Below are 72,089 nucleotides of genomic sequence, written 5' to 3' on the forward strand. Positions count from 1 at the left end.
AGCACAGCCCAGCAGATTCTTAATGTGCAGACAGATGTAAGTAGAGCCATCAGAGAGCTTCATGCAGCAGTGGGCGAGCTGCCGTTCATATGCAGTAAAGATTTCTACAAGTCTTCATTCCTGCAGTGTGACCCATATTTCCTGTGCAGGGTTACGCAACAAGAAGGAGCGCAGAGGAAGGTGATGGTATCTGTGTGTTAATGAGGAGACACTGGCATATGGGAAATCTGAAACACTGCACAGACACCATCTTGTGACATTCCTCAGTGGTTTTATAGAGCTGGATTTGATGCTGAGCACCTCCAGGCCAAAGTTTGGTCAGCAGGACTGAAGTATTTAGAAAAATTTAAACTATACCCTCCTATCGAATGGAATTAAATCATGATTTATACATTTGTATACAGTTGAGGATGAAATTATTAGCCCCTCTATGACAATTTCATTTAAATAAAGTATTTCCCACAGAGTAAGGGGTTTTTAACACGGCTTCTCCAAACATCCTTGTTCAATTTTGGATGTTTATGTTATTTTACTTTGCACACCAGAGTCTAAATCATAAGCCCCCTAATGCTAATAGTCAGTCGTGTCTCCTTTTTGCTGTATAACAGCCTGCAGTCGTTTGTTGCAGTTTTCAACAAGTTTCAGTCACTTCTGAGGAATCCCAGCCCATTTTCCTTTGGACAATCTCTCAGCCTCCTCCAGATTGGTCTTCTGGCATGGACCTTCGTCTTCAGTTCAGATTTTCAATGGGATTCAAGTCAGAGATTTGTGTAGGCCAGTCAGTTACTTTCACTGTAGTCTTCTGGAGGTAGTTCTTCATCAGGAGCCTCGTATGTTTCAGATCATTGCTATGTTGGAAGACAAAGCGATAACCCAAATCCAGTTGTGCTGCTGACTGCTTGAGGTTTTCCTCCCAAATCTTCAAATATCCTTCTTTCTTCATGGTCCATCTCTATAAGATTCCCAGGTCCAGATACACTGAAGCATCCCCACAGCATAATACTCCCACCACTGTTTCACTGTGGGGGCAGTGTTCTGTGGGTGATACGCCTCTACGTTCTTTCTCCAAACATCAGCATTGTCTCCTTGGCCAAAGAGCTCTAGTTTAGTTTCATCTGACCAAAGGACGCACGTCTGGTATGCAAAATCATTCTTCAGATTGTCCTTAGCATTCTTCAGTCTGGCTTGAAGGTGTCTCTTCTGCAGAAGTGGAGGTTTTCTTGGTCCATTCCTGTACAGGGCTCTAGTGATGGTCTTCTTTGAGTCTACAATTCCTGACTTGGCTAAGTCATTCACTAGTGTCTCAGTTGTTCTGGGGTCTTTAGCCACATCCCTTACCAGTTTTCTTTCCAGAGTCTTTGAAATCTTTCTCTCTCTAGCTCTGCCAGGCTTGTTCTGGACTGTGTGGCTCTCTTTGAGTTTCTTGATTATAGTTCTCACTCCAGTTCATGACCCTGGAAATTCTGTGATAACTTTGTAGATCCTTCTCCGGCTTTGTGAACATCATCAATCTTTTTTTCTCAAGTTTAAACTGATTTCTTTTGTTTTTTTGCTGTGATGCTTTCTCCAGTGACAGCTCAAACCTTCAGAGGATTTTAAACTGTGCGTAAATAAAAGAAAACCCTCAGTTTTAACTTGATTTGACAAGCTTTAAGCATTGCAAAGTTAAAAAACATCATTACACAACAGTGATTTGTGCTACAACTCAATAAAAAGGTCAGCTCTAAAGGGGGGTGAATGAGTTTGACCCTGGGGGTTTTTGTGTTCATAATTTTGTTTCTGTGTGCAAAGTAAAATAATGTAAGTTTCCAAAATAAGCCTAGGATGTTTGGAAAAGTTGTTAAAAAATCTTGAAATACAAAGATAAAATAATGGAGAAAAAAAACCAATAATCTGTGGGAATGATAAGAAAACTGCACATTAGTTTACCTTTTGCTCTTGCATTCTAGAATGTAACTTCCATATTTGTGCACCCGATACCAATTCACAAGGAGTCTAAATAAATAGAAAAAAATCATATTTTATTTGAGCAGGAGGAGCTGTAAAAGAACATTTTATAGAGCATTAAGTTTCAAACACTACAATATAAAAGACACCGAGGCCTCATGTAAAATTAATTTGGCTTTATTGCTCACACTGTGCGTACTGTTCGTTTTCAGAAACCTCTGTTACAGTGACACCTTGTGGTGGAACTGCATCATTACAATATCACTTCAGTCGTGCCAGGAGGAGACAAACTGTGCATTTCCAAACTAATTTACACTTCATTCAGTAGCTCTCGTGTCTTTAATCGTCTGTCTCCACTGGCACGGCCTCCAAACTGAAACACCTCTGAGTTCTGGAGACAGACGGCAAATTTCTGCTTCAAAAAGGACCAACAAAAGGGACAGACTAATTATTTCAACAAACACAAAAGGTGGTGCAAAATAATGCAGATTCATTCAACGGGTGGAGACTTTTATAAGGTAATCTGAACAAAATTAACACAGAAATTAATCTATTGATCAGGGGTCTATAAACTAGTAAGAGATTACATGTTAGGGCTGGACAAAAAGAAAGAATCTATAACATGGATTTAGATTTATCTTTATTATGTTTTTAATACAGCAGTGCTTCATATTTTATTTCCCCTTAAGGCCCAGTCTTATACCTCTGTCCCATTGGCTGAACTTGAAGCTATTCTATTTTGTTTATAAAGGATTTATGACCAGCCCTGACAATATACAGTTTATATAAAAAATCCAAAATAACCATGTGAAACAGAGAGGATAAATGATGAGTAAAGAGGAAAATCCTGACAGTTTTTGCTGTTTAGAGACTGCAGAAGAGAAAAGCCAAACCACAAACTGAAGCGTCTAACTCGTCTTCTCTCCTCACAGTAGCTTACATCGCTCCATGATGATCTGACAGTAACATGCTGCTAAGAGCTGTCTACATCCGCCCTCTGGTCTTCATCGCTCCACACGAGCTTCCTCTGGAGCACTCTGACCTTTCTGTGTGAACTAATGCAGCTGTCTGTCCCTCTCAGCCAAATAAATAGAAAAACAGAGAGAAAGACAGACAGGAGGGAGAAAGAGAGAAAACCGGGGTGTGTTTTGGTTTGATGTTGAGCTGGATGTTGTCTCCTAGGTTACGACGATACAGATGTTTCCGTGGGAGCCGCTGTTTCGGTTTCGTTTGTGGGTGCCGTTTCTGTGGGGGCTGCGGGGTCGGAGGCAGGCTCTGGTACAGGCGCTGCTGTGACGGTGACCGAGGCCGCAGGAGCGGAGGTGGAGATGGGGAGGATGGGCGCTATCCCCTGAGGGAGGAGAGGGGGCAGCTGGGAGGGCAGCACAGTGGGTAGAGGGGGTAATGGGGCCAGACCGGGGATGTTTAGGGGTGGGAGGGGCGCTAGAGAGGGGACTGGTGGAGAAAGAAGGAAAAAATAAAAGAACATTATTTCAACAAAAAATCATTTTAAAGGAAAAAATCTGCCTAATTCAATTTAAAATGCCTGAAAGAAAACAGAAAGCCATTTCTCTTAGGATAACAGTGCATCCAAACAGTATGTGGACTAGAGGAGGGGTCCACATGTAGACAACGAGATACCAGTAGATCCTGGATGAGCTTTCAGTAGCTCACCAAGAAGTAGATCACCAACTGTGCACAAAAATTTTGATGACATTCAGAGTCTCTACATCTTCTTCATTCGTTTTCATTGATGCACTGCCCCCTCAATACAAAAGAACAGGATAAGCTGTTGATAAAATGGGATACACCCGTTAACTTTTCATTGTCTGAACCTAACCAATCACAGCAATGTAGCAGCAACCATCATCAGCGTATTGGGCATGGGATATTTTCACATGAACCTGTGCAAAATTTTCCATAAACAGTGTTAGTTAAGGTTGGAACCTTTCAGAAAACACTGAGGGTGACTGAACAAACACTCTGACCGTCATATTACTACTGAAAAATTAGAGCGACAAAACATATGATGTAGTAGACATGCATCACCTCAGCAGTGTCATTTTCATAAACTAGGACTAAAAATGTTTGTTGATAACTTTTGTTTGATAAGCTGAAAATAGACCTTTGATGAAAAAAAAAGAGAGTTTAGTTTTTGTCAACAAGTAAAGACAGGGCTAAAATGTTGGTCCTTGACTGCTGGACATTTAAAGTCGTTACTATTTCTCCACTGTGTGAATAATCAGCCAAAACACAAGTACAGATGATGAAGGAGGACTTTTACAGGTATGTCAGTATTTTTATCAGTTTATTTTAAATTAATTTCACAATTTGGCTCATCAAATTAGTTCAAAGAAAACAAATATTTCAACAAAATTTAAGTCCAAAAAGTACAAAGTTTTTGACAAAACTGACTAAAATGCCAAGTTTTTTTCAACTTAAACTAGACAAACTATGAGTCAAAATGACAATTATTTGACTTAAACTAATGAAAATTTAAATCCAAAGACTAAGACTCTGTTTAAAATAGCTACAAAAATTAAAGGTCACATATTTTACCCCTTTAAGACAAGTTTATATTGGTGTCAGAGGTCCCCAAAACGTGCCAGTGGCACATAATTTTGTTAGAAAAGCCTCAAAAAGTGTGTTTTTGCATAATATGTGACCTTCAACACTGCCTCCGAGGGAATACACTACCAAATACAAGCTCACAGTTGTTATCACTGTTCACTTTCTGAGAGGCCAGTTGGAAAATCAAACTCTTGCTGAAACTGACATCTTCTTCTCAACAAAAAAACTCATGGTGTGGTTCTTTGCTCTTCTTTAAATAAAGGCTATCCACTTCTGATAAAAGTGTTGCTAAAGCTGTATTCATACCAATCTTTTGGCCATCAATGTTCGAAGGCTTACAGTTCACCTAAACCACACCCTTAGCTACCTAGCATCTTTCTCCTCCAATGAAGCCAATTGGTCCAGTCATTCTCTGACCAGGAACAACTGCATCAGGTTGAATTTTCGAAAGATGGATCTGCTGGATGTGACCACGCCAAGAAAAATCAGAAAACGAAGTACTTCCAGTAGGAAGTGGAAAGGCTAAAAATCTTTGTTTAACAAGAAGGCAAACCCAGCAAAAAGGGCCATCCTGACAAAGTTCAACATTCACAGAAGCCAAGGATGATGAAGGAAGTTATGACTGCAGTGGCTGAGATGTAATCCAAGGACTGTAAAAGTATGAGGGAAATAATGCCTACTGTTGCTGATGTACAGCTTGGTGCTAATACAAAGGCACTCTTTGTGCTTGGTTTTGACAATGACACATGTAAAACAGTGGATTAAAATGGCTGGGTCATTTGTTTTGATACCTTACGTGAGAAGGTTCAACATTCAAAGTTCTCATCCACTGTCATTGTTTGAGAGTCTCTTTCAGATGGAAAAACAGTTGGAGACCCTGGTTTACAGAGGGAAAATGCTATGTGGAGGGGGCTGTTTATTTACCTGTGGTTCCTACAGGTGGCGGTAAAGTGCTGCCTGATAATGACACAGCGCTGAGGTCTGGGAGCGGCAGGTTGAGGTTGGGCAGGTTAGGGAGCGGCGGTAAACCAGCTGGGAGAGGCATCAGGCCTACAAACAGAAAATGTCACATGATGGTGAGCTGTAATCTTTTTTTAACAACTGGAACAACCTGACATGAAACACACACAATCTTACTGCAGAAAGAGAAAAGAAAAAGGTTAAAACCTGATTAATAATTAGGTCAAGGGGTACTTGAGAAAAGTTTATCTCCCCAGTTATTAAATGACTTGGTCAGCCTCAAGAGTAAAAAAAACAACAGTGGTAAGAAATTCTGGAAAGAGTTACTGCTGCTAACTCAGTAATCACATTACTGCTACTGTAAAAAAATAATATTGTTACTGGTGTAACTGAAAATCTGCCAACTACGTGTAAAATGGGAGCATGGAAAAAAACAAATCAAGCCTCCCTTTTAATGCGCGCTCATGACACATTAACACATTAACTTGAGTCCATAGAGGAGGAAGAGGGAAACAGCAGAGCGGCTATTATAAGGACATTTCTAGATCTGTGGAGGAATAAAAAAACACTTTGGATTTGCTGCACAAAAGAAAAAGAATGTGACGGTGAAGTGTAAACTGTGGCCAGTCCAGAAAAACGACGCTGCTATGAACTCTGCATCAAATTTTTCGAGACACCTGTAAAGGCAGCAGCACGTGAAAACAAAGCTAGAAGACCCCCAGAGCCTAAGTTAGGCTCAGGACAACTACATGATGGTGACACCTGCAGAGCAGTGAAGGTTGATTTTTCAACAACAGCAAATGGTAGCCACAAAAGCTGAGAAAAATTGGCTTGTGGCTACACATATTGTTTGAGTAAATACTAGAGATTTTCCAATGCCTTCCTGAAAGTGATACCAAGGTGTTGGGTATCGGACGATACCATGTACTGATCCGATACCGGTGTGGACTGACTGTTCAGATTAGCAAATTATTTTAGACCTATATTTGACTCAGAACATGGCTCCACAAGTAGAATCATAATGTACAGCATCTCTGTGATTCTAAAGTTGTTTTCCTGCTGATTATTGAGTTTTACTGTAAATATTAAAATAACAGTAATACAGGGGGCTCTCTCTCTCTCACTACATTATGCTCTATTCTGGTTTATAGCACTAACATTTAGCATGGCTGAACAAAGAAAAATATAAAGTTAAATGGTCAAACGGTAACAGATCTGTGCATAAACGTGTTTACTCATTGATACCAGAACCTGCATTTTAAGCAGCATTGGATGAATTTACTGGTATCAGAATCAGAAAAACTCTAGTGAATACCCCAACATTGGCCATAATGTTCATCTTCTGTGCAGTTGATAGAAGAAGCTTGGGTTTGCTCTCAGGTAACAACGAGTGATGCAAAAGTAATCTAACTAGTAGTGTAACTAGTTACTTTTAGCTGTGAGTAGCAGAGTATTAGTTTTTTAGTCACTAGTAATGTTTAATGGATGACTTTTTTTAGTAACTAACTAAAATTTGCCTGTGGTAATGAATTGTGAGGGTGTGTCTACCCTACATCCTGCCTCTCGCCTACTGTCAACTGAGATCGACTCCTCCGATAATGGATAGATGGAAACGGATGGATCGTTTGTTGCAGGGCTGTTGAAGACTAAGCTGCAAATTTGCAGAAATACAAATTTAGGCTTCAGTGCTTCTGCTGTGCCTCTGTTTCAAAAATCTGGTATTAAGGTCACTGCCTCAGCAAACTGAGGATGTGTGCTTTGATTGTGCTTGTTTGAAGAATGTCTCACCTGGTAGTGTGGTGGAGGGGTTGAAGGTGGTGGTGGCAGGATTCAGAGGAGTGAGCGGGCTGAGAGAGGGGCTACTGGAAGAGGGGAGCAGGGGGACTGTGGGCAGACCTAAAAAATGAAAGCAGCATTTTGAGAATGAATGCATGGAGAAAATACTCAAGCAATATGGAATAAGGGGCCTGTCTGACTAACATACCTGTCTGCAGCTCACTGGGCATGGTAGGCGGGGCTGTGCTGATTGACAGGCCTGTCAGTGAATCCTCGAGGCCAGTGGAGACAGCTGGTGCTGTTGGAGGAGGGGTCACTGCCGACAGCTGGACCTGAAGGAGTTAAAGTGAAAAGATGGAGGTGTTTGAGAAAAGATGCTGCTGTCAAACAGAGAAGGTCACATTCATCCAAACGTGCAATTAACCGTAATGAGCTGCATTGCTCTCAGTCCCTGCACCTGCTCTGCTGCATGCGTAATGAACAAACTTTCATTTATAGTGTGGGAAAAAGACTCTTCAATCTCCTCAGTGTCATGCACACACAATGCATGCTGATCAGTAAAGTTTGAGCTGGCACAGGAGGCCACAGCTTTCAGAGATACACAGTGAGAGAGTCTATGTAGGACAATTACACAAGTAATGATCCAAAAACGATGATTCCTCTGCAAATACATTAATCCAAGAGAGTTTCTCCTTTAGCTTGAGCTTGCTTTAATTTCAACTGAGTCCTGCAGAAAAGCTGCGACATAAAGTTTGACGTTTATGTGTAGTGTGACGCATGTGTGAGTCCTGACCTCAGTGAAACCATCCTTCAGTGGACTGATGGGCTCACTGGGAGAGTTTCCGGGGAAGCTGATCTTCTTGCCCTCCTCAAAAGGCCTGGTGGGAATCCTGTGGAGGTATCCATATCCAATCCCACATCCAAGGCTGGAAAAAAACAAGAGTTAAGATTCAAAACTTCACAAAGACAAAGATATTCATTCAAACACATTTGTGACTGATCTGTTTCCAGACCACATCTAAGTGATTCAGACAGGCCTGGTGCTGTGCATCCTGATGGTCAAATCCCACTGCTTTGTGAGTAATCGGAACTTTTTAGGAGGAAATTGTTATTTTTTTTAAATGCTAAGACACCGTTATGACATCCATAAAGTGGAGTAAAACAGAAATTTTAAAATAAATGGCAAACATGGATGAACTGGACAGAAGAGTATTGGTGGTTTGGTTCTGTCAGAGAAATTTAATTCTGAGACCTCAAAGGGTTGTTTTGGGCCACTAGGTGACTCCACCTGCATATTATGGGCTTCATCCGTGACTGGTGATACAACGGTGAATTTCCTGAAATGGTACCAGCGCAACTCGACTCAACAATTTGTTTTCCACTACAGTTTATACTTCGATAGTACCTCCTAAAGATAGGCAGGGTCATCTTTTAGCCCTAGCTCTATCAGCGTTAGAAACAGCACAAAGCAACACAGCAGAAGGAAAACAGGAAGTGATGCCCTACACTCACTGTGTTAGTGGCACCCAGGCTTAAGTGTTGATTGGCAATTCTAATCAGACATCTACCAAAATCACACTGTGCCGTATAAAGGACGTATGTTGAGACTGTGGAGAGTAAAAATAAAGCCAGAGGGGAATACTCACTTTGCAGTGGAACCAAAGTAGTGCACCTTTTGATTTAGTGACTTTAGCGATTATTGGTGAAATAAAATGCCAATACCATTAATCAGCCAAAACACACGCATGTATAAGCAGCATTTCTACTGAAGTGTCATCTCTCCTGAATCTAAAGTGATTAAAAAAAAAGACAGTGCTTTTCTCTTTCAATACAGCATCTTCATTTATAAATATTCCTCTCTCTTTTTTATCCTTAGCCTTTATGCGTACTGGCTACTCTTAACATGACAATCAGACGGATATGTTAGCTAATGCTTTATTTTCTCAGACGATTTTTGTGAATTCATGGCTCCTTTTTGGCAGGATAACAGGCTATCTGAGGTAACAAGGCATTTAACTAAAAGGATATAATTCTGCTACCTCCAATTAAAACAGAAGGGAAACACAAAATAGTTTAAGTGAATTAACTTGGTTTCTTTTTGGTCGAATACTGAAGGATTTCCGATGTATTTGTGATGAGGGGGACATAGCCAGCCTAATATTTGTTTAAACAAACAAAATATAAAATTTAGAAGTATTGTGTGTAGTTATCACATTAAAAATAATGTTACAATGGTTTAAGTGTGATAAATTTGTGCCAGCAAAACAAACAGATGCTGAAGAAAAAGTAGCACATGGATGACTGAAATATGAAGAAACAACCGCGTAAACCAGGGGTGTCAAAGTCAAGGCATGGGGGCCTAAACCGGCCTGTAGTTTAGCTATACCCAGCCTGCAAGATAAAATCATATCTTTACTATAACTGGTCCATTGTTATGAGGTCTGCAGACTTCCTCCAGTATAAAAATGTCAATTTAACATTGGTGACTTAAAATATCCTTCTTAAGTTGTAAAAATGTTATAATGTAAAGAGTAAAAATAATTAGATAAAAAGTCAACAATATAGGAAAAGACATTAATTTGTATTTTCATTGTTTGACTTTTGTTTCATATAGTGATCTTTTAAACTCATGCTTTCGACTTTCTATCTCATATGTAAATGCTTTCTAAAAACATTATTTTGATTTTTAATTCACATTTTGACTTTTTTATTTCAAATTTTGAACCTTTAAGCTGACATTTTTTAAATCTCAAAAGCATTAACATCAGTACCAAGTTATTTCCCCCTCCATAATTCATTACTGGTGATAATTAGGTTGACAGTTTGTGGTTTTATGATGACCCTGTTAGGCTCTCAGGTTAGACCCAAGTTCAGAATCCGGTCACTGCTGTGACTGAGTTTGACTCCTCTGATCTAGACCTTTATAGTAACCCAAAACTTCTAACTCAGTTTCAGATTCATCACTGATCAACTGGGTTTATGCGTCTTCTGATCCTACTTTGTGTACTTGAAATCAGGTCCATATGTTGTCAGGAAACTCAATTCATGGCCTCATAGCAGTGTCTATGGTCCACTGCGTCTTTAACAAACTGTATGGGTCTCCATCGAGCCAAAATACCCCCAATTTAAGCAGATATTAGTCTGTTTTAAAAGTGACATCAGTGCATACCCTCTATTTGGGTTCCTAAATTTTGCCAATGTGTTTATGATAAAGGTGCAGCAAATTGTGCGGCCATATTTGTGACAGCAGACATAAGCTGCATTTGCAACACTGACATATTACCTTCAGATAGAGATTTATTGTGTTCTCTAGTAAATGAACAAAAGCTATGTTTCTGTTCTGTTTCGCTCCTCAAGCTTAACTGAAGCAACTTCATTCATCACTAAACATTAGCAGAGCTGTTTTTAAGCGTTCTTTGCTCAGTGATGTATACATCCTCAAGCATATGCATAGGACAAACAAAACAGATGCCATCTCAAAGAAAACAGCTTCATAGCATCAGAGAGATCAGAAAGCCAGTGGAGCCTGAAGCTGATGTGACAAATTTGTCAGCAAAAAGCTACTTACTACAGATATAGACATTATGTGGCCACATTATGACACAATCTATCAATCAATCTCACAATTTTGTTTAAATTCAATAATGAAATCTTTATGGTAACGGTTCTACAGCTCCAAACAAAAATCTACTTTATGGTTAAATCCAGAAAAAAATGACATCCTTCCCGTTAGAAATCATAAGTTCAGTGTGATCACAAGGGTGGTGTGAGATGTGAACAAGTGTGTATCATTCTGTTCATCTCTCTAAAACCCCAAACTTAAGGACTTTTCTGCTTAAACAGAATTAAAAAAACTTTAATGTGCTTGTTACCTGCCCTCTCCTCCCCACGCACTGTTCGGTGTGATGATCACTTCTCTGCAGTTATCGGTGTCTGTGTTGTAGACGTAGAGTTTCAGGCCTTTCCCCTCATGGCTCTCTATCAGAGAGAACAGATCCTCTGACTGCAGATAAAGACACAACAAGGAGAAAGAGGAGAACGAAACAAGAGAAAACACAATCACTATCACTGTTATCAGCTGGAGAGTGTGCAGCAGTGACACTTTCAAGGATCTTGAGTGCAGATTAACAACCTCATTCATAACAGTGTCGGCTCCAATGATGTAGTCTGTGTGTGGCCGCAAGCCAGCCAAAGCAGCTGGGGAATTAGGCTCCACTTCCTGTTAGAGAGAGAGGGAGAGTTAGTGCACAAAGTGACACTAGACCACTTTAAAACAGTAATAAAGCTCAGGGCTACTCACCAGCACATGCCAAACATTCTCATTGGCTCCCTCAAAGCTGCAGAAACGAATGGAGACGCCGAGCAAGCCCTGACCCCCCCACAGGTTACTGGGGGTGACTGTGGACTCTCGCAGCTCCAGGGTCTTTGAGGAGTAAACCAGCATCTTAACTGGTTTCTCCACGCTGGCTTTCAGCAGGTCTTTCAGGGTGTCATTGTCTTTGTTCTGCAGAGAAGAGAGAAGGAAGCACAGAGAGGCAAGCATGACATGCAGTTTGTTCTGGCCTCTGTTAAGTGCAGCCAGACACCAAGGCAAAACAAATTAAATAATACATATCAGGATAAAATGAGGATACAACTGAATATTTTGTGATGTAGAGGAATCTGTGAGCGAGGCAGTTTATATCTACCCCTTTTGATCTAGGTTGGGGTTCATTCATTTAAGTGAAAAAGTCAAATTACTGCAGACATATTGCAACATTTCCTGCTAGTAGTGTTTCAAACTCAACACAAATTAAAACACTGTCACAAAACTTTGAATCTAAAATTGAAGTCGATTAAGTTTGTACAGATTAATGCAGTATGAGAAATCATAAAGTGTTGATACTTGAGGGTAGACATCTTTTCTTACACAAAAACTGACTGATTGTGTTTTATGAACATGTCATATAGGCAGAGTGCTCAACCTGCTTCACAAGAAACCAAAAACGCAGCTGCAACAGTCCAAAAATTCATTCCTTAGTAGCATGTTGCTCTTACAGGTCAGTCTTACTTCCTTTTCTTACAGATTTTGCCTACATCCTGCCACATCCAACCAGAAGAAATGAGCACTAATGAAAAGTATTTAACATCCCTTATGTCATCATAGATCGGTCATCTTAACAAAGTAAGACCATACATCATGGGACAATCAGTTTTGTAGTTTTGGTTCAGACACCCTACATCTAAAGACCCTTTCATTTTCTCTGTGTGCATAGGAAACATTATGATCTTAATCTCAGCAATATTACAGAGTAGCATTTTTTAAATGAATGACATAATATTCAAGTTAAATGCAGAGTTCAACAAACTGAAATCTAAATCACAGATGGTGTCTTTCCTTACCAGTCTGGTGTTGTTTATGGAGACGATGAAGTCAAAGAAAGGCTCTAGTCCTGCACGGTGTCCAGGTGAGTTCTCCTGAACCTGCAAAAAACAGGAGAGACAGTCTGAGCTGCTGCTGTTATACATGCTGCTGCCTTCTGCCATCACTGATGGTTGTTTAGCCAATTCAGTGAAAAGGATGACTGTGAAATATGCTCATCAGAATTTCTTTTTCTTAAGGTACTGCAGCCGTAGAACTGCTCTAGGTGGGTTGACACAGGCGAAATTACAACTAGCAGTGCTGCTGGCGCTGTTATGGAGGAGCACCAAGCTTACCACTGTGGGCATCATGCAAGATGGATGCTTGCTTCTGGGCAATGTGAGATGATAGTACACTGGCAATTGAGGCTAAACAAAGTGGCAGAGGTCATTTATTATGAGTGAAATAAAAGCTGTAACAATTTGATAGCAATTGAAAGGCAAGTTGCAGAATTTTGAGGTGAAAACCTTCCTTTTGTTACTGCTGGATTTTTTTAAATGAATGGAACAAAACATCTGACATTTAATTGAGGCTGTCACAATGATTATTGAATGTTGTTTTAGTCTATGTTGTGGTTTCACTGGAGAGTCAGCCTTAACATTACACTAAGGATTGCTGACTTGTGCTGAATGAGAGTCTATATCATTCAGGGGATGGGGCTGGAGCATTTTTTATGATGCAGAGGGGAAGAAATTGTTCTGGTGATAGGATATCATGATGGACCACAGCCTCTTGACTCAGGGGAGGGTCTCAAATCGTCTGTGCCAATGGTGAGGGGGCTCCAGGGTCATGTAGAGATGGTAGATTAAAAACATCTCAACATCTCTAATTTATAAACGAAATGCAACATACAAATCTCAGTTGTGTGCATTTCCTTCATGAGAGGCAGGACACAAACACAAGGAGAATCGTTCTTTTTGATGTCTAGAAAACCAGTCAAGCTTCAAGCTAACGTTACCAACACTTAAACTTTGTGAAACTATAGGATAACATTTTTTAATTGGATAACTGACCAATAGGTATTCCGTGTTAGATTGACTGGATGAGCGTCAAAAGTCGCAGAACAAAGGAGAATAATCACTGTTTGTTTGTGTTTGCATTCCCATTTGAGCAGCTGTCATCCAGTGCAGCTACTTAGCTTCAGCTAGCTAGGCTGCAGCAGTGATGGTTAGCTTGTTAGCAGCAACCTTTAAAGCATACGAGCAGTAAATAACAGAAAAGTGACGTTAACCAACGTGGGGCTATCTATCACTATTCTACAGCACAACACATTTTCCGGACATGGTGTTTGTGTTTTCCAGACGGAGGCCTCAACGGTCATCCCCGGCCTCTCGTCATCACTCAGAGCTGGGAATCCGCTTCTGACTCAATGCTAAGCTAACAGCTAACACCAAGCTGTAGCAGATTAAAAACTCACCCGGAGGACGTGGTAGCCCTCTGACCCTCCGCCCGGTATCTCCACGCTCTGTGCTCCTCCCATGTCTCTCCCAGTTTAAGGCTTTTTAGGTTTTAATGGCAGCTTATTGCCCGGCGGAGGTGATTTACCTGAACTCTTCCACAGACCCGGTACACGTCGCCAAACGAGTAGCAGGGTGGTGCGCATGCGCCGTTACGTGGCAGGAAATAACGCCTTTGATAGATTTGCGGTTCACGTTTTATTTCCAGTCGACGCCTTTTTGTTCACTGTGATTTTCAAATATCAATAGATGTAAATATTGTTTCTTAAAAGTGTTTTTTGTAAATACTTTTTTGATACAGCTGTCACATCAATAACAGGATTGTAGACACATTCACACCATTAGAGTATTTTATTTTTTTGAGGAACCATCAAGCATTTTCTTTAATTTAATTTAATTTAATTGTAGATATAAATAATTTGTTTTAAAATGTATTTATTAATATGGTGTATTATTCCATTTATTGTACTGGATTTTCTATTGGTTTTATATTGATTTAAATATATTTAGATATATTTTCACCCCTTATGGTTTCTCATTACAAATTCACACTAGGTGTGAATGTCTAAATTGAATAAAGTACAGATTCATTAGCATATTCTGCTGTACTAGAACAACAGACAGACTTGAAAACTTACTAGAGATGCACAGATATATTAGTTTAACATCAGCATCAGTAAATATCAGCCCCTCTGACAAACACTGACCATCAACAAACAATATGGTAGTGTCTGTTTTATTGTATCATTGTAATGCTACCACTTACCTGATGACTGATTTAAAGAACAGTTTTATTATTGGACTGAGGATGTGACCTATTGGACAAACTCTGATGTGTTTATCATGGTCAAACATGAGAGACAGTGATGACATTGTGGAAGTCTAACATAAAAAGAAATGAAAAAATAAAACACTTTTTTAAAGTGTTGCTTTAAGTGCAGAGGAACTTTTTTATGTAGCTTTTCCCAGATCTCTGCCGTGCAACAATCCTGTCTGAGCTCTGCAGGCATTTCCTTTGACCTCATGGCTTGGTTGTTGCTCTGATATGCATTGTCAGCTGTGAGGCCTTCGAGAGGTGTGTGCCTTCCCAAATCATGCCCAATCGATTTATTTACCGCAGGTGGACTCCAGTCAAGGCGTAGAAAGATTTCAGCAAAGATCAAGAGAAATGGGAGGCACCTGAGTTAAAGCTGAAGTGATTTGCAAAGGGTCTGAGTACTAATGTCAATGTGATATTTCAGTTCTTTTTAAATACATTTACAAAATTTTCTAAAATTCTGTTTTCGCTTTGCCAACATGGGGACCTGAATGAAGATAAATGAGAAATAAACTGCATGAGACCGAGAGAGAAAGAGAGAGCACAGTTTATTATAAAGAAATGAAAAACAGGCAGCAATGGTTAATAGAGGCTAAACAGTGCAGTATAACACAGCATTAACTGTGACTGAAAATGACTGTTGTAGGTGTTTGCAAATAAGGAAAAACAAAAGTAGTTATTTTACTACTACTACTACTACTGATAATAATAATGATATTTCATGATGTTTATGTTGATGATTTCAACCATAAATGTTAAATAATATTGACTGCAAAGAAAATCTAAGGCAGACAGTTTAAATTTACTGTGATTAATTTGATCACAAACAAAGACAGTGTATACAATGCCATCAAAATAGACCTTTCGATAAGACAAAAATCCCCAGGCAGAAACACCCAGACCCACTGAGGTCTGGGCTGTGTGTTAATAGTCCCAATAACTTTTTCATACAATGATGTGAAAAAGTATTTGCCCCCTCTCTGATTCCTGATGTTGTTGCATATTTGTCACATTGAGATGTTTTGGATCGTCCAACCAATTTTAATATCTCAGAAAGACAACCCAAGTAAATACAAAATGCAGTGTCTGAATGATTATTTAATTTTTCAAGGGAGGAAAAAAATCAAAACCTATCTGGCCCTGTGTGAAAAAGTAATTGCCCCCCTTGTTAAATCATGAGCTAACTGTTATTAACCACAGTTCTTGGAAAGCTGCGTTCAACTTCACTGGCCACACCCAGGTCTGATTATCGCCAGATTTGTTGAATCCAGAAATCACTTAAATAGAAGCTGTCAGACAAAGTGAAGTGGGCTACAAGATCTCAAAGAGAAATGCATCATGCCACGATCCAAGGAAATTCAAGAACAAATGAGAAACAAAGTGACTGAAATCTATCAGTCTGGAAAAGGTTACAAAGGCATTTCCAAGGTTTTGGGGCTCCAGCGAACCACAGTCAGAGCCATTATCCACAAATGGAGAAAACTGGGAACAATGGTTATCCTTCCCAGGAGTGGTCAGCCAACCAAAATTACGAGTGCAACAACGACTCATCCAGGAGGTCCCAAAAGAACCCAGAATGACATCCAAAGAACTGCAGGCCTCACTGGCCTCAGTTAAAGTCAGAATCCATGACTCAACCATTAGAAAGACACTGGGCAAAAATGGCATCCATGGGAGAGTTCTAAGGCCAAAACCACTGCTGGCAATAAACAACACAAAGGCTCGTCTCACATTTGCCAAGAAACATCTTAATGATCCCCAAGACTTGTGGAGAAATATTCTGTGGACTGACGAGACAAAAGCTGAACTTTTTGGGAGGTGTGCAGCCCGTTACATCTGGCGTAAAAAATAACACAGCATTTGATAAAAAGATCATCATGCCAACAGTCAAACATGGTGGTGGCAGTGTGATGGTCTAGGGCTGCTTTGCTGCTTCAGGACCTGGACCACTTGCAGTGATTGATGGAGCAATGAATTCTGTTGTCTATCAGAAAATCCTGAAGGGGGGCGCCCGGCCATCAGTTGTGCCCTTAAGCTCAAGCAGGACAACGACCTGAAAAATACCAGCAAGTCCACCTCTAAATGGCTCATAAAAACAAAATTAAGGTTTTGGAGTGGCCAAGTCAAAGTCTGGACCTAAATGCAACTGAGATGCTGTGGTGTGACCTGAAACGGGCAGTTCATCCTGTGAAACCCACCAACATGGCTGAGTTAAAGCAATGCTGCAAAGAAGAGTGTGCCAAAATTCCTCCACAGTGATGGGAAAGAATCATCACCAGTTATCACAAACGCTTGATTTCAGTTATTGCTGCCAACGGTGGCACAACCAGTTATTAGGTTCAGGGGACAATTACTTTTTCCCATAGAGCCAGATAGGTTTGTATTTTTTCCCCCCTTAAGAAATGAAATAATCATTCAGACACTGCATTTTCTATTTACTTGGGTTGTCTTTGCTAGATATCAAAATTCATTTGATGATCCGAAACATTTCAATGTGATAAAAATGCAAAAACATCAGGAATCAGAGAAGGGGCAAATACCTTTTCACTGCACTGTATATTTGCACTTTGACTTTATCTCAAATCATCTTCACTAAGTTCCGTTTTGATAATATTTCACCGTGCATCATGTGGAAAATGTTTTTACTACAAGCATAAAAAATCCAAACACAAATCCTATGCTAATAAAAGTGAGTAAAGTTTATTTACTTCTCCGAGATGATGATGAGGTGCTGGGGATGGAATCTCGCCTATGGCACTTAAATATCAAGAGCCGGCCCTGGTTGAAATATATCATCTCAAAGAATGTGCTCGTTCATGTAAACCACAGCTTTATACATTTTTATAGTAAGGGGGTCAGTGGTCAAGCTTTAACAGGTTTCCCAGCATAATATTGTAGATTTATTTATTTATGTAAGTTGAAGCCACTCTGAAAAGTGAGGTCATCTTTCAGCCCTGGAGCTTCGTTGTTTTTGTTGTATTCAGCTGAAGTGTTTAATGTGGGCTTTTTATTCCTGGCCTGAATGGGCCGGAGAGCAAAGCTTTAGAAAAACCCAGCCGCCCTCTACATAAAGAAACAATGCTGTTATTCACTGATGCTTTACTATCTCATATCTGACATATTTCTTTACAGTGAATGGCTCCTTAAAGATGAGACTGCCAAAAGATGAAGTGAGACACATCTAGCTGATTTTTTCCAGCTTATTTCTGATCTGCTGAACTAATGTCATGTACTGAAACTCTTAGAGATCACACTTTAACACGTAAATGTAACACTTGAAATGTTGAAGTCAAAAATAAGCCAAAGGTGGGTCGTTTTGCTGAAGACGTCGTTTTTTATGATTCTAAACCAGAAGTCAGTCACTACTGAGAAACAATCAATCTTCGTTGTTTTTAGTTGTCAAAAACAAACAAATAATAATAAAACAAACAGGTTTTGGCATTGATGGTAGTTTTGGTGCAATACTTCTGGCTGGGGAGTTTACCACACACATTTAATACTAATTTAATAATAATAATAATAATGTGGTCTTATAGGTTCAGGGTTGCTTGTACCTAAAGGTCGATGTGTTTTGTAGCTAGTAGCAGGAAGCACCACAGAATCAAAGAAGCAAAACTACCGACGTTGAGAAAAACTGAATAATATGAGAAACATGAACAGTCATAACAGTAGGGAATAAAAAAACAACAAGAAATAAACAGTCATCATGAACAGGATTTTATTGTATATTCATAAAACTTAATCTAACACCTGTGAACATTTTCAAACGTCTCTCACCTTTGAATGACAGTGCTGGCAGATATTCACCACCAGGTGGCGTTGTCAGTGCATCACATCCTCATAGCTACACTCTTTGTAGTCCTGGAGCTTCAATCCTCTGATATTTTTACGGCCTCCATGTAAAGATTTTAAAACCCTGAAACAGATCGATTTATTTCTCCATGAAATGGAGGCTGAACCCCCTCATACCCACAGGTGAATGAAGGCAAAAAGACAGGAGACATGGAGGAGTGGTGGTAAGAGGAGGCAGGTGAAAGAGAAGCAAATAAGAAGAAATAAAAGAGTAAACGAGAGAGGGGGGAGAAAGGGAAGAAATGGAGGGGAAAGAGGAGATTAAAGGGGAAAAGAGAGAAAAGTACTTCACGCTGGAGAAGAGCCAATCCGGCACACCGCTGGAGGCCAAACAAAGCCTTCTCCTGGATGATTAGGCAGAGAGGCAATAATGTACATCTCTGTGTATGTGGGAGAATATAGATGTGTGTTATACAGGCTGGGCAGAGATGCAGTGGGATTATAGACAGAAATAAATGTCTATTTTTGAAGAATTCAGTTTGTTGAGCTTAGAAATGTCCCTTATATTTCTCACGTGGCTTTGACCAATAGCAGAAAAGCAAATACTTCTATAATGCAAGTGGGCTACATTTATATATGTAGCCCCAATTCCAAAAAAATCTCATAAACCTGTATATTATTCACAATAGAACATAAACAATATATCAGATGTTGAAAATGACACATTTTATAATTTCATGAAAAAATTGAGCTCATTTTGAATTTGATGGCAGCAACACAACTCAAAAAAGTGAGGACAGGGTCATGTTTGCCACTGTGTAGTGTCCCCTCTTCTTTTAACAACAGTTTTTTAACATCTGGGAAGTGAGGAGACTAGTTGCTGGAGTTTTGGGAGAGGAATGCTGTCCCATTTTGTCTGATGTAACTGTTCAACGGGCCCGGGCTTTCTTTGCTGGATATTTTTTTATGATATGCCTAATATATTCTATTGGTGAAAGGTCTAGACTGCAGACAGGCTAGTTCAATTGTGAAGCCATGCTGTTGTGATGGATGTGTTTTAGCTTTGAATTGCTGAATTAAGCAAGGCCTTTCCTGACAGAGACATTATCTGGATGGGAGCATATGTTGCTCTAAAACCTCTATATGCTTTTCAGCACTGATAACGCCTTTCCAGATGTGTAAGCTGCCCACGCCATAGGCCCTAATGCAACCCCATACCATCAGAGATGCAGGCTTTTTAACTGTGAACTGGGTTGTCTGTCTCGTCTTTAGTGTGTAGGACACAGCGTCTGTGGTTTCCATAAAGAATTCAAATATGGATTAATCTGACCACAGAACAGTTTTCCATTCGAAGATATTTACTGTAGATGGTGGTATATGCAAAGTCTTTGTAATTTTACGTTGAGTAAGGTTTTTCTGAAATTGTTCCACAATTTGTAGTTATAATCTTTTGCTGATTGGTGAACATCTGGCCATCTTTACCATCTTTACCTCAGATATATACATACATACGTACATATATACATACAGTGCTTAACAAATTTATTAGGCCATCTGTCATATTTGTCTGAGAGACCATCCAGCATCATGAAGTGCTTTAATGCTGACTCTTTCATTTTCAGTGAGCTCTCCAAATTTTACCATTTTGAACAGGAATGAGGAATTTCAAACTTAATGCACCTTTTTATACCCAAATTTGAGCCGGCTCACTGGGCTTCTCTGAGAAGTCAGAAATTAATCAAGCATAACATTCAACCACTAAAACTCATTTTTCTGTTCAGGAATTTAAATAAATAACTAGAATTTGACATATTAATCAAGAAATAATCATGTGCTTTACTATTTTTTCAGTGTTTTTTCTGTAAATCAGTACGTTTGAAAATTCATGGAAAACAATAATAATTATATTTTAGCATTAAAAATATAATTTGGACCTCTGTTGAATTAGGTCAGTCACTTCAAAGGGGGTGAGTATTTATGCAGTCACTTTTGCTAAAAAACATATTTTTATTTAATTGACATTACTTTGTAGAACTGTTTTCACTTTGACATTAAAGAGGTTTCTTTTGTCAAAAGGGGAAAATTATATTAAACCACCTGAAAAACAATAAACAGGTCAAACATTCAAGGGGGCGAATTCTTTTTATGGGCACTGGACCAGGATTTAAACCCTAAAAGACAAAGTGGACACTGATAATCATTTATCACAAGTGAAAATTGTATTTTTAATAAGACATATTAAACAATATTTTTTGGATCCTCATACAATCCACTCCCTCAGTGCTCCGTAGCTGGTTTGATTTGGAGCTGAGTTTTTGGAAAGCTGTTGTAGTCAAACCAACACTACAGTAGGAGTGTGTGTAACAGACTGATATTGTGTGTGTGTTTAAATAAATCAGACCCACTTTTTTCCTTTAATAGACTTTATTTAAAGATTTTTTTCAGATGATTCTGTTAAAGTGCCTACAGAAAACCTCCAGGGAATCATTCCCCTACTGCTGGCTTCATCAAAAAAACCAGATTGGTCACATACAGGAGTCATTGGCCACGTACAGGACACAGGTTACTTTAAATATGATTTATACAATTGTGCCATTCACATATGGTCCCTAGATACCATAAATACTTTAATATAATAAGTCTTATATATACTGCCATAGTACACATCCATTTACAATGGAAGAAAGAAAGGTGAACATTGTGCAAAGACACAAACAGGAACTCTGTTTACAAGATATTCCACTGAGCTCCCATAACACTGAGAATACAGGTAATATGTATTACAATTATATAATTATATTACAGTAAATGCATCAGGATTTCAACAGATACAACAACCCTTTCCTCACAGTCTCTATTAGAGAGTACATTCTCACATCCTTGTGCTTTTCTTTAAAATAAAGGACTGCCAGAGGACTACACAGACGTCATTCTTAATCTCATCAGAAGGCCAGTCAGTCAGTCAGTTGGCTCAAAAACATTCAGTCAAAAAGACTCACAATCACAGAAAGAAACACACGATAGAAATTGCATCGCAGTCAAGGGTCAATAGGTAACATTTTACAAACACCTATAATCTATAACAAGTTCTAAATGAAGGATGATGGATTGCTCGTTCCCCGTTTCTCTTTCTTTGGCTGACAAAAATCACTATAAATAAACTTCCTGTGATTACATTTACAAATGTATTACTGTGTAATACACATAAAGATACATTTACAATAAAATACCTGAATCTGCAAACAGTGGAAATGCAATAAATATCTTATATAATCAAATATCTTAACAATGTTATAAACACTCATGGGAATCACATGATTGCATGGAACAGACAACGAGCCAGCGTTTTACACGTTAAAAGTCGTCACAGACTCAGGAAAGCTGCAGACGGTTTAAAATCTTAATCTAAATCTTCTATGAGGAAAAATATTGCAGATTTATCTGACAGGTTATTTTACACCTCTCAGAAGGATACATTTGCTACCTACGGTGTGCACATTAGGTCATAATAAGCTTATTTTATCACACTGTTAGCCTAAAATACGTGACAGGATACACTCAAGTGTGACACATGCACACGCACACATATAAACACGCACACACACTCACATTGCTTAAGGGGCTTGTACGCTGCTTTGTGTGCACTGAGATTAAATATAATGTACAGCTGAAAGCACCAGTCATTCTGTTTTGTAGCAAACATGATACAGCGGAATCATTTAATAGTTAATCTAATAAAGTTTGAATCTGTGCTTTTCTCCCTTCAAGTGTTTGTTCAAAAACACACACTCACAGTCACACACTCACCTGTACAGACGAACTACACTGAACGAGAAACTGGATCACACTCACATTACGAGATTCCACAACACACACGTACATCAGAGTGTGTTTGTTGTACCTGGAGTCTCCAGATACGTAAATATATATTTTATCTAAGAGGAAATATGTGGGACTTGCGAGTACTAAGCTCACAGTCTCTCTCTCTCTCTTTTTGCTTGTTTCCTTCGGTTGGAGAAACAGTCAGAATGCTCCAGGTTCAGAAAGACGTGATGAGACTTTAAACCACATCCTGTCACCACTCTGTCTGCAGCACTGTGAGTGTTTCACATCAGTAGAAATAGAGCAGATATAGCGTGTAGTTTCACCATGTGGCCACTAGGGTGGCGCTGGCTGACATCTCTACAGGTCCTGACCCAGCCTCTCAATCTCATCTATCAGGAAGTCGATGTCAGACTGGGTGGCCGCAGGGTTTGAGACGACCATACGGAAGAAGTTGACTTTGGTGCCCTGGGGTTGATAGCCCACCATGGTGGTCCCAGACTCCATCATCATGGCCTTAATCTTTGGCGCTACCTGTTGGACAAAAATAGGACAATTCATATTTTGGGCAACCTAAAGAGTTGTAACTTCTGCATTTGAAGACACAGTATGTAGAATTTCAGCTCTGAAATATTTACATGGAATTAAAAAGGGGACCATTCCTATGTAATATATTTTTAATTGCAGTTTTATAGTATCTCAAATATTTCATAAAGTTTTCAGAGAAAAATATTTAATTCTTATAACTGTAATGAGACATGTCTAAGGGTTGCAAGTTCAATCACCAAAGTTCGCCTCTGTTACACAGAAACCCCACACTAGGCATTTCCAGCAGGTTAAGACCAGCGCTGATCAGCTCTGCGTCCTCCTTTTCAATGCTAGAGTTTTCATGCATACTCTGTTCAGATCACATGGATTAGAGCTGACTTTTTAAACTCACACCTTCTCCATCCTAGAGGATAAAGTTACACTCTGGTGTAACTTAAACAACCTTAGTCCAGCTGGTGAACAGACTACTGTTCAAATTTTAGTTCCAAGTTGAGCATAATGTTACAGCCCGGCACTCAGCTCCCGTTGTCTGAGGTGATCTGATGCCACTATTGATTATTAATGTTACTATTATGTTACTTGTGAACACACTTCTAAAGTGTCATCGTGTCTGTTTAGATTTCACACATAGTTGTGGCATTTCTAGAACAACCTTCCAGTAGTAGTCATGGATAATTGAGTATTGTGAATGTAAGGTTAAAAAGCAAGCACTTCTCTGACCTAAGAAGCCCCACTGTAAAGAATCAGACATTAAAAAACCAAAATAACTGCATACTCTCCAATCCAAACATGCTTATTTCTGGCAACAAACCAACCAACCAAACAAACAAACAGGATGCTGAAGGTGGGTTGGAAAAAGTGATGTGTGAACATCAGTGGCTATGTCCACTTTTGCATTTACATTTGTTTATTAGATAAACAGAGCTTATCAAATTTATTAGACCACCATCCAGTGTAAGGGTTATGCCCCAGCTGCGCTAAATTGACAGCATTGGTAATTACTAAAACCATTTTTTATGTTTCCTTAAGGGTTAATACATTAGTATGGAGAAGCTCTTTAACCTAAATAATATTTGTAATGTAAATAAAATAATTATTGTTATCCATGAATTTTCAAATTTACTGTTTTAGAAAAAACCCAGAAAAAATAGTACAGCACATTATCATTTCTTGATTAGGATGCCAAATTCTATTAATTTATCTATATTCTTTAACAGAAATAATTGTTTTAGTGGTTGGATGTTATGCTTGAGTAATTTCTGACTTTTTCTGACAAATTTGTTTGTAAAAAGGTGAATTCAGTTTGAAATTTCTCATTCCGGTTTAAAATGGTAAAAGGTCAAGAGCTCACTGAAAGACTCCTCATTAAAGCACTTCATAATGCTGGATGGTCTGTGAGACAAACAGGGAAAGACATCAAGTGTTCTCACAGTGTGAACAAGTATGCTTTGGAGTCAATTGTTGAGACTGGTACTTACAAAATGCACCAAGGAAGAGGCAGAAAAAGAACTGAAGTAGATGTCAGACACCTCAAGATTTTAAGTGCAAGAGACAGAAGGAAGGCCACTGCTGATCTCAAGGTGAGATGAATGCTTCTAGATCAGAGTTGGAGAAAGTCTCCAGAATGACCGTAAGAAAATGACTGATGATCTAAGGCTTAAAAAGAAGAATAGCTGCTTCGAAGTCATTATTGAGGTCTGAAAACACTGAGAAATGCCTCGGATTTGCCATAGACACTAGACTGTTGATGACTGAAAGAAGGTACTCTAGACAGATGAGTCCAAGTTTGAACTCTTTGGTTAGCATCGTCATGTTAATGTCCACAGAAAAGCTGGAGAATGTTTGATGCCAGATGCACCCACAGTGAAACATGGTGGAGATTCCATCATGGTATGGGGCTCTGTTTGTGGAAATGCCGTGGGCAGATTAGTGAAAATCAATGGTATCATGAACAAGAACGTCTACCACAACCTCTTAATGCATCATGGAATCCCTTCTAGACTGAATCTGATTGGTGGTGAGTTCATATACCAACGACACAATGACCCCAAGCAGACTTCAAAGCTGTGACAGCAGAGACTATTGGACCAAGAAAAAGGAATCTGGATTAGTAAAACTGATGGACTGGCCAAGTCAAAGTCTGGATTTGAATCCAACTGAAAAAATGTGGAATTTAGTACATTCAAAGACTGATCACACAAAAGATTCATCTCAAGCAAGTCTGTGGAAACAGCTAGAAATTATTTGGAACTCAATAACAAAAGAGACTGTGGAAAAGTTCATAAAAACAACAACAGCAAGAATGCAAGCTGTTATCAAGGCCAAAGGAGGCCATACAAAATATGAAGTTTTTTGGTTATTACATGTGAAAAAGTTGTTTCACTTTGTTATTGTGATAGCTGACCATCTTCAGGATGTCCGATCCTGTTAACATCAATACAGGATTTAATCATTTGGTCCATCTCCAATCCACATAAAGCTGTTCCAAGGTTTATGCCATCACTTCTTGATCAAATGAACTCCCTGGCCCTTGTCTCTCCTGAAAGTCTCTCAGTAGCCTGAGGCTCATACAAATTCTACATTATATTTTAGCTTCTCCACGCTGGCTACCCACATCCTGTTGAATCAATTGTAAAATTGTATTAATTACTCTAAAGGTACCATATGATTTTTTATCTCCCTGTGTTCTCCGAGCTGCTCTATCTTTATGACCAAATGTGCTGCCAGAGATCCTCAGGCAAAAACTCTGTTTCCTGATCCAAAGTTAAACTGAATTTATGTTATCATAGGCGACTGTGCATTTGCTGTTCAAACCTCCAGACTTCTGTCTCCACATAAAGCACTTCTTCAAACATATTTCTGTTGAACTAATTTGGGTCTTAAATGTTCACTTTTGTTCTTTTTTTTTTTTTGGTCTTTTTAACATCTTTGCTCTCTCAAACTTGCACTGAAAAAGCTTAACTTTGTTTTAAAAGACTTTGATATGAATTATGTTATTTTCATAAGAAATATTTCACTGTCCTTTGGCTGAGCTACAACTGAGGTGCAGTCACTAATGTCTTACCCTGTGGAGTTTTTCTCGCCGCTCATCACCATCGGGCATTCCTCTCAGGCTGGGCGGGATGTACCAGAAGCAAACGTTGGTGTGCTGAGGCTGCAGACAAGAGATGAACATAATTAATACAAGCATACATAGAGATGGAGGTAGTGGAAAGATAGCAAGAAAAATACTTCTACAATCATCATCTACAATCATTTAAATTCATAGTTTTATTCTTGCTGTTCTAATATTGTAGTTAAAATGACAGCTTTATAATTTTAACAGAATTAAAAACTATAGAAGCTTACCACTCCATCAAACACCATCTGATACCCCTCCCTGTTCTTGATCTTGTTGTAGAGGTACTGAGACAGGTCCAGACACTTGTCAATGTGCTGCTCAAACCCAATGGTGCCCTGAGAGGAAAACATTCCAGTCAGCAGTAATTACAACATAAACCAATGAGCATAAAGCTACAGTGTCTGCTATGGTTACATCATGACAACTCCTACTACTTAAAGACATTTCTAGTGTTGGTAAATGTACATTTTACAGTTTAAGCCTCTCACCTTTGCCTTCCACATGAGCCAGAACTTAAAGATGTCGACATGTCTGCCACACTGGATCGCTTTGTCCCCTGTGTCGTAGGTGACGTCATACTGTTTGTCTTGTTGGAAGAGGTAACCTGCACACATCGAGTTACAGCCTGCCAGGATTCCCTACAGGCACAAAGTAAACACAGTGTCAACCTTCAGAACTTCTTTTCTTACCTATGACATACTAGCACCACTTTAAAAAACTTCTATGAAAAAAAAACTGCTATGAAAAGTGACATTACTTGTATATCAACATGTGGAATGTGTATGAAGTATTTTCAAAAGATAAATTCATTTTGTTATGAAAATTAAGGCAAAATAAACAGTAGACAGAAACAGAAAATCCTCTCTGCAGAGGCTATGGGTGCTTTTACACCCAACCTGTTTGGTTTGATTGAAATGAACCCCAGTTTGTATGCAGAGTTACTGGTGTGAAAGCTGACCACCAAACTCTGGTGTGGACCAAACAACCAGGTCGAGACCACTTGAAAAGGTGGGTCCGGATCTGCTTCTATTCATACTCTGGTGCGGTTCAATTGGGGTGAAATCACAAACCAACCTCAATCCAGTCTAATCCAGGAAGCATTGAGCTTTTTTAAACTAAATCAGCTGCCGCAGTCAGAGAAATATATGTTAAAAACTACAGACAGACCTGAAAGATCTTTAGGAACACTCCTGCAAGTTTCATTTTTACTCATACTTAAACAGACTCATACTCATCAGGCTGCTGTCTCTGTGACAAATATTACAAAGATGGTGGACATAAATTATTTTCAACACATAAACTTTACCAGGAGTTATATTTATTGGTTTACTTTTGGACAAATAGTAAGATGAACTAATGAAAACACACTCTGTTCGCTCTGCCCTCCTGCCCCTTTGACACACAATGGCAGACGCACACACAGACTGTCGGTGGTGCTGAGGTGTTCGTATTGTCAAAGCTCTGAGCTTTCCAGAGGGACAGATGTCTCCGGTTTTAGAGGCATCACTCCCATAAGGGCTGTGAGCCCTTATTATTGGAGAAATAATGCGATCTGTGATCAATTAACAAACAAACACTCTTAGCTGACTGTGACACACTCTTTGGCGTTCAGACACATACAAAGTGCTGTGGAGCTCGCTTATTCCATTCCTCTTAGAAATGAACTGGTTTTGGATCTTTCCTGTTAAATATGATCTTCCGCTGTCATTTTATAAGTGCAAACGATGTAATTTGGTAACATTATCGCGTTGATTAAGGTAGTTTTAACATGAATTAGTAAACAAAGTTTGCTTGTCGCAATTTTTTTCATATATTAAATTATTCAAAATTTATTCATGACTCAGAATTATTCATTTCAAATGTATTCATGGTCAAAGTGCCAAAACTGTATGCCAGTATAAGTGTATCATATACAGTAAGAAACTGACCAATCAAGGAGCCTTTTCCTCAGTCAACCTAGGTTTTGGTGTGTTTTTAAATGCCCCCATGTGAACGCAGACTAAAGTTGACATCATATGAAACAATGTAACAATTTGGTCCTTGAGTCAGACCAGATCAATACAAGTTAAGATGTGAAAATGCCCTCTGTGTGTATATCTTTCCGTGAGGTTTTCATACCTTCTCTCTGACCAGGATGGCAGAGCACTGTAGAGGGACGCCCATCATCTTGTGAGGATTCCATGTGACAGAGTTTGCCCTGCAAAGGTTAAAATACGTATCAATGTAGTGACTACTGAAAGGCCTAGCAATCACACTCCAAGTGGCCCAAGGCTCAAGTTAAAATAAAAATAGCAGTAAGTATCATAAATGATTATTATCTCTTTACAAGGTTAAAAGAAAGGTATTTTATGACTTTGTTAAAAATACACTTTGGCAGTACATAACATTCTAGTAGTATAACAAGTAAAACATGGACAAAAAATGTTAAAGTCATCTATCCAGCACCAAACATTTCTGTTAAATTAAAGCAGAATGATGCAAAAAAAGAGACAATATTGCAATTAGCTAAAAGGCAAATGACAATGTAGCTTACTTTCACTGAAATAACAGACTATGCAAAAAAAAAAAAATATATATATATATATATTTTTTTTTTACTGTAACAATACATTGCTAAGGCTAAGAGTGAGTAAAGTTGCACTTGGGAATGCCTTTTGTATTTTTTTTATGGCCTGAAAAAATAATCTCTGTGTTAACACACTGAAGTCATTCACCAAATATATCCCTTTCAAACAAAGAGAAATAACCTGTATGTTCCCATGTACTCACCTCTCAACTCCACTGAGCTTATGGCGATGCTTCCTGGACATCAGCAGTCCACCACCCCATGCTCCCTGAAGAGGCAAGGACACAGCATTACTACTATTATCATTATAAAAAATATATTGTAGAAGCTGATCCTATGTCAGGCACTCACATCAACATGAAGCCACAGATTGTATTTCTCACAGATGTCAGCGATCTCATTGATGGGGTCAAAAGCTCCGTACACCGTAGAACCAGCTGTGGCGTTCACAAACAGTGGATGGTAACCCTGATTTAAAACAAAAACACATAAAATCAGAGGGGAACTTGGTTAATAAACGAAAGTAAATAAATAAATAAACAGACACAATGAAAATGGGAATAATGATACTCACCTTCTGTTTAGCATCAATGATTTTAGCCTCCAGATCTGCAGGAATGACTCTCCCTCTGAAAGAACATTAACATTTTATTAGATCAACAAGAACCATGAAAAAATCTCCTTTATAAAAACATCATTAATGGATAACATTAAGCACATAAGCTCATTTTTTACTTGAAGTTTCATTTCGCCTGTCTTAGTAAGTCATAAATCAAAAACGCTGCTACTATTATATCTCACAAAGTCACATATGAAACCTTTTAGTCTCTCTAAAATTGCTTAATCTCAGGATTTTAAGGTTTTTTAGGTATACCTGGGTCATTTTTTTTTTAAACTTGAGGAGGTCTTAAGCTTTGAAAACTCTCCTAATTAAGCTGAGATTTTTGGACTGGTTGCTCTTTAAAATCCACTACAAGCCCATCTCTTTGGACAAGCATTTCTGCAGCACATGTCACCTATGTTTCTAACTTGTGTTTAATGCCTGATCCCTTTTTGTGATGTGTTTTATCTCCAGCAGGGTAAATGCAGGAATCTTGAAGTTAGTTTTAACACCTTTTTAAGACTTTTTCAAGACCTTCTCAATATTTTTTAATACCTCACCGCCACTTCAAGCCATAACCATTTACATCAGTGATATTTTTATCTTAACAGTTTTATTTTGTGATAAAGACTATAGACCACTATGATACAACAAAATTCAAATAGGCTGGGATAGTAAATCTTTGTGCTTCTGAATTTCCACCCGCCCACCCACTCGCTCTGGCGCTCTCAGAGACAATGTACGAACGCACCCACAATAGCCTAGTTTTGTATGTACCTGTTCATCTTTGTTTTTTAATAAAAATGAATAAATTCACACACTTTTACGATGTTTTGGGGACTCAAACTCTTGGACAGCTTATTCAGAAAAAATACTTTAAAAATTTAAGACTTCGTGATAAAGTTGTGATAAGACTTTTTAATACTTTTTAAGGGTCTTAATTTTCCCAAAATTGATTTATCGCCTTTTAATACTTTTCAAGACCCCGCGGATACCCTGTCCAGTGTTTCATAATTTTTGTGCAATATGTTCACTTTTATGTAACTGTTTGTATTTAGTGTCTGGAAAGGTTTTTTTGATATATGATATTAAATGTAGATTTACTAGTTCAATGTCCCACCTCTCATCTGTGCTCAGCAGGATCACATTCTCCGTACCAAAGCCCAGAGCAGCTCCAGCCTTCTTTATGGAGTAGTGGCTCTGCAGGGTAAAAAAAAAGGGATGTGATTAGTTTGTCATTAAAACAATTCCTGAAATTGTCTAGCTTATTGCTTCCTTAGCCTACGCCTGCTTTCTATCAGGTTGTAAAAAAGTACAGTTCTTTATAAATTCATAAATAGTAGATGATAAAATAAAAACAATTTAAATCCATCAAAGCATCCTTTGAAGAATGATTATTACTGAGCTTATCCAACAGCCTTAATCTACAGCCAGTGAGGTGAGTGTTCACGTACGTGTTCGGATGTGAAGAGGACGAGGCGAGGAGCAGCTGACATGCCCTTGGTCTTGACTTCAGGGAAATACTTGTACCGTGCGATCATCACGCTGTACATGTTAGAGATGGCACCCCCTGTTGAGGAGACACATGAACTTCAGCACCATGGACAGCACTACCCTCATGCCAATGGTTTTATAGAAGTTAAAAATAATTTCTTGGTCATTAAATACAAAATGATTTATAAAACACTAATAGGGGAGCACTCCAATTATGGAACACAAGTGTTTACTTACAAACAGATTTTTTTTTGTCTTTGTCTAGATACAAATGAGGCTCAAAAACACTTTGATGTCAGCAAGATTTCATAGTGAACAGTCAGTGCAGATCAAATTTGGTACGCCTACTGTTAATATTGTTCTTATAATCATTCGTTTCATTATTTCCAGGAACAATTGTTATTTTTTGTTCATCTAATTCTAACTAGGTAAAACTTGGTCGTTGAATATGTGCTTTGTTTGTTGTAGTGTTACATTATTGACCTATTAGGTGAGGTTTGGAGATAAGCCCAAAGTGGGTTTCCACTTCACCTGCACGTGATGTACTTCTATTCACTTTTCTCTGCCTGAATGTGCTTTTATAAATGTGCTAATAATCTAAGATAAACTAAGGGTTGAAGGTATACAATAAAATCAATACCATCAACACACTATCATGATGTGATCAATATATGGTACAGTAAATTATAACTAGCATGTACTCCATGACATCATGCAATATGATTTGGTTTGATATGATGCTACTTAATGTGATATATTATACAACTGGAGTATACTAATGTGAAACGATGCAGTGCTATGGGTTCTTGCCTTGGTAGAATCTGTTCTGGAAGCTATTTCCACAACACCATTCAGGGTCACATGAAAAGCTGTGCCACTAGAAGAGGTGACGTAGTGCTGTGATTGTATGGTATCGTTAGTGCTCTGAGGACTCCCAACCTCGTTTGCTTATGGATGCTATTATTTTTTAACTAACCTGGTGAGAAAAGTCCATCTCCCTCTCCGTCAGGCCATCCAATCATCTCCCTCATTTTCTTCAGAGTCAGCTGCTCCATCAATACAAACACTGGAGCGATCTCATAGGTGAACCTGCCAATCACATCGCAGCATTTATCAATACAACATGTCCATCAGAATTACAGTGAGGACTGAGTCATTAAAACAGCTTTGTGAGGAGGAATAACAAAAGAACATTCTTATGCATACACATAATTGCAGATTAAAATGCAGTCATCATTGGTTTTTCATTAGCTGTTCTATAATTCCATCCACAGAGCACAAACTGGAGCTTGTGCTGACTGAGCTAATTAAAAAGTGTCGATAGGACTCGGCCAGCAAACATTCATATTCAAATGCCTCCTAAATTCACTCACAAGTTTAATTAAAGCACACAAAGCTCTGATGGCTATCTGTCAATCCTGCCAATCTCTGCAGCGAGCCTGAATGGGCTGATTTGAAGGCTGAGAGGACGTACACTTGTGTGTGTTAGAAAAAGGAAGACGGAGTGTGTTTTAAAGAGATAACAGCCTCTGTTGACCCCAAAAGATTCGGAAATTGAGGAGGACACATTATTGATAATTTAATTCTGGTTTGAAAAAGAAAGGAAGGGAGAAGATTAAAGGGAAAAATGTTATTCAATGTTAGAGACATGAAGGCAGGAGAAAAAGCTGGTTGCTACTACACAAAAGACAAAAATGGCTCTATCCTTGATTTATCCCTGTAGGCAAAGAAGAGGAGACACTCTCCTTCTAAGAAAAAAAAACTAGGACTGTCAAGATTAATCGCATTAATCCTGATTAATTAAGGTCCACAATTAGCACACAACAAGTTCCTTTTCAGCTCACTTTAGCTAGGCCATGTCAGTGTCTTCCTGCAGCCATAGTGATGTAAAATAGGTCCACCACTGCTCCTGAATGTCTAGTTTCACTTTAAAATGCTCACAGACAGATCAGTGGACAAGTCAAAAGACATCTTCACGAGGGATACATGCAGTTAACTGGCTGAAAAGCTAAATCTAAATATCAAATTAGTCGGCTTAAGATTTATGAGTTAGTTCATCTAATTGTCTATCATTTTCTATAAACATGATGAAATCCAGGTCAAAGTTCTTTTAAAACTTCAAGAGCTACTTCTGAAAATACTTTACTCACTTTTTATTGAATCTGTTTTAACTTTTGTGATAATCTGTTTCTGTTGTAACCTCAGCATGGTTAAAAAATCAGGCTGGGGAGTACTGTTAAACTGAAGAAAGATTTTGGGCTTTTAGAGTCACACAGTTAAGACTTCTGCCATCAAGGAGGATGTCTACTGATGCCAGGAGGACCAAACCTAACAGATATCCAAGGTCATTTGCTCCATGTGCTGTTGGGATTTTAAATACAATAAGCTGTAGGTGTTGCTGCCATTAAACTTTAGACTGTTGGATGAATCTCATTGCTTTTCTATCACGATGAAATCCATGGGAGATATTTGTATCATGTGCATATTAAGGTATTTATGTATTTTTATCAGGGCTGTTAAAAGATGTATATTTTTAATCAGGAGTCATCTCAGAATTTCTTTAGTTAATCGTGATTAATCACACCAATTTTTCCCATTTTAAAGTGGCATCTATTTGGAAACAAAACTGGATTTGTGTCCTTTTGGATTTTTCTTCACTCAACATAAGGGTAATTGACTCCTTATTCGGATACAGACCTGCTTTTCTTGGAAATTAAAAGATTTTAACATAAACTTCACCACAGAAAACAGAACTTGTTAAGATTCGTAAAAGAAATAGTGTTTAGAACTTGAAAATGGGAAAAAAGTTGTGTGTAGACTACAGTTGTACTCATGGATAACTAATTAACCAAAGTGATGAGTACATTAAGCATACATATTAATCTGTAAAGAGGAACAGAGGCTGGTGGAGAAGGCTGCTAGCTTTAGCCACACTCTATTCAGCATACCAGGCTGGCATCATATACCCCACTAACACAATGACCCTCTGATAAATTTGACTGTTTTTTAGGCATTTAGACAAGTTGGTTACACACAATTTATGCCAAAAGTGAAATAACCAGCCGCAAAACATCCTTAATCTGCACCTTGTGTTTTCAAACTATCACCTTTTAACTGTTCCCTAATTTCCTTCTCAATCCACAACAAGCTCCTTTTTCCATGGTTAGACTCAAAATCTTTGCTCTATCTATAAAAGCAGATCTGTGTCCAAACAGGAAGTCAATTACCTTTAGTATAAGACTAGAAAAATCCAAAATGAAACAAAGTTTTGAATGCATAATACTGTAATTTTGAAATGCTTTTTAAAAAAAGGGGTGCGACTGATCCTCATTAACTATAGAAATTCTGAGATGCATTGCAATTCAAAATGTCAAACCACTAACACTGTTTTTGAACACACATCTTTCTGAGAAAAACTGCTGCATCTCTTTAGGTTTATTAATCTAAAAAAATACTTCAATATTCCTTTCAACTCATGACCCAATTCATCTACTAACTTGTTCAGTTCCCATTTCTAATGCTCTTTATGCTAGCTTATAATGCACTTTAGAAATGTTCATCAAAGGTGAATGGCAAAACTTCTCCAGAAGCACAAGTCCATTAAATGTGCCACAGGAAGCTCCACTTTTCCATTGAGGCCTCTTTTAACCAACAGTCCATCTCACCGCCTCCCACTCACACCCTCAGGACTGATCCCTGTTTGTCCTGCTCATAATGAGGCCAGTTACACAACACTTCTCTACTCCCACCAGCAGCACCAACACCAGCATCATCTAAAACAACAATAACATTATCTCCTCTCTCTTTCTGTTTCTCTCTGTGCCCAACAAGAGCTCTTTGGGTAGAGAGGTGGAGAAATAAAGGCTTTGAGGAGGGGGAATTGTGGAGAAAACAATGCTCTGAGGAAAACAATGACAGGATGACAAAGAAGGAGGAGGGGTGATTTAGAAGCAGAGCAAGGACAATAAAGCAAGACAGCCAGGAGAAAAAGGCTGGAAAGGATAGAAATAGTCTAAAACTGATGAAAAGAACTGCAACATAGAGACAAGACAAGAAACGACCACATTTATGGATCATAGCATTTTCATAACTTTTAATCGATAATGTTTGCATTTAGATAATCAGTGTAGTACCTATGTAAACTTCACTAGATTCAAGCAAGTGCACATAATATGAGATAAGTCAGGAGGATTTAGAGATTGGTAAAATAAATATCTTTGGTGATGTCCTCTGTTAATCTGAAACAATAAAAAAAAATGTTCACAAAATAACAAAGAAACTTGATTCTACAATTTTAACTCTTACTCTGATTTTAGCTGCACATTTTCTAAATGATCCAGCACCTTTTAGGGAATTTAATTTAAGAAATCTGTCAATTTCACTTTTTAGTGTCCTCATTCGGGATTCATTCAAGGTCCAATGTTGTTTACCTGTGGTTAATCTTACATCTACAGTCTATATCAATGACAATTACAAGTGCAACACCATCTGGCATTTTACCGTTTTGTCCATTTATTCCAGTGGAGAATAGTAAAAATATAAAACATAAAAGGAAAGATAAAGAAATAGAGAAGAAGAAGACGACATTTTTCTTGTGTAATTGTTCGTGGTGGGAGCTCAGCCACAGGATGGATTTGAACGCAACATTAGCTTCTCATCAGTACCCCCGATCAGATTGTGACCGCTGGGCTTCCACTATGAACAGCACAGTATAAAGCCACAAAACAACTGAACATCTTTTTTGAAGCAAGTTACTTGCTTCAATTTAGAAATATTTTGTTATTTGGTGAATTTAAATTATACTCAAAGGGATGAACCTTATATCTTTGATGTTTCCCTTTAATTTAGGCCAAAATTACATGTACACCATGGCAGAAAGAGGACAAAACCACAGTGCCTTTTTAAAATTCTCCTTTTCACTGTGAGTCATTTCACGCTGTAATGACAATAATGGTGATCATTATCACAATCAGAGCCAATCATTGGTCTTTTCAGGGTGAAAATTACCCCTCAGTCACCTGCCCGTCTCCAGGGACGGCCCCTAAATGCCCTTATTATCATCATCAAGGGCACTCAATGTATGTGAGTCTGTGTTTGATTTTGTGTGTGTGTGTGGCTAACCCTCTGACCCCTCAACACACTCTCCTCTTAGCCCCTTAAAGAAGCACTGAGTCAGTCTGGGTCCATGGGGACAATAGATCCAGAATGAGGCTCCACAGGGAGCTGCAGAGCCAGTTTCCTCTCTGTGACAGGGTTTTCTGTACAGCCGGAGGACATTGTGTGTCAGTGTGGGGCCCAGCTGGCCTATCTGCTAAGACCAGCTCACAATGAGCCTGCAGTCAATGGACTGGAAAGCCTGGCTGCTGTATCTGGGACAGAGCTGGTGTGTGGGTGCGAGTGTGTCATTATGGAAGTGTGTGAATTCAATGGCCCTGTCTCTTCGGGCATTCTTCCAACTGAGAGATGAGATGGGAAAGTTTTTCCTAAGAAGAGGGGGTGGTTTGCTCAGCTAATGTTTTGAGAAATGGGATAAATTAAGTGTCTCAATTTTTCTTTAGCACTTGGTTTATTATCCTTGCATTGATCTTTTCTTTGGCAGCCAGACTTGAAGAAAAAACAGTCACAGAATACTGAATGCTCTATTTGTGTATAGGAGAAAAGTGTATTTTGCCCCTCTCAAGGTACTTAATCTTGTTTGACCGTCCTGCAGAATGCTGTTCATGCTTTTCTTTGCAAGGCAAAATTTAGCACATTTATTGTCCCTCTACATTAAAACCACTAATTCAGATTTTTATTGATCTAAACTACTTCGTAAACTGCCAGCTTTCTTACCTTGTGTTTTTATCTTCACCATTCTCATCTCTTTTTCATTGTTGTTATCATTTCCTGTTTTCCTTCCCATTCATCAGAAAAGACTTTAAAAAAATGGCTCAGCTAGGACAATGAAGACGCCAGACAAAGGGTTTTGAAGGTGTCTCGAGTAAAAATGTGAAACGTCTGTTATCTCCAGCCTTTCATTCCTGAAAAAAATGTTCTGAGATTTTTTGTCTTATATGACAATAGAATTCCTTTTTTAACAGGTTTTGTCAGAAAAAAAAGATATCTAAAGATATCATTTAATCGTGATGGGAAATTCTCATAATGTTGGGAGACAAAACTTTATGAGACAAACAGGTAAATGTTTTTTCTGCCCTACATTGGAGACCTAAACATATTTTTTCAATTGTCAAGCCTTAAAGCTAATTTGGATGTTGGAAGTTTTGTGCCGACATTTAAAGATCTCACCAGGGGCTTTTCTGAAAGCTTTGACAAATTGTCATTTATTACATAAATAATTTGTTGATTAAATGAGAAAAACAGTAATTACTTGCTGCAGCTCTAGTAATGATTGCTTCATATTTTCCTCCCTGGTTATCCCCTAAAGTTCGTCTTGACATATAAAAGTTTTGGACAGACACTTCATGATTTCTTCAGAGTACAGGGAACATTAATTTGGCAGGTTTCGCAATCTTTTAAATTCTAAAGGCAAAATAAAATCAGTTATTTGAGTTAGTAATTGATGGATAAAAGATTAAAGCAATAAAAGGTAATGTGCAGCATCATATCATAAATATCCTGAAGCTAACCTGTGAAAACAATTTTAACACTATCTATATGAATATCAATCAGCAAACTTTTGTTTTTAAAGTTTTAATGTTAACTTGAACAGGGAATTCAGTTAAAAAGACTTAGTAATTCATCCCTCTGCCATATGAATGGCTTACTGGTATACTCACAACATAAAAAGGCTTGTAAATGTGTTTATCAGTGTCTTTATTTTTGTGCGTAAATGTGTGTATTCTGAAATTGCACAGTAGTATTAGTATCATGTTTCCTCACTCTACTCTGGCAATCATAACACCGAGTTACAGCTTTATTTACAGGACGGTGTGTAAGAGCGTATGTGTGTGTGTATTGGTGTTGTTGATGTGGTTCATGCCCTCTATCAGACTGGGCCACCATGTAACTGTGACCTGAGATCAATATGCAATCTAACCACCCCCGAGGCTGGGCTGCTTCCGTATACGGCCCAGCGCAGTGGCAGCCTGTCGTCCGTCGATACAATGTCTCTACAGGACAAAATAAACACTTTATATAACCAACCGATTGTAGAGTGAGCTAAGAGGAAAACCACAAGTGCTATGAGTTTGTATGAAAATTGCTGCAGGCTATTTCCAGTGGCCTACAAATAGCAAATCTCGGCTGACCTGTCATGACATATAGAGGTGTTTCCCTTGTATATGTAACAATTATGCCACATATATGGGTTTAAAAAAGAGGGCATTGTACTAGTTTACAATTTGTGACTTACATGTTGGTGTTAGCGGTAGAAGTGAGCCACTCCCCAGCCAGTCCAATGATGTCCAGACCAGAAGACAACTGGTTGAAGAAACGTGGATGACCTAAAATATATACAAAAATGATCTTATTTTCATTTACTTTATAAGGGTTTCGTGGTCTCTTTGTGTATAAATCATGCACAATATCAAGAGAAAAAAAAAGGGAAAAAAGGCTTCTCAACATTCAAATATGTTAAGTGTAATCATACATTTGTTAATCTTAAACATTATCCATTTATTCTTGCAATATGCCCCTTTTCTGTTCAGGGGTCATTACGTGGAATATTGTAGCAGCAGCACTAGTAATAAACTCTGACCAAATATTTTTTTTAACTTCAAACAGTAACAGTATTGCAGTGGATTCAGTCAAATACTCATGTATTATCTTGAGCTTCTTGTTTTACTGTGTTTTATTGTGTGGTGGTTTGTATCTAGTATTGCTTTGTTTAATTGCTGATTTTTATGCACTGTCCTTTTAAATTTGTTGTTGTTTTTTTATTTATTTTAGAGGCCTGTTTAGGAAAGGTTATTGTAAAGTACCTTAATTTTTAAATGCTACAGTGTGTTGCATCAATTTACATGTTTCATGTTTGCTTCTTTAAAAGTACACTTAAATAAGTCTGTATTGTGTGAATTCATAAAAAATGTAAATAATTGATATAAGATATTTAATGTCCTGCGAGCTAAAACTGATCACATTAATCTTAAAGCAAAAAGAGACTAAATGCAAACTAAGAAACCATTCTGGCATTTCCCATTCATATTTATTCAGATTGCATGCTGTATTATCCTGGTCAGCCATGAAACCTCAGGGATCTGACATAGCAGAGTTCAGTGTACCATAATTACACTGGTAACAAGGCTATTTGACAGGTAGTTAGACTCTAAGGTGCTTGCACACAGTTACCATCAACACGCCTGGAGCCTAAATGCAGTCATGGGTACTACAGCACAGTGTGGAGGAAGTAATGTATGACTCACATAATAAATATCTGAAGAAAAAATTCATTTATGTCATATAAAAATATATCAGAGGAGTCAAAAGTAGTAAATATCTAAGATTTATCAAATGTTTTGGGGGGGTAATACGTGACCAAAAATAAAAAAAAGTGCTGCCTCATATTTCAGCACCATGGACAGCTCCTCCAGCTCAACTCCATAAAAGTCAGGCAGAAAAATGCCTCAAAAAGGACAAAAATGTCTCGAAATCCCTGGATGAAAAGGGTAGTTTAGTTGTAGACCCTATGCGATTTATAAAACCCAGGGGACAGTTTGAGCACTGTCGTTTTTAACAGCTTGAAACAGCCGTGTTAGGATCCCCTCAGGCAACACTTGCTTTAATAAGTGGGAGGGAGAGAAACGGGATGATGTCAGGAGAATTACCAGGGGGACAATAAATAAGGCAGTCATTGTAATGGGCTGTGCACTAGCTGGAAACAGCTTTTTCATTGTTGGTTTATGCTGAATTCACCTCCTATCATTCTGGATCCATGTAACAGGTAAAAAAAATGACAGATTAGTCTGTAGTAATCTTTGGAGATGTAAATGATATTGTAAAATGACTTAAAAGCTCTAAAATTATTTGCTAAAGAGTATGGTCTATGTCTATGGGAATATTCTTGAAGATACCTTAGATTATTTACATCTTTTTCAAGCTCTGGCCTCATGTAAGTCTTTGTATAATAATGTGTGATAGTCCATGTGATGGATTGCAGATTTAAAAAGAACATTTTGGGCTCAAAGACTTAAAGGTTAATTGCCTTGTAGACCATCACATTCCGGTGTCCTTTTGCCATTTAAAATAACATCTACCTCATGAATAATTCAAAAGGCCCTGGCTTTTTACATTATATTCCCCCAGCTCTACCTTGAAGGTGTCCCTGCTTACCTGTCCGGACCCCGTACTTGAGCGTGTCCCTGCAGTCCACCAGGATCTGTTCCAGGGACTCAGGCTGGTCGGACAGCTCCAGGTTGAAGCCCTCCATGCCCTCCAGAAGTTGATGTGGGTGGTGGAAGTCCAGAACCTTAGTTGAGCGGTCAAAAGTCTTCTTCACATAATTGGTGAGGATTTCAACAATCTCCAGGAGAAACTGTATGGTTGGCTCCTCTCCATTTTTGGCTGGCAGCAGGTCTGAGAGGTAAGGGAACAGGAAGCTTAGTCTTGGTGTTTAATTAGAATGCTGTGCCTACATCTGTGGCCTTATCTAATCTCAAACAAGGTAGCATATCCTCCTCTCCCAGCACCATGGTTGTCTAAAACCTATGTTTATTCCTCTATACATGCCAGTGTTTCTGATTACAGTGTGAAATACTAAGTCATTTTATTGCATAAATCACACATTTTGACCTGTTAAAAGTTCTGCTGCATCAACACTCAGTCTGGTGTCTTCATTATCCTATCAGTCCTCTCCATTGTTTAGTGTGTTTACTGTGAAATAGAGCATTTTAATCATAAATGATAACCTTACTAGACATCAGTAATCGATAAATAATGGCCACTCTCGCTATTTTCAAATGCCACATTTAATTTTCTATTGTTTTTGGTGACTTTTAGGGTGTCTTATTGCCAAATAACTTTTATTTGTGTCGAATGAAATTTATTTTTGTAAGCTTCCATCTGTAGAAAGGAAAGAAAATACTTGTGAAGATATAATGTGAACATTATCATTATCTTCTTATTCTTGGGGAATGTGCATGATTTACATGATAAATAAGAGAAAGGTAAGGTGTTTTACCAGTGAGATGAATGACGTTAAGATGAGCAGTTTTAGGCATATATTATATTAAACTGTAATATTAACAAAGGTGTTGCAAGTGTCTCAAAGCAAAAGTTGTCCCCTCACATTAATTTTCCCTAAAGTTAAGATTAAGTATAACAATAAATTAAACACTAAGATAACCTACAAACTGCCTACACTGGTTGCATTAATCTAAATGCAGGCTAAGAGTAGCCTAGCATAAAAAGCATTTTAACGACTCCAAACGGTCATAAATTCAACCGAAAAGCTAAACTGGGCCAGCTTTCTTCAAAGTACCAAATTATTTAGTTAGAAAATTTCCCGAATTAAAACAATGCTATTTTTTCATAGCTGTTCGAACAAAGCATATTTCAACGCAACATGACTTACTGGGCCACTCGAACTGTAACTCGAATGTCACTAAGATACGTAAAATGCGTAACTGCCTCAAACTAGCCTCAAATAAAGCCTTCAATCGTTAACATTTAAGGTTTTATTATCAAACGACTACTCAAAATTACAGAGTATTTCATGAAAGTGGTGCTTCGTGTTAATTTAATTTGTCTTTATAAGGTTACCTCCAGGCAATGTCTCTCATTTTAATGCTGTCCATTAAGGTTGAAATTGTGCGTAACCATTACGTAGCCCTAATATGCCAAAATTGCTGCTTAGTTCAACGAAACTCAACTGTCACAACTGTATGGCTACGTAAAATGCGTAGCGACTCAATCAGCCACTGTTAAGTGAAAAGGCCTTCCAAAGTTAGCATTTTAAGTTTTTATCATATAACTGCTCAACATTATAGTGTATTCCATGAAGCTGGTTCTTCGTGTTTATTCAATTTGTCTTTATGGACCACTTCCAGACAATATGCCTCATTTTGATGCTATCCATTAGGTTGAAAATAGTCCTTAACCATGCCATTATTATTGTTACCAAGATATAATTTCTGTATCTCGACAAGGCCTTGACAATTTCATCGTGACAAAAGCTCAAATAAATTAATAACAAAAAACAGGACCATGAAGGCACACAAACCTGACTAGCAGTTTATCATAGGCAACAGCTCTGAAACCACGTAAATAGGGCATGTCTAAAAATTAGCTATACCTTACTTGTCTACCAAAAGTGTACGGTGCAGTTCTCACCTCTAGCGAACAGGTTGGAGAAATCCGTCTCAGTGAGGCGGAAGCGAGCATCTCTGTCACTGTTGTCGCACGAGAGGAGGTTCTTCTGTCCCGCGAGCCTCCCCTTCTCATCCAGGCTGTTGTTCTTCTGCAGGAACCCTAAGGTGTTACATGGCGAGGGGCACGAGTTATCACCAAACATCTCCATCACGAAAACACGGAAAAAGACGAAAATATGAGGCCAAAACTAATCTAAATAAAATTAAAATAAAATGATAAAAAAAAAATGAGAGGAAGTAAAGGGACTCCAAAAAATATTTTAAAAAATATGACGCAGCCTGAAAATGTGTCAGCTTCAAGTGCCCTGGATTGTCACTACAAATGCTTTTATACGGCCAACCGTAAAGGTGCAGGCCCCACCCTGCTTTGACGTCACCACCACACCCCTGCCAGGAAGCACCCATGTTATTCACAGGCTGACCGGCTCGATGGTCAGGAAACCCCCGAGGTGATGACCCACACAGCCGATAAATCCACAAAGAGGGGTTAATGGTGGAAACAGAGCCCCGCAGCAGTCTGAACCCGCAGGGCCTGGTGTTTCCAGACCTCCAGATTTGCTCCATGTATCTTTGGGATAATGTTCGGGCCTAATTGTGCGCAAAACACGTGGAAGTCACACATCATTGTTATCTGCAAGCCCATAAAAATGAACTCTACATTTTTTTCAGTGGAAACTCTAAATTCTCTGCTCATTAAATTCTATATTACACATTCAAAATCAATATGCGAGACCTTCTAATTGCCACGGCCTCCGTTCAGGAATATTTCCATTCAACTTCCATTCCAGTCCATTAAAATGTCATTTAGACCAATCAAATCTATCGGTCAATTCCTCATTCTCACAGATGGAAATAGCAAACATGTTCGATCTTTGGGTCTGAATTGATTTCTGCTCCACCGAGCAAGCTTTTTTTTTTATATAGGCCATATATGCATGACATTCAGTCATCTTTTTAAGCTGAGAGCTACCACAGCAGTATTTAGATCATCCAGCCAATAAATAAACACATTGCTTCAGATAACAGAGAAATAAACACGTGATTCTTGCTGCATCACCCCTGCTTTTCTCCTTCTAAAATCCAAAGAGATTAAAAATAAGGCCTTAAAAGGAGAGGTGTGCTCATATGATTTAAAAGATTTTTTTAGTAAAGACGTTAAAATACTCCTTTAATTACATGTTAGTTAAAAGCACACGCTGTGCTGCAGCTAACCCATATAGCCTGTCTGCAGGACTTTTCTGTTGTGGTGCTGAAATGGAGGAGACAGGGGAGGTTGGGGGTGGTGAGATGGGGCTCTCATCATCAGACCTACAGGCTAATGTCCACTGACCTTTAGAAGATGGAAACACACAGTGACAGTCTCTGTGTTTGTGTGGCTATAGCAGCCTTTATTGGGGCCTGTTCCAGGCCTGTGTTTATTTATACAATAAAAAAAAGAATAAAATCTAACATATGATGAAAATGTTTAAGAGACTGAGACAAAAGTGTACATTTACAATGGAATATTAGTGAGATATTCATGGATCCTTCCAAAAGCGTGGAGAAATACATCATAAAACTTTGTAAATATTATGGAGAGTGGAGCGTTTTTGCACCCAAACTTACCACAGATCTTCATTCCCAGTTTCCGTGTGCATCCGTGCATCCACGCGTAATCGTTTGCTAAAACAGAATGAACGTTTGAGTTTGTGCTCGTGCAGGCCGTGAAACGGCGAAGATGGGCGGTGATGGAGAAAAAGCTGTGTGGTGGAGCACAGAGAGCACAGAGGAAGCGAGAAGCGGACAGCTCTTGGCAGGTGTGTGAACCTTCAGATAATTTTAGAGATGTATTCGGAATTTCTTTGTTGCCTTAATCTTAAGGGGAGTCATCCACTAATCATGATGGGATACGTCTGATAACATTTCCGATTTAAGTTCAATCAATAGGCGCCGACAGAGGGCCGCGCGGCCCATCCACGCCGCGCGCACACACCGTGCCAAGGGGCGGAGTGGAGTTAACGCCCGTGAAATGAGCTCACGGAGGAGGGCAGGAATTAATTGAGTGAAACACAGTATGTGACTGCAGCGAGCTGCTAATGTCTGAGGCAAGAAAGTCTAGATGCAGAAACTTAAAAAAAGCACAGAGCCTCTCATACAAAGGCTACACACAACATGCGTGAATAAACAAAAAACAAACACAGAGCACGATGGAGCAGAAGCAGAGCCAGAGCGAGGCAAAGATGCAGCTACACCTGACGAACAACTTTCAAAACAAAAACAAGAATTCAAATTTACTGAAGCAGTTTCACTGTGGGGAAAAAAAAAAGCTCGAGGGGTTAAGGCCAAGGCAAACACACAGAGACAGGCGCGCGTGCGCACGCACACACAGTACACAAGCCGCGAGGCGTGAGATGGAGCGTGGCGGCGAGATAATGGCAACATCCAGCAGCAGTATACCAGCAAGTCAGACACAACAACAACTTCTTTTTAATGGGCTGCTCTCGGTACAAAGTCACAGCTCAAATAACTCTCAGGTTTTGGAGAGTTTTTTTTTTTTAATCGACACCCAAGGGCCAGAAATAAAGACAAAAAATATTCGATATATTGAGAAAATATAAAAATGAGTTGTACATCCGCCCTCAGGAACTATATTTCCTTCGACACTCAGCTGAAAGTAAAAAGCTATAATTATTTCCTGCGCTGTGCTGCAGATGGCTGCTCAAGTGCGCAATAATGGGCTCCATTTTGTGGATCTGTCAAAGGCTTGAAATGATTAATTAACCCACAGGTTAATGTAGATACATTTAGACAAAAAATGTAGTAAATATTTCTCCAAGAGCAGCTTATCTCTGCTGCCTCAGAGGCCTAAATGCATGCTGGGAGACGAGATAAGATCAATAATGACGGGAAAAATCCTCATAATGTAATGCGTAGCATTGTTGGGCCCAAAACCAAAACGCTGAATGCGTAATGGTAAGAAAACAGGTGAAATTCAATTCAGTCTGTGTTTGGAAAAAGCGTTTCTGACATAAAAAAAAATCTACGGTTAAAAGAAATGGTGTCATTTGCTAAATAATAACAGATAATAGGATGCTTTAATTGCACTTTATATATCTGGGCCAGGTCCGCTGCTCGGCGCGCTCCGCTGACTCGCAGGCAGCGACAGGCAGCTGTGATGGCTCTGTTTTTAACCGGAATGATTAACGACGGAGCCCACACAGCAAATGGCCCGGGCGAGACCAGCTCTTATCAGACAGAGAAGGAGGGAGAGAGAGACGGAGAGGCAGACAGAGCCAGACAGAGAGGTGTGAGGGGGTGAAGCGAGTTCTATCCCTCGTGCTGGCTATAGATCGAGCTGCACGAGTGTCTCTGAGCAAGGCACAGAGTCTGCGCGCTCCGGGGAGAGACAGCCTTAACGAGAATGTACCCTCTAGGGGATCGATACTTGGATCACGGTGACATTAACAGGGAGGAGGAGGACGTACTTGTGGTCGGAGGTCTTAAATTGGCGGAGTTGGGGTCCTGTTCCCCGCCGCTGGCTCTCGGTTCGGACGTAGCCATCACTCCTCTTCAGCTGGGAAATGATTCAACTGCAGACAAAACGGCGCACAGTTAGGAGAGACGATCCACACCTAAAATTATTTTTTTCAAAATATGTGAATAAATGCAGTCAGCTTGGAATGTGGGGCAGGATTTAAGTAGAAATGATGATATCACCTCCTCTGTGCGTCACCAGCAGAGATTTATCCCCGCAGGAGAGCTGGGTGGGCTATGAATCAAGACGCGCAATTTGGAGAGAATTGCGCACGACGCACAAGCAATACGCACAAGAGGATAAATAGCTTTTGTGATAACATAATGCCTCTATGGGTGCATTCATTTTGGAAATAGCCCTGGTTATTTCTTGGAATCACTTTGCAGTAATATATGGCCCATCTTAGTGACATTAATGTGCAGAAAATGTGTTTTATCAGAGAAATAGATGAAGTAGGTGGTGGCACGCTTGGGTGAGAAGATTATTTTCCTTAGATATCAGGTCATCAGATGGTAAAACTCCGTAAATTTTTGTGTTATTTCTTTGGTTTAGAATATAAAATCAGTCAGTTTATCGTGCAAATAAAATTAGATAACTGAGAAATGTTGAAAAATCGAAGCAGATGTAAGCAAATGTGATTTTTCCGGCAAATTTACACAAATTGCATATTGTTCACATTCCTCATTCATGCATTGACTCAGCAATCTACAGTACATTTCAATTAAGATACTTTGAAGGAAAACATCCTCCATCATCAGTCAATGTCATCCTGATATGAAAGACAGCCTGAAGAACTGATGGATCCCTATTGTCATTCATTTCTGGGCTGATTTATCTCAAATGAATTTACAACAGATCGTTCCTTTAAACATATTTTGTTCCAAAATAATCCCCCAGGTGATGCTCTATTAACAGGACGTGCATGCAACAATCACCTGTCTCCCTCTGAGGAATATGAAGCCATAATCTAAAAAAGCAAAGGATGCATCTTACCGGCTCACAGGTTGTCGAGTCCACACAAACTATAACTAGATGATCCAGTTGGCACCTACAGGCGCGACAAGCAGCACAACAGTCCAGAGGAGGAGACGGAGGAGGAATACCAACAGAGAGCGCTAATAAAATCCAATCCAGCCGCGCGCCAGTGACCCTTTCTTCTCCCTGAAGAATATTTTTATTCGTTATTTATACGCGAGGCTCGCGCTGCCCATTGGTCTGTGTGCACGCAGGCATGAGTCACAGCCTTGCCTCCCTGTGACGACTAATGAAGCTTCCCTGACAGCTTCAATCCACCTTAAGAAGCCTAAACAGCAAGAAGGAAAAACACCAGTGACGCACACCCACCCAACTCTCTGTATGTGTGCCTCCAGGTGCGTGGGGGTGTCACAGGAAGGAGGATGGAGACTTGAATGTGAAATGTGTGCTGATTTGGTAACACTGAACTTGACCTTGGAATGAAAACAGCAGCTTTGATTGGTTTTGGTAACAGAATTTTAATCTGTGGAGGCTTTGTAAGATATCTGGTGTTAAATTTAGGATATAATCATTCCACTCATGCAGGTACAGACTGTTAAATTCACCTTTCTTAGATGACACACTGCATGCATCATAATCACCAACCTGCACCCATTTTTATAACCTTGACATGGACAATAACACTAGGACATCAGAGAGAGTCCAGCCTGGCAGGCGTTGACTTTGTGTCCTCTCTGTCTTCCTCCTGTCTGTGTCTGAGTCCTGCTCCACTGAACGAGCAGAGAGCAGCCATTATGTTCATTCAGTCACTGCAAATTATACCACCTTTATCTGATGGAGCTCATCGTTTCTCCTTTAACAAGTCAAGCATAGAGACGACATATAAAGATGAGCTCTGCCGTGTGATAATAACTCAAAATATGACAGCTGGTGGCATTTCACAGGGGTGGATAAGCTGTGAGTGTAACCTTGAAAGTGGCAGCGGATTATCAGGAATTACATAAATAATTTGAAGCCCAAAAAGTTCATTCTCCTCCAGACAAACCCTTTTACTAGCACACTCTGGTTGGCCTATTTACTAACCTTTATTTGCATGAATCATCTCCTTTGTCTTTTTATAATGATCTCAAATGCTCAGTGATAACTATTGTCACCAATTTTGAACAATAGACCAGGGCTGGGTATTTCCTTCAACCTCATATTGCAATAAAAAACTGATTTGGACAATGGCCATGTCCTGCACAGATGCAACTACATTTGTTACTGAAATGAACAGTTTTACAGATCCACCACCTTAACCCGCTTAAACTTTACTTCCTCAGAGATCCTAGATGTAAATTAATGAAACATAGTGTTCAGTTGTCTGTCTGGCCTTGTGTTGGCACCACAGCTTTTGTAATGACCCAACAATTGGGGATTAAAAAGCATGACTCACAAAATAGGCCGCTGCCTGAAGCCTTGAACTTTAAAGAATAGAAGTGTCTATGCTCTGCAGAGTCAGTCAAGAAGTTAAGGGAATTTTTGTCATAAAAGCAACATTAAACACAGGTTGGGATGGTACAGACTGGCCATGTATAGCAGGCCTGGTTGTTGTTATTGACTGGTCGATGCTTTGATGGAGATCGGTCATGTGGCAGTACTTTATCTTGGTTTGGTTGCACAAACTGCATATTGCATTACTCATGCCAAACTCCCAACTTACTGGTGTTTGCAAAAGACTGATATGCTCTTATAATCTTTGTTTTCAGTTTGTGTTAGTATGTCTGCTTCCTCCAGATAGCTGCTGTGCACACTTGATTATAGGCAGTGTGTCTTTCAAAACTCTGAGGCTGCATCAGTTTCATAACATCCACATTGATGTACATGTATAAAAAGAGGTCATAATGCTTTATTGCCAGGCTGATTTTTTTTAACACAGACCTACCATAGGCTGTACAGAGTATATGCAGAAAATCTGGCATTATATCTAATATGTTTTAAGTCCTTTTTCAAGACCCTCTCAATGTATCAAGACCCCATTGCATCTTCAATTTCTAACCACATTTGTGACAAAATTATGCGCATGTTCTGTGCAGATTGTAAGATAAAACTGCAACAGCACACACGCAAATGCAGATATCATTTGCTACTATAGTAAGTAAATATAGCGTTCTTTGAGATGCAGTGCTAACATTAACAAACTCTGTTTTGGTTTTACACTGGGCAAAAGCTTCACTATGAATCTGCTTTTTATTTGCAAAACCCTGTAAATGCAAAAAAAAAAGTCTCAGCCCTTCTCCTCCAACCACTCTTTTTCACTTTTCAGAAAACTTGCATTTACTAATCATTTAAGTGTCCACATCCTGTGATCACATAGTTAACTTGTTAGCAAGGGGGCACAGCAGAGCTTTAGGACACACTGATGGATCTATAGGCCAGAACGTAAACAGGCAAAGTCAGAGCTGGTTGAGTTCCAATCAGAATCTCACTTGTGCTTAAACTAAATATAAAAATACAAGCAGATATATAAGCAATAAACTCTTTAAACAAATATAAATAAATAAGACTTTCTAAGACTTTTTAAAACTTTTTAAGGTCCTTAATTTTTGCTAAACTGATTGATCAACTTTTGATTTTTATTAAGACACTGAACACCATGCTATACATTATAAACTTCTTGTGACCAGCGAGGGGAGATTTGATTTGATACAAATTATTTTAAATCCAACCAGCATCCTCTGGCACTGAAAAATTGAGCTCGTGCAAAAACTGCAATTCCTCAAAAGTCCACTTAAGGCTGACAAAAAGCCAAAATATCCCATTAGGTTCCATGTTGGAACACCACTTTCCAAAGCAGAAATAAACATGTTTAAAGACAGCTAATTTCTTTATACACACAACTGTACAGAGGCTATTTATATTGGTAGGCATCAGTTTAGCATTTATTGAGGCTGATTTGACTGACAGGCTTGCATATTATGGCTTCAGTAAACCTCTTTGCCTGTTACAAGATTAGTTCAACATTTAGAAGAGTCAGCATTTCAGACAGAGAGATCACCGACATGATCTCTTTAAAAAGCCTCTTTAGAAAGGAAAAAGCAACATTACTGAGACTGCATCCATACTTTATACAGTCTATGACTGAACCAGATGACAAGATTTCAGTTTTCTCAGTTGATTTTTAATTCATATAAGTGTCTTTCAAACAAATTTTATGGTCTAAACATCTAGTTTCAAGTGTTACTACGAGCAGAGCATAAAACCGGCAATAAGGCTTTAGCTAGTTTGTGATTGATAAGACAATACGCCAACCGGGAAGACTGAATGCATATGCACACCATGTTGCCCAAATATGGAGAAAAAGAATGGCAGCCAAAATGCAAAGATTAACACATTCATTTTGTTATTCATTGATCTGATGGTTATTTCCCTGTTTGGTTATTCGTAAAATCCTTGAAATATAGCCTGGACAGCTAAAAAAAAAAAAAAGCGGCAAATCCTCCTGGTGGAGAAGCTTAAACCAGAGAATGTTTCATCATCTGTTCCTGCCTAAAGCAACAAATCAATTTGTTAATCAATTTTGGAGATTGATTCTGGAGACTCATGAATCAATTAGTCGAGTGTTTCAGCTTAAAGTGAACATCATCCCCGTTGACAAAAGTAGTTTTTCATTTAAGTTTATCATTATCCAGACAAGCAGGAGTTAGATTCTGCGTTGTCTGGATCTCACGCAACAATAAACATCACAGCAGATGATTTGACTCATCAAAGCAGGTAAAGCACAGGTGGGGGCAAATGCTAGATAATGCTATATTGTGTAATAGGAACAATGCAAGCTATACTGCACCTACAATGGCAAAGGGAAGCAGAAAACCAAAATAAAACCAAAGTATCGGTTTTAGGTGAGTCCTTCCCACAGGTAAATTTGCTTTGACTCATCAAAGCAGGTAATGCACAGGTGGGGGTAATTATAATGCTTTATTATGTAACAGGAACAATTCAAGCTATGCTGCACGTACAAAGGCAAATAGAAGCAGGAAACAAAAATAAAACCAAAGTATTGGTTTTGGGTGAGTTCTTCCCACAGGAAAATTAGTTTTGACTCATCAAAGCAGGTAGAGCACAGGTGGAGGTAATTATAATGCTATGTTACGTAATAGGAACAATTCAAGCTATGCTGCATGTACAAAGGCAAATAGAATCAGGAAACAAAAATAAAACCAAAGTATCGGTTTTGGGTGAGTCCTTCCCACAGGTAAATTTGGTTTGACTCATCAAAGCAGGTAAAGCACAGGTGGAGGTTAATGCTTGATATGCTATATTATGTACTAGGAACAATGCAAGCTATCCTGCATGTACAACAGCAAAACCAAAATAAAACCAAAGTGTCAGTTGTAGGTGCACAGGTAAAAAATGTTTTTAATATTGAGGAGTGAGGCTACTTATCTTTTTCCACCAGAAGTATTTTCAGGCCTTCAAAAGGGAAACTTTGACCCCAGAAATTATCTATTGCAAGTCACATTAATCATTTTTGTCCCCCCCACACTTTATTTTTTTTCTCTGTATATTTCCAAGGCCCTTATTTGCAATTTTTGTCCTTTTTTGCTACTTTCAATTAATTTCTGCTGCTTTTAGCCCATTTTTACCACTTCTTTTAGCCACCTTCGCCCATTTTTGCCCTTTTTCATTAGTTTTAGCCACATTTATCCTGCTTTCTTGAAATATTCCCCCTTTTTTGCCACTTTTCAACCATTTAAGCTGCTTTTAGCCATTAAATTCCACTTTTCCCCGTTTTCCCACCTTCTTACAGCTTTTTTTTTGCCAATTTTAGTCAATTTTCACTCATTTTTTTTCACCCCATTTGTGCAGTTTTTTCTAACACATGTAACTCATTTTTTTGTGACTTTGCACCAATTTTTGCCACTTTTCACCCAGTTTTGTACATGGTATGTCTACGTTGCCCCTTTTCACCCATTTTTTGCCACTTTTTGCCCATTTTTGCCACCTTCTACTGAGTTTTATTGCCACCTTAACCCATTTTGCCACTTCTCACCATTTAGATTGTGGCTCTTGCAAAGGCATTTTTCAACAACTTGGCTCTTTGGCTGAGCAGGGTTGAGTAACACTGTTTAGGTAATCAGTGAGACACAGGGATAATATGATGTTAATAGTGGTACTTACAGCTGTACGCGTGTCGATGACCTGGACTTACTGCTTATCTAGGTAGGTTTTCTCTCTTTCCCTCTCTCAGCAGGCACTAATAAAATCAGCGCCCCTCCTCGTCTTTTTGCCTCTCTGACTAAATCCACTTAAATTTACAGTGAGAGAAGTGCCTTTATTATTTTCTCTTCACTACCAGTGCGATCATATTCATAATATAAAACTCTGATAGGCGTATAATGCATAGTACAGGCAGAGGACCTCTGGAGACTCATGATGTCACACTACCCACAGAGCAGTGCGGCTAAAACATGGCGGTATCAGGATGAGTTAATTTACATTTTTATTCAAAATTTTCTCAAAATGCAGATATCTAGTGAGTTTTTTGTTCAAAATACATATAAGAGATACGAGTATCTATCCTGTGAGGTGAATATGTCTGATCATACTGAGCTCCTCTAGGGAACTGAAGTATCAACCTTAGTACTTTAATTGCAAGTTAAACATTATTTATGCTTAACTGCAACAATATACTTAAAATACACATATATTAAAACTAACTAGAGAAGGAGTATCCACTGATGGAAGCAAACTTTAGTTGAATATATTTAGTAGTGAATATTAGAGGGAGGGCATGGTTTGTGTCTGTTCACCTGCTTCTCATCTTCTTCTTCATTGTCTGATGGTAAAGAAGAGGAGCAGGATGAAGAGGAGCTGCTCAAGCTCTCAGATGAATCCTCATCATTCCCAGAGTCATCTGAGTTGTCATCATCCTCATCTTCCTCCTCCTCATCTTCCTCGCTACTCTGCTCTGCCTCTTGCTCTGACAGGAGAAGAAATGACACACATTAATAGTTTTTGTTTATAATGTGTTGGCGTTTTTGTATAAATAAAGGTTTTCTCACCTTCCAGCAGCTTCTTCTTGATCAGTGGGAGGAACTCAGAGGCCTCTGGGTTATCTGGCTCATAGATGAGTACTGGAAAGAGAGGAGAAGCGACACCGTTGGTTGATTTATTGACTTACGGACAGACACAGGTGTTGGATGCAGGATACTCACTCATCTGACACAGTTTACAGGCCAGCTCCAAGTCTCGCTCCGTCACTGCTCTGAGGAACTGAAACAAACAATTTCACTTAAATGTCATTTTCTGACATTTATACACAATATTTCAATAACCTGAAGCAAGAATTTTGTCAAAAACTAAGATTGCATGGAATCTTTAGGAGTCTATACAGCAAAATATTTAGTGGTTAAGCCTTCCCTCAACAGCTCATGTCAAGTGGAAACACAGACAGTGATCGGTCAGTTTACCTTAATTTTCAGCTCCACTGGCACCTTAATGTCCTCACCCTCGTCATCCTCTTCCTTCCTATTCCTGCGATGATGCTTAACTTCAGAGGGCACATGATGCAGTCCTCCTGGTAACCATTCTAATCATGATCACTGTTATTGTTTACCTATATTTCTTGGTTCCATGTTTGTGTCTTTAAATTTAGAGTATGTTCATCAAACACCTACTTGTTCTTGTAGAGTCTGTTTTATCTGTGATGCTCCTTCCTCCCTTTTTTGGTTCATAATCATCTGTCACAGCAGTTCGTTGGGGTTGTTCCCCTACTCTGAAACCACAGTATTTATTATTTCAAACTGCCAGTTAGGAATATCTTATTTCATTACCTATTATATCATTTGTGATTTATAATACAAACCTTGGTGTTATCTTGATGGGATTCTTTTGGTGGCATCCTACAGGAAAACCGGAGACATGCAGATAAGGACAAAATTATTGGGGGCTACTAATTTTCTCCTCATCTACACAGGAAGCATTGGCATAGATTTACTTTTCATTACATCTGTCCCCAGTGTAAAGACAGTATAGCAACAAGAACAGGTTAGCAAAACAATCCTGCTCAACATAACCGTTCAAGTTATGACATGACAGCAAAATATTTCTCACCAGTATTAAAAAATCACTTAAGTGGTTCCATATTCATTTGAATAGATGCTTATAAATTTAGAGTTGAAATGACCTTGCCAATACTCTAAAATGTAAAACTATTAGTGGCACTGGTAGCCCTGTTACACCTGTGCACCCCACATACAGAGGCTGCTCTCCTCAAAGTGGGTGGCCTGGGTTCAAATCTGGCCCAAGGTTCCTTTTACAACATTATTTCCATTATTTTGTAGTTTCAAAAACCTATATCTTCCAGTTAATCCCAGTTCTGTACTTATGTGTGAGTCGTCAAGTGAAATGAAATCTGAAATACAGATGCTGTACATACACTTAAAAATTAGTATTGAATCATCAGCAGCAAAAAAGGAAGCGACTCTTTTCGTTCACGCGGGCACAAGTATGGCACTACCTGTTATTTTTGGCATTGAAACCTGGTATTTAAAGTTTTTTAATGGAGAAAGTGTTCCCCATTTAGAGGCAGGTTTTCTTTACTCTATAAAAACATAATGCCGCGTGAAACAGTATTAATGAGATTAGGATTCCTTCACCAACACATACCGTCATCAGTTAGCATGTCTCCACTTGGTAAACAAGATATTGGAGTTTGCTTACGAGAAACCTGAGGAATAAAACAAAATAAATAAGAAATAATCAAATAATAATAATCATAACAATAACATTAAGAAGAACTAAGACATATTAGTCTCTGTGTACTTTATCTATAAAGACACACCTGCATGGATAGAGTTGGTATACTGACAGGTGGACTCTGGCTGGATCAGAGAAAAAGAACACAAACACTTTTATAAATTATGATTCATGATAAAAATCAATATTTAAGACCTGGGAATTTTCTTACCTTGGTTTACTAGAACCTGCCTTTTTCCCCTCCTTCTCTAGAATATAATCAGAATATTAGTTTGATACTAAAGGAAAGAACCATAAGGACAAGATACAAGTATAAGTCTTTTCTGGATGATGTCACACAGCAGCAGAGAACACCCCTTGGAAGGCAAGCAGTGATTAAAGACCATGTCTTGAGCTGTTTACGACTATGCTAAATGTTCAAAGTGAAAAATGTATACATTCTTGATTCTTCTTCAGGTGCTTCTGCTTTCCGAAAGTAGTGAAAATTGAGGCAAAAAATGTTTTTTTTTTTTTTTTTTAATACTTTTAAAAACTCACAGGGAAACGGCAGCAGGCAGGAATTAAAAAGCCTCAGTTTAAAGTGTGGACAAGCGGTGTATGGTCTGTTTAAAGCAGTCCAGTTTGTTTCAGCAGTTTCCCATGGTTTCGCTTATTAAACTCTGATCTGGCACTCAAACCGGAGCTAGATACCATGGCTCACATTAAAGAGCAATTTAAGGCACAGGCTCCTACATAAACGGCACATCATTACTCTGTCTCTTACCCCACGAGGTTTATTCTGTTGACTGTTTCACTTCAAGCAGGTTTTTGACAAAATGATAATACCCTAAATGTTAAATGGGCTCAGCGAGCCTCTTAGTTCAGTACTAGACTCCTCTAGACTAAGTTGTGATGTTCTTACAATACAGTACAATACAATAACTTTATTTATCCCTGCAGGGAAATTCAGTTGTCTGGAGTCTCTCTCATCTGTTTATGGTAGAATTATAAAGTCTAATTGCTGATGATATCAAAGATTTACTAAATCTTTCTGTCCTGCAGCGCAGGGATAGGAGCTGTCCACCACCGTTGTTTCTTTGGCCATTTAGGGAGATATGAAGTGGATGATCCATGTTCCTCAGAATGGCCTCCACCTTCTTCATTGTGCGTCTCTCCACCTCATCCTCCAATGAGTTCAACTTGATTCCGACCACAGAGCCAGCTTTTTTCACCAGTTTGTTCAGACGCCTTGCATCCTTGTGTTTTACACTGCCTCCCCAGCAGACTGTAGCATAAAACAGAACACTTGCCACCAGGAAAATTAGTTAAACTGCCAGAAAAATCACTGTTTTGTAAAGTGTAGGGATCATATTCAATGTATGTAGAAATTTTCTGATGATAATTGCAGTGTCCAGGTCCATTTAGCTCTGTACTAACTTTCCTCTGTTCCAGTTCATTACTAATGGCTTTCCCCCACTTCCTGACCCCCAACCGACATTCTGGATCACGTGACTACAAACAACCTCCTCTGTTGCATTTCAGTAAATGAAAAAACAACTAGTCTGGATGAAATGATTCAGACTCTGTAGTCTGAATAGGTTCTTACCATTTGTTCTGTGCTTGTCAGCATTGGAAGATGGGACTTCAGCCAGCTGTTTCCAGGAAGAAAATAACAGATATTCATTGTCAACCCTTTGTCTTGTCAGCTGTGGTCCTGTCAGGTGTCTGCCCTTGTTATTGGGATTTTTTTGTATGTTTTGTGTCAGTTTTATGTGGGACAACAGATGGAAATTAGCGACTCGCTAAATCTGGTGCAACCATGTTGCATTTACTCTGTATGGATGATCAATGTCATTGCATACTGTCCCTTGATAAATAAATTAACTAAGCTAAACTAAACTAAACAAAACACTTGTTAAAGAAATGGCACTAAATAAAAAACATCAACATAAATTTAAAAGCAATAACAAAAAGCTATAGACTTTATAATTTAAACTGTACCTGTTTCTGTGAAACTGTGCAGGATTTCCCCAAACACTCTAACCTAGACATAAAAATAACAGGGTTAAAAAATGCAAGCTTCTACGATTCTTTTAGAAGCATTTCTATTGAAAAAAGTGAACAGAATGTGGGCACCACAGTGTAGAAAGGACCTTTATTTGTACCGTATTCTATTCATTACTATTTTCCAGGTGGTTGTGTTAAAATAATGACTTCGTCATTAACAGTCATAATTGGTTGCGCAGTTTTGTTTAGCATGTTGCTAGAAAAAAACTGCATCGGCTGCGTCATGAGCTCATGAACTGTTAGCTAAATTTACCATGCTAAATTCACTTAGGTTGACGTATATTTCGGTAAACCAGCCGTTACTCACCTGCTCATGAAGGAAAATGAAGAAACTATAAGTTCGGTTGAAAATTAAACAAACTACAAAAGTCTCGTGTACTTTAAAGTTTTGCAGTGCTGCTTTGTAGCCTAGCTCAGCTACGACGGTTGTTGTATGTTAACCGGCGTTACCATAGCAACAGAGGAAAAAAAAAAAAAAAAAAAAAAAAAACGTGAGAAAAATGCTGCTTTCAAGAGCCGTAGGAATTTTGGACTTACCATGACTACTGCTGAGCAAAACTATTGCAGTTTTTCCACTATAGCATGAACACATTTCATTTTTGTCAGAGCTCTACACGTTACATTTCTGGTTAAAACCAGCAGTACATTTAAAACGCAACTGAAATTAACCAAGAAAACAAGAAATAGAAACACTTCAACCACCAACTGCCTACTTCTTTTCTCAATCCAGATTTTGAAGTTTTACCACTCTTATAACAACTGCTAAGTATAAAATCACTTCAGCATTTTTATATACAGTGTAAGCTTCAACAGTGAAGTAAATTCATCTATTTGAGTTAATTTATTCTTAGGTGTTTAGGAAGAGCCCGTTGCACTAGCTCTGCCATAAGTTATGATATAAAGTCCACACTAAACCCTAGGTTGAAACTGGTCAAGTTAATTTCAGTTGTGTTGTTTGGTTGCACCACAGAGAAGCAAGGCTGAGTTTAACTAGTCTAGATTTACTTCCACACTAACCAAAATATTGTTGCAGACATGACGTTTCTCTACTTTAACCAGTCACTGTAAAGCGTCTTTTATTCCAGTGTTTGCTACAGATGCTAACGGCTGTAAAGGATTTATGCTAACTGCCGTTAATTCTTAAACAGCATCCAGTACGGATGAAAAATATGATAAGGCATTTGGCATATGTGAGTACTGAAGCCTAAACCTAGAGCCAGTATAAAATAACAACACTGACATTGAATGGGGAAATTGCTAATAACGTCAGATAATTAATGGATAATTTTATAGGGGATGGTGGAAATTATCTCCATGCATGGAAAAAAGTGTTACTTATCATGGAGAGCTTACACAATTTTCCATTTTCCTGAGAATAAATAAATTAACTCTTGGAATGATGGGATGAATAGGTTTAGATCGTGAGCATACAATCATAATTAACCTGTCATCAAAGGAAAAATGATTAAGTTGACCTTTATGGGTGTGTGATCCTTTTGAGCTTCCATAGATTTCCCATGGTGCTTATTTAAGTAATTCTATTAAACAAAAATAATAATCATAGCATTGTTATAAACAAAAACAGTGAGATTTTAAATGCTTCTTTTCCAAGCCCTTCTTACACAAAGCTTAAGTGCCTCTGTCCAGCCTCCATGTCGGCCATTTTTCATCCAATAAGTAGCTGTAACTGCTACATTAGCTGTGCATGCATCGAAAGAGCTGCCTTCAGTCTGGGATCTGCATTGATGTGTACGTGAGGAAGGGCATTGTGTGTGCGAGTGGTTAATAGGTTCCCCTCAGCACTTATTGTTTCACGGCTGTCTTTTAAACTCAGGCAGATTTAAACTGACCGTTAGACTGACAGGCTGAAGACTCAGACTTTCCTCGGAGACTAAATTAGCTCCTGACTGACAGGCGTGTTTTTGTGCTGACAGAGTTTGAAGGACTGTTTACAGGAAGCACAGGTTAGTTTGGACTGTCTGCTCCTCACCTCCTACCTTTTTTCTGCGCTCACACAGAAATATACATCAATTAGGCGGTGCAGTGAAGTTGCTCGGACTGGGTTCTCCCCCTGGGATCTTTCTCAAGCAGAGCAACATGCCACTGAATGTGTGTTTTAATGAGTGTGTGCATGCATTTATGCAGACTGTGTGTTTTTCACAAGTGTAATAAGTGTGGAGGAGGGGATCTGTCTTATCTAGTAAGTTTGCCCTCCTTGCAAACATTTTATTTGAACCTTGAAACATGCTGTCAGCATGCACACTAAGGTTATTTTGTCTTTCTAGTGACATTTTGGACAAGTTTTCATATTTTTCATGGGTCCTTTCCAAATACGAATTAAAGATGCCATCCTATATTGATTATTTGTGCACTGAAATTTACAGTATGCAAATTCTGCCACCACAGTCTCAATCACAACAATGACAAAAGATAACAAGTACAGACACAATGTTCTGCCAAAAGGCTTTTGTACTCAAGTAAAAGTATATTACTCTTATTAAAGGTATTTTTCAGCATTTTTAAAGTTAGGTTGTGTGCAGTGGTGTGCACTGAGGGGGTGGGGGGGGTGGGGGGTGCCCCTCCTTGTGGCCCAATTGTTGAAAAACGCGCACCTTTTAGGAGGCAAAACACACTCTAAAGTGCCCTCTTTGGAGCCAAAACACACGTTAAAGTGCCCTCTTGGAAGCCAAACATGTGCTAAAGTTCCCTCGAGAGCCAAAATGCATGCTAAAGTGCCCTTTTGGGAGCCAAAATGCGTGCTAAAGTGCCCTCCTGGTTGGCAAAACACATCAAACTGCCCTCTTGGGTGGAAAAAACACACTAAACTGCCCCCTTAGCTGGTTAAAACATGATAAACTGCCCACTTGGGTGGTAAAAATGCGTGCTAAAGTGCCCTCCTGGTTGGCAAAACACTACTGTTGCAATGACTTTTATGTTGGGCCCTTTTCTGATCTATATTGAGCCAGCATTATATCTCACAGAACCAGTTTGGATTATCTGGTGCTAATATGGTGTTAAAATGCACTAGAATACAGGAAATGGCATCTACTTCATTGAAAATGTTCTGGGGGAAGATTGGTGCAGGGAAAAACTGCAAATCACAACACACTGATCAAATCTTTCTGGTGTCCCCACTCTCCAGGGTGATCATCTCTCTATCTGCTCCATCTGCTCTGGCTTCCCGATGGCCATCGTCCAGGCACATGCCCCATCACTCCAGGTATCTTCCCAGCTGACCCCTCCATGATGCACACGGCCCACCCAGTATGTGGTGAACTGGATCAAGCAGTTATGACTTTCTAACTGACCTCTGGATGTAGGCTACCTATGAGTGTTAAACTGTTTTTCATAGGCTTTTGAATCCCTAAAGACCCATCTTTGCTGTGCCATTTGTTTTGATGGAATGTTTCCAACAGTGAACACGGATGGGCTGCTTCTATCAATTCGTGTTTAGGTTTAAAACCAGAGGGAGCAGCACGTACAAACTTATAATCCTCAAGTCTTCAATGTGATCAAAACTTGTGATTAAGTGTATTCAAAGGCTTAACACAAGAATTTTTCAGGGCCTTTTAAAGAGTTAATTAATGAGCTTGATTTGACAAATGAAGCTTTTTCCTCTCACTGACCCTGTTGTTAATGACCTAAACAGTCATGTAAGCTGTGATTTTACAGCAAATTAGCAAATGAGTCTCAGGATGTCAGATGTCAAAGTCCAAGGTGAAACATGAGCAGCAGAGAAGGCTCTGACACTCTCAGCTTGTTTTTATGGAGACTAACTCCACCTGCCCAACAACAGACGGAGGAGAGAGCAGAATACACACAGACTGCACCAGCAGCCCATCAGGCACACCTGCCAGAGAGGCTGGATGGGAAAATATATTCCACACAGACGACATGATAACAGAATCATTTCACACTCCAGTGATCGTCTGCTCCCTCTCTCTGTGTGGACGCGTGAGCCTGTGTGTGTTTGAGTGAGTCTATTAGTGTGGTTGTGTGTACCCTACGATCCTTGAGAGACTCTGCTCCTCACAATTTTCCATATGATGAGCCCTGAGGCGTCCACAGAGCAGGACAGAGGACAGGGAGACACATCCCAGAGCTTCAGGACATCAGTGTTTCTATGATTGAACGCTGCTGAACATACTGTTCCCAGCACAGCATCATTAACAGAGATCAGCATTAACAAAACGCAGCGGCGTCGTGCTGTCATAATGACTTCATCACAGACGTGGGCGTATGTTCTCCGTTCTCCATGAGTTTGTTTGTTTTTGTGTGTTTTTATGTCCTCAGGCTCACGTGGTTATGAAGCATCTGTGCAGGTCTGTCAGAGTGAGCGTCCGTCCTCACGGCTCGAGGCCTCTGGCAGACTGAAGGCTAATCATAAATGCAAATTACAATCAGAGGAGCAGATCGGAGGTGGAGAGGATAATTGCTCCATTATGGCTGTCTGTGTGTGCGTGAGAGAGAGAGAGAGGAAGGTTTTGTGTGTGTTTTGATTACATGTAGAGGAAGAGATGGACAGGGAGAGGCATGAAAAATGACAAAGATATGAGATACATGTGTTTAATTTTCCTGAGCTCTTCACGTTTGTTTCGCACTCCTGTGTTTTCTAGTCCTTGAGCGTTCCCCAGTTTCCCCAGTTTAGTTTCTAGTTATGTGCCACCTTGTTCCATCCCTCTGTGTTTTCTTTTCCTCAGCTCCATTTTTCTCTTCAGTGTTTCATGTTTTGTTTTTGCCTGCCTTGTGATCTCTGCATGGTTTTCTTCCTCCCCTTGTGTTTTTCCCTCCATCTTGATTGCCTTCACCTGTGTCCCATATGCCACACCTGTCTCCCTTTGTCAGATCACTCTCTGTTGATTTAGTTTCTGTGTTTTCTTTGTGTCCTTGTCGGTTCGTTTGTGAATATCTGTGCTTTGTCTTCTGGCCTCCTAACTCCTAGTGCAGGGGTCATCAAGTACCTTTGCACAAGGGCCAGATTTAGTCTCGACAGAAACTCTTGGGGCCAGACTTTCAAATAAACAAAAATTAAATACATTTTTTGGTCAGGTTAACATATTATTGTAGTAGTATTTTCTTTCCATTACCATTGAGATCTATCCCTGTTTTCTATCATGCAGCAGGCCACAAGGAGACAGGCCTGACAACAGAGTTGGCTGAGCCCCAGAAAATCCCAGAGAATGGGCCCTCCACAATTGTGATTTAACACCTCTATTAACTTATTTTAACCCCTTTTTGCCTCTTTAACCCAATTTTTGCCATGCTTTTACCCCTTTAAACCACTTTTCCTGCATGTTTTATCCCCTTTGTGCCACTCTTTTATTCATTTTTGCCACTTTTTAACCTCTTTTCATTACATTTTTTCAACAATAGTTGCAACTTTTAACCAATTTTTGCCACTTTTTACCCATTTTTCCCACTCTTTAACCCACTTTTGCAACTTTCCTGCCAATAATTTCCCTTGTGTGCCACTCTTGAACACCTTTTCACTAATTTGCCAGGCTATTTTTGCTGTGTTTTTGCCGCTTTTAACCCATTTTTGATACTTTTTGCTTCCTTAACCCAATTTTTGTCATTCTTTAACCAATTTTAACCCTCTTTCCTGCATGTGTTATCCACTTTGGACCACTCTTTTATCCATTTTTGACAATTTTCTTCTATTTTTTTCCCCATTTTTGACCCATTTTCATTACTTTTTTAAACTCCTTTTTTCATGTGTAACCAATTTATGATATTTTTTGCCCCCCTTTCCCTCTTTAACCAATTTTGCCGCATTTGAACCTCTTTTCACCACTTTATCCGGTCATTTTTTGCAGCACTTCTGCCAACCTTAACCCTGTTTTTAAATATCTACTAATTATGACTGTAAATTTCTGCAAACAGATCAAATGTGAAGTCATTCTCAAACTGTTTCATTATGAATTGGTTGTGTGATGGATTTATCAGCAGCACAAATTTAAAGCCAATGGATACTCTTAAAGCCAAACACCTTCTTTTCCTCCTTCTCTGAATTTAATGGTCTTTCGGGGGCTGGACAGGAAGCTTTAGGGGCCACCAGTTGATGATCAGTGTCCTAGTGTCTCCAGTGATTACTTTTGGTGAGATTTTTGTTGTTTTGTCTTGTGCCTTCTAGTTTTGGATTAGTTTAGTTATATTTTTGCCTTTTGAAGTTATTTAACCTTTTTGCATCTGTGCCTTTGCTTTTTTGGTCCGCCTTTTGTTTCTTTTGTTACTCAAGGTGACCTTACCCATAACGACTTTTCCTCTGATTTCAAAGTTGCAGACAAATTCCAAAGTTGGAGTAAAATCATGGGAGTCTTGCAAAAGTCGCAGCTTGCTCCCGAAGCAATGGTTAACTGCACGTCTGAAGATACGCAGGCCCTCATCACTGTCTGGAGTGAGAAGGCCGAAACCATGTGCTCTTGGGTGAGGTACTTTACCCCAATTTGCTCCCACTGCCACATCAGTGGTGGGTAAATGGTAGTATTTAATAATTTTGGACAGTCTATGTAGCAGCCTTCAGTGTGTGAATGTGGAGTGAATGGGTCAGTGTGACCATGCTTTGAGTGGTCAGACAAGGGCAATATAAGCTAAAGTCCATTTACCATTGTGTGTTAGCATCAAGCAAAGATTCTGATACTCCCTGGTCTGTTTTTGTCTGTGAATGATTGTATTAATTCTAATTAACAGATATAAAGAATTTCTAAATCTTCACATTACTTCAGTGACTGTCTTTATGAGAAATCATGCTATCTTACAGACCTGGAGAATTTCAATTAAAAGTAATTTGTCACATTTCAGCGTAACATAATGTACTCCCAGAAATAACAGCCATGTGAATCGTTACATGTCAGAGATATTGTAAAACTGAATAGAGAGACAGAGACAAAGAGAAAGACTGAAAATACATGGAGAGAAGAGGAAGTCAGAGAAAGAGACGGAGACATTACCATAACTGAGGTGCTGACGTCACGGTCAGAGCATGTAACAGGTCATCTGAGGTGTCACATATATGGATTTATTTGCTGGACCAATTTCTAGTTTTCCTGTACGAGGGCCAAGTGGGGCTAATTAAAGCGTGTGATGTAACAGCAGCAATCAAAACAGAGAGACATAGACCTGATTACCGCGCTGCTCCACTATACCACTGTCACTGTGTGAGATGTAAAACTGTGTCAACAAGGTCTGAATCTCTGAATTCAAGGTCACTCACTGAGAAGATCAGAGACTTTATGATATTTTCATTTTGTTTTTTAAGATCCTCATTAGCTTTCTTAGGAGAGAGGCCAGTAGTTTCTCTGGGTTCAAATGAGGCACATTAGCAGTTATTTAATGGCAAATTGAAGTTATGACTCTGACAGTACACTGAGGATGAAACTCCAAACAAGAGGCCCTTTTTTAAATACTGAAGAAAAAAAGGATAAAATGCCAGCTTTATGATCAAATGCTACTATACTTAGTGTGCTGCCTGTCTTGGTCAGGACACTCTTTGAAAAGACATTTTTAATCTCAACAAAGTTTTTTCCTCATTAAATAAAAGTTAAATAAAATAAATAGGAAAAGTTAAATGAAATAGTTGCAGAATATGAGTTGCAATAACAAAGACAATTAAAATGAAAGTCAAAGATAAGTGATAAGATGTTGAAGTGATTTAAGGTCAAAGTGTGAAAAAAGTTGTAAACATGAGATCAAAGGGTACAAATTCTGGCAATAAATGTCAAAATAGAGATGAAATCCTGACATAGAATTTATGATTTATTAAAGCTGAAACTGTTTTTCTTTCATGTTCTTATTACCTAGTAATTTTTTAGTTACAAGCAGAGGTGGAAAAAGTACAAGACTATTGTACTCAAGTAAAAGTAAAGTTACTCTGGTTTAAGTTGACTTAAGTCAAAGTAAGAGTACTGGTCTATAAATTTACTCAGTTAAAAGTAAAATTATATGATTTGAAGGGGATATATTATGCAAGAATCCCTTTTTCAGGCATTTATTACAAAACTATGTGCCCCTGGCCTGTCTACAATCCCCTCAAGTACCAGAAAAATCCACCCCCCTTCTCTTTCTCCACCTTTCAGAAAATGTGTTCAGAAACAAGCCGTTCTCAGATTTTCCCGGATGATGTCATGTGGGGAGTTAGCCCCACCCCCAGGTTCGGTTGGCCCTCCCCACTTGGAAGAAAGCTCTGCCCTCCTCTCCTGGCCCCCCTCTCAGCTGCCAGCTGAGAGAAGGATCAGGAGAACCACATCCATTAAGCCACATCCATTTCCAGAGAAGGGAGGAGTCAGAGGCGGAGTCAGACAGCTCAGTAACATTTAAAGCCACGGACACAGAAACAGCTCGTTCTGAGCAGGACTGAAACTGAGGGGTTTTAAAACATACAAAAATCCTATTCTGAAGTGGTTTTTCAGCAGCAGACTTCACAGGCATGTTTTGGGGACCTCTGAGACCAATATTAACGTGTCTTTAAAGAGTAAAATATGTCCCCTTAAAATTTACTTTAAGTACTGAGTAGCTTCTGAGTTGTACTGTAAAGCAGTGGTTCTCAACTGGTGGGTTGGGAAAAGTGGGTCACGGAGCACTTTTCAGTTGGTTGTGACAAGGTGTAAAAAAAAATAGTGGCTAAAGTCCTGAAGTCCTTTGTGGACATGCATCAATACCTTTTATTCACCCTGTTTTACTGTGAAATTTGGTACATTTAAATGTTTTATCAATATTTCAACTAATCTATCTCTTTTTCTTGCAATGGAAAAGCTTCTTTCAATGAAATAATTTCTCAAGATCTCTGATCGCTCTTGAATGATGGGGAAAGAGGATATAAAACTTCATATTATGTATTTTGGTGCAATCATGCTCCAAACAACACTATATTCAATGAACTAATCGTGCATTGTTGAAAATTTTTGGGACACTTGGGTTGCGATTTGTCGTAAGGCAGACTAGTGGGTCCTGAGGCTGGACCAGTTGAGAACCACTGTCGTAAAGTATGATCTTTCCTGATTGGCAAGAACAATAAGAGAATAGATCTTCAACCAGGTTGTTCAGGTAAAGTCACACCTCTATAATAGTTAAACACACAGAACGACTGACACTGTCATTTAAACTAATACAGAGTCAGATTTAACACTTTCAAGGGCCTATATTGGTCCACACTATATTAAGTTAAAATACACTTTTAAAGTGTTAAATATTTAGAAGTATGGGAGAGCTGCAGTAACTCTAAACTCTAGTAAAGTGGATCTTCTCCAGCAGGAACAAAGCAGAGTCAACCTCATAGAGAGGCAATGCATACTGATGAAGAATATGCACTATGCATCCTTTAAAAGCACCACTGTTTTCATGAGAAATTACGAGGTAATAAGACTTGATAAAAAAGTGCTATAATAAAGTGTTTAAGTGTCTTTAGTGTCTGAAAAGAGTTCTAAAAATCTTTCAAGAGCAAGACTCAGGAGGCAAAAATAAAACGTGGGAAGGGGGAAAAGGGGAAAAGCAGGCAATCCAAGCATAAAAAAATATAAAAATAAGACAGAAAATACCTTTACTGCCTATTGTAATGGTTAAATAACTTGAAAATCCAACATGTTTCAACCATGGGCCTTTATCTGGGTTTTCAAACAAACGTGTGGTGTAGTCACACCTATAGAATATATAACAGCCAATGAAAGGCAGGCAGACTTAAATTTTTTTCCCTCTTCATTTTTACATTTTCATGTTTGGAGTGCCAGTTTCCCTTTTTGTTTGCATAACATTCCCCCCTTTTTTTCCAAGGGTACCCAACACAGTTGTTCTTCATGTACATTTTACATCTTCTTTGACCTCAGTGAACATCCAGTTATCTCCAGTATTTCTAAAAGGAATGAGTCTTCACTTGGAAAATCGGTACCATTAAAGTCCTGGCACAAGAACAAAGAAAACAAAGTCCCAAAAAGCTTTGGGCTGAGGCAGGATCAAGGTCATTGACTAGAGAAGGATAAAGAATCTGCACGCTGGCTCAGTACTATAAAACTTTTTTGTTAGATCACAATGAGGGCCCACCACAGGCATTCTTTTGTCTTCTATGGCTGCTGTTTCTGACTTTCCCAGCATTGATGTGATACCAACAACCTCTCTTTAACACGGTCAGGGCAGAATCACAAAGTCAAATTGACAAAGGGGGGTGGGGTGGTGGGGGGGTAAATAAACAGTACTGCAGTGTTAATGAGGGTTCAGGTGGGTTGCCTGAATGAGCAGGTGAAGTTATTCTTAAAACAGGAACGCCCCCAGGCTGCTCCTTTGTACTGTCTGTCTGTGCTCACTTTGTGGAGACACTTTGTATTTCAACACGAACAATAACATCACTGAAAACAAAGCTGTGGAGAAACTGATCACAGGAAGGTCGAGGTCAGATCTCTGTAGAGGCCAGTCAAGTTCTTCCGCATAAAACCCTGAAACTCATCAAGCCATGTCTTTATAGTCCTTGCTCTGAGCACCGAGGCACATGGACGTAGTCAAACCTGTGCTAACTCGACTTCTGGCATGCTTATACTACCACGCACAGTTGCTTACCCACTGTTGATCTGCAGAGATAACTGCATGGATTATGGAGCTCACAAGAAATGGCAAGATGGATAGAGAATGCTGTTGACATGGCATGTTTTTTCATCAGTGCATTTTAGCATTTTTATGTGGATACCGATGTTTATTTTAATGTTGAATAAATGTATTTTTGAAGATGAGAGAAACCTTCAGCAGTTCAGTCTTAACATGCTCGTCCAAACCAAAGTAGGGGGCTGCTGAGCTGAAAGAAGAAACTCATGTGAACAACAGGAATAAGGTCTCTAACACTGCAGGGCTAAAAAAAAACAAAACAAAACAAACAACAAAAAAAAAAAAAAACAAGTTATTTACTGCACCAAAGTAGTGACATTTCTAGCACTGATGCTCTTTAACAGACAAAAGTGATAAGTGCATGGTGCGCCATTATGTACAACTGAGGACTGTCATTTACATGACCAGATTTAGAAAACATGTGCATGTTTTAAAAGCAAATTCAAACCAAGAATGCAAAAATCTATAACCCTGTGTTAATTCAAAATATAAACTTTCAAATGCTCAATGGACAAGAAAAACCTCCCTACATGTGGACTAGGGCTATGATGGAAGGAATAGACTCAAGTGAGAGATGTATTGATGCATCTTAAGAGACTTGGGATGTACCACTTTTCAGTTGGCCTCCATTCCCCTTGGAAGGGAAGGCTTTCCACAAGATTTTGGAGTGTTTTTGTGGGAGTTTGTGCCCATTCATTCTGCAGAGAATTGAGGTCAGGTGCTGATGTTGGACGAGATGGCATGGCTTGCAATCTCCGTCCCAGTTCATCCCAAAATGCTCTGTAGAGGCCGGTCAAGTTCTTCCACATGAAACTCATCAAGCTATGTCTTTGTAGTTCTTGCTTTATGCACTGGGGCACAGTCATTTTAGAATAGAAAAGGGCCTTCCCCAAACTGTTGTCACAAAGCATTGTCCGAAATATTTTGGTATGCTGAAGCATTAACCGCCTGAGACCTGAGCTTTTGTTTGGAATGCATTTTTAGGTTTTCCCACTTATTTGGGATCAGTAGGACCTGCAAAGTTTAAAAGCCCAGCTTTGTTTTTGAAGATGAATTAGTTTTGGTCAAAAAGGATTTCCACATATCTCATTAAGATCCTTTTTTCTGCAGAAAATAAAGCTGTGGATAGGTTTTTGAGCTGTTTGTGTCGGCCACTTGGTGGGGGGTTTCAGTTGGTCAGAAATAGTGGAGTCATTGCTCTGGTTGCTCTGGTTGGTCCACCAGGACTTGTTAAGACATGAACAATATTTCCACTGAAGTGGTATTTTTAAAAGTATCTATGAAATGTACCCAAAAGTTTTCTCAAATATTTCACATTTGCCAACAACAGTTTCCCCCCCAAAAACATGTAAATCCTGAAAATGTTCAAATAACTTCACCAAAGTTTTCAAGCAAATTCCTTCTAAAATTTCATATCAAATTTCTGAAAAAATGCAAATACATTCCCCAAAATTCCATGAAAATGGGGGGAAAATTCCATCAAACTTGTAAAAAAAACTTCCTGAAAATTCTGTGAAAATTCTTTTAAAAAATCAAATATATTTCCCAAATTTCCAATGAATAATTTCAAATTTTAAATTGATTTTCCCTGAAGAATTCATATCAAAGTCCCAAAATGACAACTGAAGCTCTGCACCCTAATTATCATCTCCCATCTCCAGCAGCCAATCACAGCTCTTCCTCTCAACACAGCGGTGTATTTAAATATGACGTACTTTTCACTAATCACTGCTTGCAATGATGCTGATACACCACACTGCTGCTGGCAAAGCTTAACCTCCTCCACCCGAGCCTCCTCCTTTATGGCCCTCACATTCAGATTTATGCTACTATGGATTAATTGCTTTTAAACTAATATTATTATTTTCAGTATGTATTATCATTAATGTACCCATTCATATGGGGGTTTCTAGCTATGCACTCTCTGGAAAGTCAAACCCAGGGAGCATCTGCCAAGTAAAACTGCGTATCCATTTTTCAATAAAATGATAAAATGTATGATGAGTGTTCTTGACTGAATTACATTTCCCAGATTTCCTTGAAAAGTTTTTAAAAATTTAAAGTAAATTTACCTAAAAACTTGTGGTGAAACTCTTCAAAATATACAAACATATTCCCAAAAATTTCATGAAAATAATTAAAAAATTTCCAAGCAAGTTCCCCAAAGTATCCAAACTCTCTAAAAATTCCATGAACATTTCTGAAAATTGCATGGCATTCTCCACATTTTTAAAGCAAATAACTTAAACTTCAATGGGCATTCTGGAAATTATCTCAAAAATCCTCATAGCAGAAAGTATCAATATGTTGTAGGAAAGCCAAAATGTGATGTCTTCATATGTACACGCAGGGTCTTAGGAGGTGAAGATTGCCCTTCACTGGAGATAAGGGGGCCTAGACCAGACCCTGGCAAACAGCCCCATACCGTTATCCCACCATCCACCAAACCTGGACTGGCCCATCTGACTGCCAAACAGAGAAATGTGATTGGTCACTCCCAGAACACATTTCCACTACTCCACAGTCCAGTTTCAGTGTGCTTTACACCACTCCATCCTCTTCTGCTTTGTGGCTGAGTTGCTGTTGTTCCTAAATGCTTCAACTTACTTACAATATTATTTACAGCTGACTGTGGAATATCCAGCAAGGATGAAATTTCAAAAACCTTTTTATTGCAAAGTTGGCATCCATCACATCCGCTTGAAGTCACTGAGCTCTTCAGAATGACCTGTTTTGTATCATGAGGGTTAGCGAATAGAGACTGCATGACTACGTGCTTGATTTTATACTGTGGCAATGGGTCAGATGTTACCCCATGTACATTGATTGACCATTTTTCTAAGTTACAAATATATAAATATCATTAAAACCTTAGGAAAATCTACTTTCTAATGCTTGTCTATGGCAGTCTATGAGCTATATACAAGTGCATTGTGAGAAATGTGATTGGCTCGTGGCTTTGGAGGGCAGGGCTTGGTGAAAGTTTAGTTATAAGACTGATAGAGATAACCCAAAATCTTTACCTTTTTTTGTGTGAAGGGATGACTGTTGTCTAAGGACTGGGAGGAGAAACTGTGACTGATAACCCCAGCCTCCCCTAATGATCTGAAAGACAAACACAATGTAGTGACAGTTCATTTCATTGTGTTCACTTCCATTAAATCACTCACTTGTTTATATCCTCATAACCAAAGCCAAAGGGTTTCACTGTTAATCTTTATATCATTACACACGCTTTGCTTTTAATGAAATGTATTTAAGAAGATGACTCCAGCCTCTGGGCATTTTAGTGTGCGATCATCATCATCATCATCATCATCATCACTATCTCTGACTCTGTAAGCACTCTTTCACTTCCATTTTTTCTGCCAGAGAGCTCACTGATGGAGTCGGCCCATCTGTCTCCTCTTCAGCTCATTCATCATTTCCTCTCTCATCATCTCTGTATTTCTTCATTTTCTCTCCTCACTCCATCTCTGTCTCCCCTTCACTCATCACACTCACCCATTTCAGGCTGTTTTTCTCTGTTTCACCTCTTTCATACATCTGCTTCCTTCCCCTCTCTATCTGCTCCGTCCTCTTCCTTCATTTCTGCCTGCTGTCCATTGATAGGGGGGTTATTTCCATGAAAAAGCTTTCACAGGCTCAAAATACGAGAGAACCTGATGACAATAATTCATAAACAACCTAAAAAGAGTCTTGGTGTCAGGAAATAAAATAATTCATTCATTTGAAGACTGTTTCAGCCAAATACAGGAAATCTTGAGCAATAGGAGGCAGACTACTCATAAGTTATTGTTTGTTTTCAGAATGACTCACTTACTTTCACTTCCTTTAGGCTGACAGATGAGATGACAACTGACAGGACCCTGAAGAGGAAGACATTCTCTGTCTTTATTCTTATCTTGCATGCAAAATATTGACAAGACTGCTATTTTCTTCTGTCATCAAACTGTTTTAAGTTTGTCAGTCAAAAATTATGGAGGGAATTAGAGATCCCTTCTTGATTCACGAGTAACTAAAAAAGGGAAATTATTAAAGGGATATTTTGGTATTTTTTTAAGCTAAGTTTTATCAGGTATTTGGCAAAAGTAGTGGCATTAGCCCCCAGAGATGTCAGTGAGCGTTGCCTCTTTAAGAATGACATGCTGGAGGGAGCTGGGCTGTACAGCACTGCAGATGGGTGTAGCTGCTCTGCATAATTTAATGAGTTTCAGGTAAAAATGGGTCAAAATACACTGTTGGTTCAATTGTACTGTATATTGAAAGTTGTTGGAGCGTTGCACTATTTTGCAAGGCAAGCTTTGGCTATGGTTCTTCCATCTCAGTGTATGGTTATCTCATGATCAGCTTTTTGCGTCCGCAGGCGGCGATAAGAACAACCAGCGGGCCTTAAACAAAGCTAAAGATGAGCAATTTTGACTTTAGTGATAACATGCTGTTATTGTGGACACAAGGGAATACTATCACCTGGTGTTCCCAAAAGTTTCCTCCAATATTCCATGCAAAGCCTAAATATTTATATAACAATTTCAGAGGGAAATTTGCTTAAATATTTCAAGAAAATTCCCCCTGACACTTCTTATCAAACTTCCTAAAAAAATCCTAAAATATCTGTAAAAATTTTCAAAAACTTTAAAGGAACATCTCCCACCAATTCCCAGTTAAATGCCTCAAATCTTTCAAATATATTACCTAAATTTCCAATAAACAAAATTTCAGATCAAATTCCCCCAAAGAATTCATATTGGTCCCACAATGCCAAATATTTTCCCACATTTACTTGAAAATTTCCCCAAAACTTCCAGTAAAACCCTTCAAAATATTCAAACGAATCTCCAATTTTCATGAAATTGCCTTAAAATTTCCCAAGCAAATTCCAAAAATATAGAAACAAGGTCTAACACGCAGCAGTTTGCTCTGACTTAAGGTGAGCCACCTTGCACACTGGAGGTGTGTCTAGAGCGCCGTGCATTGCAATGTAGCCCTGATCAGCTAGAGACAAGAGAGGACAAGATAATGGGAGAATTATGAGTTCATGTGGTTAAATAGT

The 72,089-nt window shown here is 38.9% G+C and overlaps 2 protein-coding genes across 3 annotated transcripts; both read right to left on the reverse strand.

Moving 5' to 3' along the window:
* Positions 1-2,108: 2,108 nt before the first annotated feature.
* Positions 2,109-14,266, reverse strand: LOC121520667 (Golgi reassembly-stacking protein 2-like). Its single transcript, XM_041804226.1, has 10 exons — positions 14,073-14,266; positions 12,637-12,717; positions 11,555-11,758; positions 11,387-11,473; positions 11,127-11,257; positions 8,048-8,180; positions 7,463-7,586; positions 7,267-7,374; positions 5,443-5,568; positions 2,109-3,402 (listed from the first exon to the last, which is right to left on the reverse strand). The coding sequence occupies exons 1-10, from the start codon at positions 14,133-14,135 to the stop codon at positions 3,131-3,133; spliced, it is 1,329 nt and encodes a 442-aa protein (XP_041660160.1). The 5' UTR covers positions 14,136-14,266; the 3' UTR covers positions 2,109-3,130.
* A 6,843-nt stretch (positions 14,267-21,109) lies between these two features.
* On the reverse strand, positions 21,110-46,998 carry LOC121519991 (glutamate decarboxylase 1-like). 2 transcript variants are annotated; one of them, XM_041803159.1, is made up of 17 exons: positions 46,685-46,998; positions 45,642-45,746; positions 43,783-43,839; positions 42,140-42,277; positions 40,142-40,384; positions 38,226-38,316; positions 31,851-31,963; positions 30,835-30,950; positions 30,501-30,580; positions 29,354-29,408; positions 29,131-29,247; positions 28,983-29,047; positions 28,332-28,410; positions 26,702-26,851; positions 26,441-26,548; positions 26,157-26,246; positions 21,110-23,077 (listed from the first exon to the last, which is right to left on the reverse strand). In XM_041803159.1, the coding sequence occupies exons 2-17, from the start codon at positions 45,715-45,717 to the stop codon at positions 22,904-22,906; spliced, it is 1,752 nt and encodes a 583-aa protein (XP_041659093.1). In that variant the 5' UTR covers positions 45,718-45,746; positions 46,685-46,998; the 3' UTR covers positions 21,110-22,903. The 2 variants fall into 2 exon arrangements, with proteins under 2 accessions (XP_041659093.1, XP_041659094.1); XM_041803160.1 differs by lacking the exon at positions 43,783-43,839 and having other exon boundaries at positions 46,685-46,997.
* Between the last annotated feature and the right edge of the window lie 25,091 nt (positions 46,999-72,089).

This window comes from Cheilinus undulatus, linkage group 13 (genome assembly GCF_018320785.1).
Source record: "Cheilinus undulatus linkage group 13, ASM1832078v1, whole genome shotgun sequence".
NCBI classification, from domain to species: Eukaryota; Metazoa; Chordata; class Actinopteri; order Labriformes; family Labridae; genus Cheilinus; species Cheilinus undulatus.

Bases quoted from the DNA above. Each gene is read 5' to 3' on its own strand.
- LOC121520667 (XM_041804226.1), bottom strand. From the start codon at position 14,135: ATGGGAGGAGCACAGAGCGTGGAGATACCGGGCGGAGGGTCAGAGGGC. The intron at 11,258-11,386 runs GTTGTTAATCTG...CTTTATCTGCAG, and splicing joins CCGACACTGTTATGAATGAG to TCAGAGGATCTGTTCTCTCT. The intron at 3,403-5,442 runs GTAAATAAACAG...TTTCTCCACCAG, and splicing joins GCCACCTGTAGGAACCACAG to TCCCCTCTCTAGCGCCCCTC.
- LOC121519991 (XM_041803159.1), bottom strand. From the start codon at position 45,717: ATGGCTACGTCCGAACCGAGAGCCAGCGGCGGGGAACAGGACCCCAAC. The intron at 28,411-28,982 runs GTGAGTACATGG...TAACCTTTGCAG, and splicing joins AAGCTCAGTGGAGTTGAGAG to GGCAAACTCTGTCACATGGA. The intron at 23,078-26,156 runs GTAAGACATTAG...TTTGTCCAACAG, and splicing joins GGCGAGAAAAACTCCACAGG to GTAGCGCCAAAGATTAAGGC.